The 72,089-nt window shown below is 33.6% G+C and overlaps 6 protein-coding genes and 1 pseudogene across 6 annotated transcripts; all 7 read right to left on the bottom strand.

Annotated features, from left to right (window-relative positions):
* Positions 1-7,964: 7,964 nt before the first annotated feature.
* LOC143391770 (olfactory receptor 8K3-like) lies at positions 7,965-8,906 on the bottom strand. The gene has a single exon (XM_076844521.2). It carries the CDS (start codon positions 8,904-8,906, stop codon positions 7,965-7,967), a length of 942 nt encoding a protein of 313 aa, XP_076700636.2.
* Positions 8,907-18,138: 9,232 nt separating this feature from the next.
* LOC143391768 (olfactory receptor 8K3-like) lies at positions 18,139-19,080 on the bottom strand. The gene has a single exon (XM_076844520.2). The coding sequence runs from the start codon at positions 19,078-19,080 to the stop codon at positions 18,139-18,141; it is 942 nt and encodes a 313-aa protein (XP_076700635.2).
* Positions 19,081-25,695: 6,615 nt separating this feature from the next.
* LOC143390470 (olfactory receptor 5T7-like) lies at positions 25,696-26,759 on the bottom strand. The gene has a single exon (XM_076842855.2). The coding sequence runs from the start codon at positions 26,644-26,646 to the stop codon at positions 25,696-25,698; it is 951 nt and encodes a 316-aa protein (XP_076698970.2). The 5' UTR covers positions 26,647-26,759.
* An 8,257-nt stretch (positions 26,760-35,016) lies between these two features.
* On the bottom strand, positions 35,017-36,059 carry LOC143390469 (olfactory receptor 5T2-like; annotated as a pseudogene).
* A 6,297-nt stretch (positions 36,060-42,356) lies between these two features.
* On the bottom strand, positions 42,357-43,304 carry LOC143391767 (olfactory receptor 5T7-like). Its single transcript, XM_076844519.2, has one exon. It carries the CDS (start codon positions 43,302-43,304, stop codon positions 42,357-42,359), a length of 948 nt encoding a protein of 315 aa, XP_076700634.2.
* An 8,933-nt stretch (positions 43,305-52,237) lies between these two features.
* Positions 52,238-53,188, bottom strand: LOC143390468 (olfactory receptor 5T7-like). Its single transcript, XM_076842854.2, has one exon. The coding sequence runs from the start codon at positions 53,186-53,188 to the stop codon at positions 52,238-52,240; it is 951 nt and encodes a 316-aa protein (XP_076698969.2).
* Positions 53,189-66,812: 13,624 nt separating this feature from the next.
* LOC143391766 (olfactory receptor 8K3-like) lies at positions 66,813-67,748 on the bottom strand. The gene has a single exon (XM_076844518.2). The coding sequence runs from the start codon at positions 67,746-67,748 to the stop codon at positions 66,813-66,815; it is 936 nt and encodes a 311-aa protein (XP_076700633.2).
* Positions 67,749-72,089: the final 4,341 nt, after the last annotated feature.

Below are 72,089 nucleotides of genomic sequence, written 5' to 3'. Positions count from 1 at the left end.
CAAATGGTCACAAAAAAAAGCACAGAGATATTAAATGCCTAAATATTTGGGAGGAAAAAAAATGTGGGTATTGATCTCTGTTTTTTTAATTTATTCCATTACAATGTCTTTGAATTTATATTTTATCTCCTGTCACTTTTGCTTTTACATGGACAATTTAATTATTAAATTAAAAACATGGACAATTTAATTATTTTATAAACACACAGCTTGTGGGTTTTAAGATACATATGAGCTTTTAACCTCTCAGGCGCCAATATTCTAAAGTTAAGATGAGGGAAAACAGAGAGAGATTGTATTGCTCTGAGGTATTACAGAGCTGTTGAAAACACAGAAACTGAATCAGAAATGGTCACTTAAAAAAGAGGGCAATGCCATAACAAAGTTTATCTACTTCAGTAGGTACTGCTAACATATGTGAAAACTTCTGTCTTTGTTACCTCCACTGAAGCCTCTCTCTCTTTGATTCTCTGATGTGTTTCTGAACATTGCATTATAGAAGAGAATTTATGGATTTTTTTTCATCATTTGATACTCTCCCTCAGGAGATGCCAAGGAACTAGTAGAGTATCCCTAAAGCATTTGAGAACTTAATGAAAGGCCTGGAGTTTGTCCATTAATTGCCAGGGGAAATTTATATTCAATATTTATTTATTTATGATAGGATTCAGCAAATCCACTTTTGAATTTTGTGCAGAATATTTGAAATTAGGATTTTAAAGAAATGCCTGTACCCTCTTGTTCTTTTTAACATAATTTGAACTAGACAAGATGTGGAAAAAATCTAATACCTATTTGTACATTAATGGATTTGTAAAATGTGGTATAAACACGTGTGGAATATGAATTAGCCTTAAGAATGTAAAAAGACAAGTACCCATGCTCTCCTTTACATAGAGTATGGAAAATCATCAAACTTATGGAATCAGGTATTGGCATGGTGATAACCAAATGCTGAGAGTTTAGAGAAATGAGGAAAGTCTCATAAATAGACATGAAGTCTTAATTATACTAAATAAAAAAATAAAGACAACTGTTTTAAGAACAGTACTGTTTTCTACTTTGAAATTGTTAAGAGTCTAGATGTGATGTTAAGCACAGCACATTTTTTTTTTTCAAAAGGAAATGTAGTTTCAACACATACCATGGCAGGTATGAATCTAGAATACATTAATTCAAAGGAGACAGGAAACAAAGGTTACCTTTACCAAAAATATTTTCTAAAATATATGCAGAATAGAAAAATGTGTAGAAATGGAAAACAGCTCAGGAGGACCTGAAGAAGTGAAAATGAGGAGAGGTAACCAAATGGGTACTACATAGTGATAAGTGCATCAATTAGTAACAAATATTCAAAGGATTCATAATTATAAAGAATAAATCAATATGAGTGTTAGAGGTTGAATATTACAGGATCAACTTCTAAAATTAGTGTAAATCTACTTCTATGAATGCAATCTCAATAGCATTTGGAAAACTAAATATCTTGGGCGTTTTTTATGGATGAAGTACTAATTTCAAAAAGATGAGAGAAATTATAGCATTCCTCTATTGAGCATGTGCTGAAAGATGAACTTTTACTTTTTTCTTCTTTTAATAATAAAGTCCTCATTCTATTTATAAATTAAATTGTTCATTTCCTTTGAGTTTATGTAGTTATGTAGTTACTTATATAACTTCAATATTAATTGCATTTTACATGTGTGTTTTTAAATGTGTTCTCCTGTTTTGTAGCTTGCCTTTCACTTTGCTGATCATTTTTCTTTGCTTTGCAGAGGATTTTTAGTTACATGTAATGATATTTGTGTGATTTTGTTTCTTTCACTTGGCTTTGGAGTTATATCCTTTTACAGCTTTGCCAAAGCTGTCCTGATGCTTTCTCTTCACAATATGTTGTTGGGATTAACTTTTAGGTAATTTATAATATTTAATCGATCTGAGTTGGTTTTTGCATATGGTGCAAAGCTGGGGTCTACTTTCATTTGTTCTCACACATGCATTCAGTTTTCCTAGCATGATATATTTAATCGACCATCTTTCTCCATTTGTATTTTTGGCACCCATTTATAAATCCGTTGATATAATATGGGATTGCTTCTCTGTTTCGTTTCATTGGTTTACTTGTCTGTCTTCAAGCCATTTCCATAGTTTGCAGTTAATGTAGCTCTGTAACTTGTTTGCAATCCGGGAGTTTGATTCCTGTAGCTTTATTCTTGAAAATCACTTTGGCAATCAATGTGTGGAATTGCTTTTGGTATGTGTATTGGGCTCTAGTACTCAAAATGTCTCCTTTGTGCCAGTCCCACAAGTTTTTAAACGGTTTTATTATTAAAGTGAAATTCATCTTAACTCATACATAAAATAATACAAAATAATGAGGTTCTACATGATGTTTCTATATGTGTATGCATTGGGTAATGTTTAAATCAGTTGAAACAAGTTTATCCTCTTCAACACATCATTTCTTCATGGCAAAGTGTTCAAAATCATTTCTTCTGGATTTTTGAAACATGTAGCAAACTACTGCTTACCTACACCATCCTACTGTAAAATAGCCCAACAGAAAATCTTAGGCGTGGCTAATGGTAATTTAGTGCACATTGATCAACATTTCCTCAGTGTCCCACCCTTTCTTCTGACCTCTGGGAACCACCAGTCTACTATAAACTTTTATAAGATTAGTTTTTTTAAAAAAAATTGTAGTTGTATATGGATAAAATATCTCTATTTTATTTATTTTTCTTTCTGTGGTGCTGGGGATTGAACCCAGAGCCTCATATGAGCTAGGCAAGCACTCTACCACTGAGCTACCACTCTAGCCCCTAAGATTAAACTTTTTACATGCCACACATGTGTGAAAAAATGTAACGCTCAACTTTATGTGCCTGGCTTATTTCAGTCACCAGTTTCATCCATGTTATCACAGATGCCAGGATTTCATTCCTTTTGAGGTTACACATCATCCATTGTGTATATGCACATTTCTCTGCACATTCACCAGTAGATGGATCCTCAGGCTGCCTCCCATTGGTGACTGTTGGAAATAATGCTGCACTGAACCAGGGAGTGCAGATGTGTTGTTGCCAATATACTAATTTCATTTCTTTGAATATGAATCTAGCTGTGTGATTGCTAGAACATGCGGTAGAGCTATCATTAATTTTTTGAGGAACCTCCCTAGTTTTGCATACTGGTTGTACTAATTGACATTCCCACCAGCACAGTTCAAGGTTCCCTTTCCCCTACATGCTTGCCTGCACTTGCTACCTTTTGTCTTTTGGATAACAGTCATCCTTACTGTGATAATGTGACATCTCCTTGTGGTTTGGACTTCAATTTCCCTGTTGGTTAGTGATGTTTACCATTTTTTTCTGTCATCTGTTCTTCACTTGTGTACCTTCTTTTAAGAAATGTTGATTCAGATCTATCCTCTATTTTATTATTTGGGTTATTTTTGTTTTAAGTATCATTTGAAACTTTTTATGCATTCTGGACATTAATCTTTAATATATACACAGCAAATAGTTTCTTCCATTCTTTGTGTTGGGTCTTTACTTTGAAGATATTTTCCCCTGAAAACAGGAGCTTTTAGTTCAGTGTAATAAATTTGATTACTTATGCTTTCAAATTGTGCTTTTCAAGTCTCCAGAAAATTCTTGTCCATTTCAATATTTTGAAGAATTTTTTTTCAGTTTTCTTCTGGAAGTTTCATGTTTTGAGGTTTTTGATGTATGTCTTTAATCCATTTTGAGTTGATTTTTGTAGCTGTTGATAGAGGGCTAGTTTCATTGTTCAGCATGTGATTGTTCATGTTCTAAGCATTGTTTATTGAAAAGACTTCTCTTCTCTAGTGCATGTCCATTATGGTTTGGATATGTGGTGTCCCCTAAAAACTCTTAGGTAAGACAACACAAGAATATTCAGAAGTGAAGTGAGTAGATTATGATAGTGGCCCGCCCACGTCCTATGCGAGCAGTGGAAATGGGGATCCCCTTGGTGAAATGGGCTGGCTGAGAAATGAAAGCTAAGAGAAATAAAATGATGAAAACCACAGAAAGTAGTTTCAAAAGCAGGGGTAGGACGGGCAAGCTGATCAGGTAGATTGAGTTTCTGGCAGGGAACGCACCTGCTTTATTTATATCAGGAAACATCAAAGAGATTCTGTAAAATTTTTTTTTTTCCTAAGAAAGGTTAAAAGTGGGCTGTTCAGTTCCTAAAGGGTTATGCCTATCTCCAGAACTACTATGAGGCATCTTCCTAGCAGAGGGGAGAGAATAGGTCACGTGCATTGGGCAATCTTTTGCTGTGGGAGAACCCAGGCCTATCTCTCCTTGGTTTCCATGCAGAGAAGATCCTCATGTATTTCATGGATGGTTTCCCCCAATAGTGTAACCTATCAGTGGATTAATCTACTGATATGGATTAACTGGGTGCTAACTGTATGCAAATAAGATATGGAGGAGATAGGTAACTGGGGGTGTGACTTTGGGGTTTATATTTTGTCCCTGGTGAACAAAGCTCTCTGTTTCTGGCTTACCGTGTCCAGCGCTGCTTTCCTTTACCATGCCCTTCCACCAGGATGTTCTGTCTCACCTTGGGCCCAGAGCTATGGAGTCTGTCAACTTTTTCTCCTCTAAATTGTTCTAGGTCCTTTGGTCACAGTGTTGAAAAGTTGACTAACACAACAAGGTTAGAAGACAAGGTTAGAAAAGTCCATTGTCCAGCAAGACTGGTGCTAAGCTGGGACACAAGTGATCCTCATAGTCCAGACAGCCTTTATGGATATGGGCCTGACCTATTCTAAGTCTGGCAAGGATCAGGCAAAACTTGAGTGTGACTCATAAGCATGTAGGTCTCCACCTGATGCCAAGGCTGTTCTTAGATTTCATCTTTGAGCTCTGGCTTAGATACAGGGCCTTTTGTTTCTGGCTCATGCTGGTTGTCATTGCAGTGGGCATGGTCCTAAGCTCTACAACAAAGTCTTTTGGTTCCGTTTATTCTCAGATCCTAAGTGAGTAGAATCTTGTTCCCTACATTGATGCCTAAGGTTAGTGGAGGATGATGGAAGTCTCTTTGCAGATCGGATAATGCTGTTCCAGTAGGTATAGATCAAAGTGCTCTACTGAGGACTAGGATTCAACATGGCAGTCTTGATACTGGAGGTCAAGTCTAAGGTCTGAATTTTATTCCTTTTGCCTCTCCCTAGTGAAAGGTAGCTCTTTCCTCACTGCACTACTGGGGAAATTGGAAGAAGGCTACTCTTTCTTTGCTGTCTTCTTTAACTTCCTTTCATTATACTAAAACCAAGCTCCATGTTCCCTCCTGTGGCTTCCTTAGATCTTGTGATGATAGTTTGTTGCTTCAATATTAACTACAATTGGTGACTCTGAAGTGCAGAACTGGATAGTATTTCTCATTGACTATCTTGCTCCACCTCCCCAACATTTAAGATACGATTTAAATAATAAGGGGATTCTACTAACCTTAAGTGCTCTGGCAATTGGTACTAGTAGAATTGCAAATTTTTTTTTCTATATTAAACCCTGATGGGTTTCCTAATGAATATTACATAGGAAAATATTTTTACATATTTACTTTCGTTAATCTTTGATTTATTTTTATCATAAAATTATACTTTAATAAAAAATATTTAATATTGGGGTATTATTTAAACTGAATCCCTATTCATTTGCTTTCTCATTTATACTAAATTTGGGGGCTTTTGACCCTCCTTTCAATTCTTATCAGTTACCACCAGATTTCTCAGTGACATCATTTACCCTGGGGTCAGAAACACCTGGTCTGGTGGTCTTTACCCTGATCTTCTTGAGGTTTCCTCTTATCAGGCAGTGACAGCCTGCCAGGGGCTTCACTCTATTTATCAGGGTGAAGGGAAATAATTTGTTTGAGGCCATTTGGGAGGGCTCTGTGGGTGTGCCTGTTGAGACTGCAGGTTTGAAGTTTTTTAAATGGAGTTGCTTAGACTCAGTCCTAAGGCCATCCTAACAAAGTGGAAATTTATTTCTAATGCAAACTTCAATTTTGAGCCCATCTTCCACATAAATTTTTTTCCTGTAGTTATCTCTGAGACACTAAATGGAAACTAAAATACATCACTGCTTATCAAACTAATGCAAACCACAGAATTGTTTTTCACAGAAAATCATATTATATACAGTTTTACATACAGTTTTTTTCTATTTTTCTTATACTAAATTGCATTGCAGTTTCTGAATCTCTGTTATAAAGTATGAAAATCTGCTGATTCAAATTATTTTAGTAGTTAATAAAATTATATGATAGATCCTGGTTTTTAAATGTTTTATGCTGTGAAGAAGAGAGTCCAAATCCTTCTAAAGTAACTTATAAATTCCATGTAATAGTGAAAAAGAGACTAACTTTTAAAATGAAAGAGATATGTTATCAATTGTTAAATGTTAGCAAAATTTATTGTTTCAACATTTAGATAATCTTGCATCCACAGAAAAACAATATAAACACTTACTTTACATCTGTCCAAAATACACTTCCTAGAAAATTACAATATTTTCTTATATGTATGTGTCTATGAATAAAAAAATAGTTTACCATAAGGTATATAGTATTGTCACAATAATCAAAAAAATCAGCAATAAAATACTTAGGAGTGTTTATTCCCACATTAGATTATGCATTTGCTTTTACAATGCTACTTAATTACTTTACTCCTATTTGATTAGCTCTATAAATAATTTTATTACATGTTAGTGTAACAAAAACAACCAAATAATTTTTATATGATGAAAATAAAATGCAATGTGCACCAAGCAATGTAAATAATGAAAGAAATATAGAAGGCTTTATATATTGTTGAGGATGAAGTGTGTCCAGAGAGAAAAAAAATCCATTGATTAAAACATATTATAGTATACTCTCACTGAAATTACAGTATAGATCATGGTAGTATCTGTGTCTATTTCTCACAATTCTGATCATTAAATGCATAGAGCCAAAAAACAGATACTACCAAAAAATGTGACAATATCATATGGAACAAACATAAAGGAAGTGGAATATAACGAAAAGGAGAAACAAACCCATTTCATCATTAAGTGTGCAAATTATACAGGAATTAAACAACAGGGTATACTTTTTAAACTAGAGGTACTCTTTTCATTTAGAGAATAAGGCAAAGTGACCATATTTTAGCAAAAACAAGCAATGAAGAATAAAGATAAAGCTGCCTTTAAGGAGGAACATCCATCCAACCCCTAGAAACTTCTGTGGAACATTTAAGACATATATCTTAGTTGGTGTCTTCACTCAAATACACATATAGTCTGAATGAAATAGAATTTGATGCAGCACTTAACAAATTGGGTGCTCAAAAAAAGTGTACATTTAATAGACTCTCCTAAGCTCATGTCTGTGAAAAAAGGAACTAAGGAAAACAGAGGAGACCAAGATCCCCATGTGGAATAGGAGCATCTGAATACATTCATGTCACTAAATGCTTCAGATTATCCAGTACAGTGAGTTAGCCGATACTTGTGGAACTGCACAACCTAAAATGGAAAGACTGTGCTCACACAAAAAGAGAAATTCACACAAACATACATGCAGGAAAGTTTATTGTACTCATTTAGAATAAAATAGAACTATTTCAAATCCTCTTCTGTAAATACAAATCTTTCTTACTTTCCTACAACATGCTGCTCTTCTACCTGATGGATGCTTGATAGACCTGAAACTTATTCTACTTCACTCTAGAACTTATTCCATTATTATGATTACAATTCATCTTTCTCCCTCCAGGAAAGCAAAGACTTGACTTAATTTTTATTGTTCACTAAAGAGTTTTCAGCTTTTAGAAATTTTATTTATATTCCATGATGATCTCATTGGTGCTTTCTCTTGTTTCTCCAGGAAAATAGAGCCAGGTCACTTCTAGCCCTCACATGTGGGACTCCTTTTATCTTTAACTTTTAAGAAATAACATATCTGATTTTTTTCCATGTGCTTTGTAAGGCATGTTTTACATCTTTGTTCCTCAAGCTGTAGATCAAGGGATTCAGCATGGGGATAATCAGAGTGTAAAATATAGAAGTCATTTTATCAGTGTCAAAGGAATGACTGGACTTGGGCTGCACATACATGAATATCAAAGTCCCATAGAACACTGTGACCGCTGTCAGGTGGGATCCACAGGTGGAGAAAGCCTTGCGCCTGCCTTCAGCAGACTTCATCCTGAGAATGGCTAGAAGGATGAGCAGGTAGGACACAAGGACAAACAGAAGAGAGGAAATCAAATCAAAAGCTGCAAAGATCATGATTATTAGTTCAACATCAACCGTATCTGAGCATAGCAAAGATATCAAGGGGACACAATCACAGTAGAAATGATTGATGATATTGTAGCCACAGAAAGGTAAGGTAAAAATCTTTAAGGTGACAAGAAGAGACACAAATGAGCAGTAGAGATAGGGGATTGTCACCAGGGCATGACAAACCTTTTGTGACATGATGACAGTGTAGAGGAGAGGGTTACAGATAGCCACATAACGGTCATAGGCCATTGCAGACAAAATAAAAAGTTCACTTCCAATGAAGAAAAGAAAGAATGCTAGCTGTGTAGCACAAAAGTAATAGGAAATTGTATTTTGATCTGAAACAAAATTCACCAACATTTTGGGGCCTACAGCTGTAGAGTAACCAAGATCAGTGAGAGCCAGGTTTCTGAGAAAGAAGTACATGGGTGTTTGTAGACTGTGGTCCACCTTGGTGAGGATGATCATGCCCAAGTTGCCCAGCACTGTGACCAGGTATATGATGAGGAACAGCCCAAATAATGGAGCCTGCAGATCAGGGCGTGAGGTGATGCCCATCAGAATGAACTCATGCACCACTGAGAGATTGTGTTTCTCCATCCAAGTTTTGTGTAAAGCCTAATCTGGGTAAAGACATCAGCACAGTTAAAAAAAAAAAAAAAAAAAAAAAAAAATTAGATATCATCATCTGGGATTGTATTTTGCAAAGTTGGTATAAACAAGATAAAGATATTTTTCAATTTAGAATATTCAAAAACACATATTTATTTGCACTTACAAATATGCATAGATATTGTTAGATGTGAGGTGCTCTACTTTTTTACTCACAGAATATTAATCAATATCTACGGACATTTTGGTTGTTTTGACTGGGGGATGAACTGCTATTGGCATTTAATATTTAGATGAAACAGTTAAGCTGCTAAAAATTTTATTATATCCAGTATCCAATGCAAACTAATATTCACATACAAGACATTTAAATGGTCCAAGATAAGAAACTCTGAAAGATAGAGAGTTGGATGCAGCTATGTAGATATAAAAAACAAAAATGAAAAAAAAATAAGTTTGATAAATGGATGATTATTGTACAAGTTTTCTACTTGTTACTTATAAATTACATTCACCCAATGAAATTTAATAGCTACATTAAAAATGTTACATGAAACATATACAAATTCATAATAAGAAACTTTTTTATAATCCTCCAAAATGTATACAACTACCTTCTTCAAAGTACAGTTCTATAAATTTTTACACTTAAAGATGGTGCACCATAAACTTTTAGTGTATTTGATAGATTTGGGCTGGATATATGCATAAATAAAATAGTAAATAATCTCATTGGAATTTTATTTATAAGAAACCAGGAGAGATATATGTATGTAGATAGAGGCTATATTATACATGAACTTATGTATTACAAATATAAGTTTACTAAATAATTTACCTGCAACTCTAACATCATAAACATACCGGGTCTGTCATTACAGTGTGGTTTGGAAGGATGAAAAATGTTCAAGTGTTTCTATGTGTACTTGGCACCTAAAAATCGACTCAAAGATCATAAACATATATATTTTTGTTTTTATATTTATTTTTTAAGTGCTTCTAGTTGCCTACATGAAAGAAGTCTCATTTACAAATAAATATGCACATTCTTTAGCATAGGGATAACATTATTTGTTTGGGATAAAATGAGAAACAGGTCAAGTATTACATAATACATGCAAATTTGTCCATTCTCCTTTAATACTATACCTCCCCATTCCATGACAAATTAAACAATCAACGTGCTATTATTTTGGATTAATTATATTCTATTTTCCAAATTAACTTAGGACATTTCAATACATGTTACCTTGATATAAATTTACTTAAAATATTATTTCCCTCAGTGAGAATATTCATTATAATTAAAATATGCATACATGTAATAAATCAGACCACTTTTTCATACCCCAAAAAACGAAACAAGAAACTAAGAAATTCTGAACAACAACAACAAAAGAGATATCATTTCATTAGTTTTTTTTTTAACTCTTTTTTTTTTTTAATATTTACTTTTTTGGGTGTAGATGGACACAACACAATGCCTTTATTTACTTTTTTTTTTTTTTTGTGGTGCTGAGAATCGAACCGGGGTCCTGTCCATGCTAGGCGAGCACTCTACCACTGAGCCACAATCCCAGCCCTGCCCCATTTCATTGGTTTTATACAATGAAGTCTCATAAAATTCATTTTGAGTAAACACACTCATTTCATTTTTTAAGTATTGAGGGTTGAACACAATACACTACCAACTGAGTTACATCCCAATCATTTTTTAGTTAATTTTTGGTTTGTTTCAATTAATTATACATGACTGTAGAATGCATTTATGCACTTTATATATCATGCATAAATGAAGCATAATTTCTTATTCTTATGATTGTACATGTTGTAGAATCACTATAGTTATGCAGTCATATATGAACATATGGTAATAACATTTGTTCCATTCTACTATTCTTCCTATCTCCATATCATCCCAACCATTTTTAATATTTGTTTCGAGACAAGATGTTGCTAAATTGCCAAGATTGACTTCAAACTTGCCATACTTCTAAACAGACTCTAGAGTCTCTCTGATTACAGGCTGTCCCACCACACCCAGTAGAAATAATGCATTTTAAAGAAAAGAAGTATTTTTTTTTTATTATTGGTTGTTCAAAATATTACAAAGCTCTTGACATCTCATATTACATATATTAGATTCAAGTGGATTATGAACTCCCATTTTTACCCCAAATATAGATTACAGAATCACATCGGTTACACATCCACATTTTTACATAATGCCCTATTAAAAAAAAATAAAGAAAGAAAGAAAAGAAGTACCTACACTTGACCAAATTAAGTTATGTGTATATACAAATATGTGACAATATTTGTTAACTATACTATACCACTAGTTTTAAAGGTTAAAATGTTGTTATAACTTTTATAAAATTTTATATTTTGTAAAATTTTTAAAATTTTTTATGGCACACAATACCATAAAGACTGAATAAATAAACTAGAGTGGAGATACAAATATATTCTTGGATGTATTTTGAAATCCTCTGCAACAAAGCCACAAGGACTTCTTTCAAATATGCAGAACACATTGTGCTGATAAACAACTATATGACCAAATATAATATATTTGATTATCTCTAATAGCCCAGCTATTCAAGAATATTGTATAGTAGCAGATAAATCACATTTTAAGATAATATGATTATTATTTATTATCATTTTATTATTATTACTTATGAGAAAATAAGTACCAATGTTTCCTAGACAAAAAAAATAAAATAAAATAAAGAATTAAAATTGACACAATTTCCATAAAAATAGTGACATCCATGTGTACATGCATCAGAGCACATAAAATCCTGCAGTTTTCCAATATATATATACATATAACGCTGATTACATGTAGTTTGCATGGAACACACTTAAAATATTCCTTATATGATTGTGGGTACCTGCTTTCCTACCTGGCTTTTTCCAGATAGCTTCCTAATATTAAAAACTAAAAAAATGTCAGGTACAGCCTTAAATAATTACCTTCAATAGATGCAATAATAAACAAATTATGTTTTTTATTGTTTAGGTTTGATTCATAACCATGACATAGCTCTAAATAACTTGCACATAATAAATAAGTACAAATGTCCCTTTAAAGTAGAGAAAGATACATGTTTCATTTAACCAGTTTTTGAGTTTAATGGTAAGAACCAGAAAGCTTTTTCATTGTTTAATAATCCTTATTGAATTTTCAAGTTTATTTTTTAAAGTTAGACTCCAAAATATGTGGTCATATCTGAATGCATTTTACTATTATCATTCTTATAAAATTGAGCACTTAAAGTCTCCTGATACTAACAAAATGCTTTTTACATCTAAACATGAGGTCGAAACTTTCTTTTCCTTCTAAAGAGATCACAGGTAAATCTCATTCACACACTTAATTACATAATTAAAATCAAACTGAATTTTGAGAGGGTTCCAAAAAATGCTGAGTGCCACTAAGTATGGAAGGACACAAAAATGAGAGAAGTAATTCTTGCTGTTACAACTTCTCCTGGAAAACCAGCCTCTATCTCAGAGCAAAGCCTGTCCAAGGAAGGGACATGGCCTTTGTCCTTGGAAAAACCCACAGAGCACTCCTAAGCACATTCTCACCCTGCTAAGTTATTTATCTACAAATAACAGAGAGATCTGCTGCGCCAGGTGTCCCTGACTCAGGCAGGCTAGGTGGGGACCCATATCAGCCCCCTAGCAACCACCAATCAGCATGAGTCAGGGAAATACCTGGGATGCCAGATGACCCTCCCAGTAGTTTATGGTGGTTGATAACATATTGGGAAACCATGTAGTTCAGCACGTACACCCCTCTTGGCTCAACGCAATCAGTTCAAACGAATACCCCTTTTGTACTGACCAATCACCCCTACCCAACTGCTAATCATGTTTTAAAGTTGTTATTTGATTTTCCCAAGGTGTGTGATGATTTGCTATGATGTATGTGAAAGTCCCTGCCCTCTCCAAAGAATGTATAAAAATGCTGCAAACCCTGGGATGGGGCCTCTCAGCTTCACCAGTTGATGTGTGTGCGTTTGGAGGACCGAGCTCACAACAAACACCTCTTTGCTGCTTACATTGATCTTGGGTCTCTGGTGGTCTTTGGGGGTCCAGAATTCGAGCATAACACTCCCTCTACCTGCCCCCCACCCAAAATAAATAATTATTATGTTTTATCTACTGTCACTTTTTTCATTCATTTGATAAAAAATTGAATGTGTTCAAAATTTAGTATTTTCTCTTTGCACACAACGTAAGCATTTCACAGATGCTTATGAGCATTTACCAATTCAACTTGGGTGAAAATAATAATAATTAGTATGCAGAGAAAAGAGTTCCTACTCCTGATGCTGTTCAGGCATTTTTGAGTAGTAGAAACATAGATGCTAATCAGATATGGATTGGATTTAATAGCCATAGCAAATGAGATAATTTCTGTAGAGACTGTTATCATACTGTGAACTCATAAAACCTACCTGTTACCTATAATGTAGCCTCTTTTGTGATTCTCCCATGTGTTCCATAACTTGGCATTTTCAAGGATAATTTATGCATTGTTTCAACTTTAGAGAGGCTCCCTGAGGAAATGCCAAGCAATTTATTTATTATCACTATAACATTTGAATGCTTAACGAAATGCCTGGAGATTGTCCACTAATTGTCAGGGGCAATGTTATTTACCTTTGACTTACTTTCTTTCTCTCTCTGTCTCTTTCTCTCCTCAGTATAAAATTCTGCAAATTTAACTTTCAATTTCATGCAGAAGTATCTGAGCATTAGGGTCTCAGACATATTAGTTCTCTTATGTTCATTGCAGCATTATTTGAAACAGCAAAGGTGTGTAAACAACATAAATATTCACTGATAGATGAATAGATAAATAAAATGTGGTATATACAAACGATGAAATATCCTACAACCTTAAACATTTCTATGCTGACGAAGCCAAAATTAGACAGGCAGTCGGTATAGGTAAGTCAAGTCAGGTGGGATCAAGGAGGCCAATTTGAGTGAGTCTGGAAAGTTGGAGACTTCCCCCTCAGGGATTGAAATTCCTTCAGAGCCCTTCCTCCACTCTTATCAAGAACCTGGCCCTGCCCTACCTGTTGCTAAGGTAACCAGTCCCAGGAATTACCCCTCCCCACAGGGAGCTATAAAGTTGTTAATGACTGTGTCCTGGGCTGCTCCATCCTGCCCTTCCACCTTCAGCCCACCAGTTTCCCACCTTTTGGCCATCCCATGGAACGTTCCTGGGCCTAGTCACTAGGCAGGAAGCAGAAAGATAAGGGGGAGAGGGCAAAAGAATGAAGGAAGACTAAGACATAAAAAGGCAGAACACCTAGCTTTTTGGGGGATACCAGAATACCAGCTATGGCCTCCTTTTCCCTCCTAGGAGTAGTCTATGTTACCCCATTTTAAATAAAACCTGCTTTATATACTTGCCTTGGCCTGTTTCTCTAATGTTATACCTCAACACATGAGGGTGCAGAACTCGTCACTGATAATTGGTGGTATCACTGCTTTGTATGATAACGTGGGTGAACCTGGAGAACATTTTTCTCAATAAATCAACCATAGAATGATCAGTACTTCATGACCATTTACATGAAATACCCCCAAACCTCAAAGATTCAGAAAGTGAAATGATGGTTGCAAAGGAATGAGAGTTGGAGGATACCAGGTAATAAATAGGCATAAAGGCTCAATTTTGCAGGATAAGCAAATTCCAGAGATGTGCTTCAAAACATTGTGCCTATAGTTAACAATATTAAGAATGAAGAATTCATGTTATGTCCAGTGGGCGGGCATGGTGACACATGTCTCTAATCCCAATGGCTCAGGAGGTTGAAGCAGGAGGATAACAAGTTGAAAGTCAACCTCAGCAACTTAGCAAGGGCCTAAGCAACTCAGTGAGACCCCTTCTCTAAATAAAATGCAAAAAGGACTGGGGATGTGGCTTAGTGATTATGTGCTTCTGGGTCCACTTCCTGGTAGAAAATAAAATAAAATAAGAAATAGCAAGGAGATGAGGAATATCACGGAAAACGTATCTGATCTCATTGATCCACACAAAGACAGTCTGAAAGTGGCCACTGTGTGCATACTAGCATATAGAATTCCTCCAACATAGAAGGCAATGATGAGTGTCACATAGCCTCTGTCTGAGAAGCTTACTGAACACAGAAGTGGGTAGTAGATGGCTACATAGCTTAATAAGCCTTTGCAGCCATGAGAAAGCCTTCTGTGGCTCTGAATGGTTTAGCAAGAAACATTCATGCTGCAAATACAAAAAGATTCCATTTTATAGTTTGGTCAAAGTTTTTGTCATTAATGCATATTGGAACTTGTCATTATTCTGTATTCATTAACATGTCAGATACATTTTATTTCTTAAATTCTCAATACAGATAACGACATTTTGATTTTCAAATGATTGATGAAACATTAATTTCTGCCCTAAACCTAGCATGGTGTATTATTGTTTTTATTTTCTGCAAGATTCACGTTCTAACATTTTGCTAAGATTTTAGAAGGACTTGATGCTTTCATTTGTCTTTGATATCCAGAGAGTATCCATAAGTTGAAAAATATACCTCGTCCTTAGTTTTCTTCAAGTGTTTCTGAAAACTGATTACTCTTTTTATTTCCCATATTCATTTTGAAGAATTTCAGACTGAATAACCTGGACCTGGTTTGGAAATGGGGTGGAAAGTTAGTTTTAATACATTTCCATTTTAAGATCTTCTTCATCCACACTTTTTTTTTTCCTAGTGTGTTGTTCAGTGTCTCTGAAATTATTCAATTTAATACCTCATGGCTTATGATTCTAATCTTAACTACAGATTTGTTTGTTTACAAACTCAGAGGATTCTTAATTTTCAAAATATCTTATTCTAAATTGGATAGACCTTCGGAATCATTTTATACAATATTAAATTGTATTGACTCAAATTTTCCTATCAAGTATTTTGATCATATGCCAGTCTTGGTTTTTAGAACATTACATTCAACAAAAAAATTCAAGTTGTCTGAAAGAATTTGTAATTCCACATAATAATAAAATAAACACCAACTTTTGAAATAAGTGAAATGTTTTAAAATGTTCAACCTCAGCATACCATTCACTTGATAATTTGAGGAATCATCAAAAGTCTAACCAATGTTTGTTTCAGAAATAACATATTAGGCAACATTTATTCACAGTTTGGTGTTTGAAATTTAAACATTAGAATTACTTTTGTTTCTCTTTTTTGGTACTGAGGATTGAACCTAGGAGCATTTAACCACTGAGTCACATGCCAGCACTTTTTTTAAGAGACAGGGTCTTGTTGAGTTGCTTAGGGTTTTGCTAAATTACAGAGATTGACTTTGAACTCTCAATCTTTCTGTCTTAGCCTCCCAAGCTGCTAGAATTATAGGCATGTGCTACACCAGGCAGAATTAATTTATTCTTAAAAAGTTATAATCATTCACTGGTATTAATTTGGGGGAACATAGAACAATTTAAAATTATATTAATTTAGACATTTCCAGAATTTGTACTCAGAAACTACTAATTAAAAACATTTCACTTATTTCTGTTGAACATTTGTTTTTTTTTTTTTTTTTTTTTTTTGGGAAATAAAACATTTTCTTAGCCAGACATGGTGGTGCATGCCCATAATCCTAGCAGATCAGGAGGCTGAAGAAGGAGGATTGCAAGTTCAAAGCCAGCTTCAGCAATTTAGCAAGATCCTGTGTCAAAATAAAATGGAAAATAAGTCCTGGGGGATATGGCTCAGTTTTTAAGCATCATTGGATTCAATCTCCAATATAAAAAAAAAAAATATATATATATATATATATATATATGTAATTCTTGCATATATAAATCAGTTGCTGATTTTATTATATAATATAATAAACTGTATAAACGCTTTTAGAAATACATACCCACACATGAAAATATACATCTGTTCTTAGTATTCCAATGAAATATTTTTATTTATATTTGATAGGCTAAAAGATGACCTTATCATATTATGATGTTCTAAGGAAACAGACCAAATGCTACAAATGTGAAATAATAAAAATATAATAAAAAAGGTGGATAATGTTAGTGAGTGTTACAGACAAAGTGTGTCCAGAAGAGATGACAATTATATATAGGGAGAGATATAAAACATGTTACTCTCTATTATGGTTCATAATAATATGATTCTCTATAATATGGTTCAAATTGTGGGACTATCTTTCTTTGCTTCCACCAACTGGGATTATGAAAGAATGGAGGTTAGCCAAAAGATAGTACAATGTCATGTACCAAACCTAAGGAAAGCCATCAGAAATGGGGAGGGCAAAGGGGAGAGAGAGAGAGAGAGAGAGAACAAACAATAAGCCTATTCCATAAGAGAAAGTTCCCTTAGGTAAGAACACAATAATAAATAGATGATGATTTTCAAACAGAATTATTCTTACATTAAGTAAGTATTCTTACATTAAGTTGAATAGAATAAATATCCATTAGACACAAGCACTAATGAATCAAGATGGAGCCAGGGAAGGGAAAGTAGGAGCAAAACCCAGAATTTTAAAGGACAGAACTTAAGAGTTTTGCTTTAATTGGTGCAGTCACTCCAATATACAGATAATATTATATACAGTACTGAATATGTAGGACTAAATAGCCAAATATGTTAATAGGATGTCTTGGGCTAATATACAACTAACACTACTGTTAAGGAAAGAGGAAGATCCTAAGAACGCTAAATGGAATGGGGTTCTAAGGCATTTTCTTATGACTGATTCCTTCAAATCATTGTGATGCATAAGCCAAAGAAATATGCCTAAAGCAGAGCAATTACTTTTAAATCAAAGAACAACACATACAAAAACAAGCATTTGAATGGAAAATATGATGCATAGTTAAGATTACAGGCCACAATAACTCCTTTTCTATGCATATTACTTATTCTCATTCTCCTACTCTATACACCGTAAAGACTATAGACCCTGAGCCCTTTTATTCAGAATTTCCTTAATTTTTATACTATAATTCATCTCTCCCCTTCAAGGAAGGCAAAATCATTCAGCATTTTTTTCAATTAAATATTTATAGTATTCAGCAATGGGTAGGCCAATCTTTGAAGATATGTCAAGCCCAGTTCTGCTTAGTGTTTTAGAGGGAAACAGAACAGGTTCACAACCAAACCTGATTTATGGTTCATAGAATACATAACATTCAAGAAAATATGTTGCGTATCTTATTCCAGGTCCTCTTTAGGGCACACTTTACATCTTTGTTCCTCAGGCTGTAGATCAAAGGATTCAACATAGGTATGACCATAGTGTAAAATATGGAAGCCACTTTATCAGTATCAAAAGAGTGACTGGACTTGGGCTGCACATACATGAATATCAAAGTCCCATAGAACACTGTGACTGATGTCAGGTGGGATCCACAGGTGGAGAAAGCCTTACGCCTGCCCTCAGCAGATTTCATCTTGAGAATGGCTTTGAGGATGAGCACATAGGACACAATGATGACCAGAAGAGAGGAAATCAAATTAAAAGCTGCTAAGATCAGAATTATCACTTCAATTTCATATGTATTTGAACAGAGCAAAGCTATTAAAGGGAGACTGTCACAGTAGAAATGACTGATGACATTGTAGCCACAGAAGGATAATGTAAAAATCTTTATGGTGACTAGAAGAGACACAAATGTGCAGTAGAGATATGGGATTGCCACTGATATATGACATACCCTCTGTGACATGATGACAGTGTAGAAGAGAGGTTTACATATGGCCACATAGCGATCATAGGACATGGCAGACAGAATAAAAAGTTCAGTAATAATAAACACAAGAAAGAAAGCTAATTGTGTAGCACAAAAGTGATAGGAAATTGTATTTTGATCCACAACAAAGTTTACTAACATTTTGGGGCCCACAACTGTAGAATAACCAAGATCTGTAATAGACAGGTGCCTCAGGAAAAAGTACATGGGTGTTTGCAGGCTGTGGTCCACCTTGGTGAGGATGATCATGCCCAAGTTGCCCACCAGTGTGCTCATGTAGATGATGAGGAACAGCCCAAACAGTGGAGCCTGCAGATCAGGGCGTGAGGTGATGCCCTTCAGAATGAATTCATGCACAGCTGTGAGGTTGGGTTTTTCCATTCAGTTTTATTAGAAAATCTATATTGGAAACACAGAGTAGCAATGTCAGTAGATTACAAATATTATCATATGGAGTTTTATGCTTCAAATCTACTACAGATAAGATAAATCCTTAGTTTTGATGTTGTAATATTAAAAAACAAACATCTTTACAATTAAAATTTAAAGAAATTGAGACTGATATAAATTTGTTCTGATCTAGGATGATTTGGCTCACCAATGAACTTTGTGCAATGTCTGGAGATATTTTGATTTTCGCAAGTAGGAGATGAACTGCTACTGGCATTTAATGGTAAAGATTGTATATGACCCAGAATATCTTGCCCCAAACAATATTCACACCAACAAATTGTACCAAAGTTGAGAAATCTAGACAGATAAATAGATAATGATAGATGTGTAAATAAATAAATAAACAGAGATATTGAAGAATTTATACAGAATTATGAGGCAAAAAATGACCAAAGTTTAAACATTCTAAAAATTATTGTTGAACAAATATATAATTGTATTATTCTTTGATATTATATATAATTGCAATGACATATTGATATTTGCTAATTACATTTAATAAACTGACATTGTATTTATGTAAATTATATATAAATTTCTAATAACCAAATAAAATTTCTAATAACTGATTTTCAATTGCATACAAATCTCTTGGGCTAATATACAACTAACACTACTGTTAAGAAAAGAGAAAGATCCTAAGAACCCTAAGTAGAATGGGGTAATAAGGCATAGTCAATACATAATCCTCTGAAAGCCAAATTTTCACAGGTATAGCTGAAAGTGTTAGCACACTTGGAAGTTATGAATAGAAAACTATAATAATGATCATGGTAATTGTTCTTATTTGAAGAAACAAACCAGAAGAAAGTGCACATGTGTTGATATTGTCATTTGCATGTTAAATTCTCGTGTATAATTCCATGCCAATAATTTAATCTAAACCCTTTATTCTCAGATGCAAAACCAGTTTATCCTTCCAAATTTGTTCAGAAGGTGATTAACTTGTTCAATGTGCACATACTTCCCATTAGTAGCTCTCAGATTCATGTTCATGATATTACGGTCTTGTTTCTTATGTGACAACAGCAACCTACCTGAAAAGGTTTTCCTTGCAGATGTACATGGACACTGCTCAGAACTTCACTTGACAGACTAAGAAGATGAATAGGTAAGGAACAGGTCAAGGTAGGATTATCCTTGTAATTTGTCCTGATTTCTGCAAATGCCCCAAACTTGATGACTTAAATTGGATCAACTAAGCTATGGTTTTGAATGACCTACCATCTATATTTTTAAAATTTTTAATAACATTTTAATTTAAGGTATCATGATTCAAAATCACTTAAAATATTAATCTTCCCCTGGATACACAGTCAGTATTATTGAGATATACATGCTTATATGTAACAAATCTGATATATAATACATACAAAAACTTGGGGGTGGGTATGAGGTAGTCTGATCAAATTAGAACAAACTGGTGCATTCTGTTTTTATATTTCATTTTGAGACAGGGTCTAACTAGGTTGTATACAGCCTCACTAGATTGTTGCTATACTCCTTCCCCATCTGTCTGAGCTGCTGGGATTACAGGTCTACAAAACAATTTGCTTTTTCATAGTTTTCTTTCTTTACTGAATACTATAATTTCATTTTTAACCCCTATAAACCATGAAAAATTGAATCAGATACCACTCCAAAATAAAGAATATTTTACCAGCAGTGTAGAACTGGGGACTTAAAGGTCTCCTTAATCTTCAAGACAGGCTTTTCATCTCTCAGTATAAAGTGGAAACTCCTATTTCCTTATTAAGAGATCAGAAATGAATCACATTTATATATAATTTACATAATCATTAAATTTTAAATTACTTTTGAAAGGGTGGCAAAAAAAAAAGCCTAGAGTGAGTACATAAATATCTGCAAAAACTTCACAATGAAAGCCTGAATGTTGGCAGTTTCAAATTCAGCCTTTTGTGTTGGAATTGTCACTCAGTGGTACAGTACTTACTCAGTATAAATAGGGCCTCAGATTCAATTACCAGCACCAAGAAATTCAAATTCTACCTTTACAAAAAAAAAGTTATTTTGTGATTCACATCTCCTCATCTCCCATTTCTTATTTGAACTTCTGTCATACACACACACACAAACACACACATACACATACACATATACACACATCGAAGTATACATATGTGTATATATATTATTATATATGTGTATGTATTTAGTTTCTAGTATTTTTGAACCTCACACCATCTGTTTCAAAGATACTCCAACTATTTAAGAAGATCCAATATTAAAAAAAATAATATGAAAGAAAAAAATGAGATTTCATTGCATTTAAGGCATTGCAATAGACGGATAACCACATTGATTAGATGGCAAAGCCAGGGAATATTGTGGCCATTTCTGAAGACACTATTCACTTATGATACTACATGAAATCTTCAGTTTTTGTTACCTTTAATGTAACTGCTCTCTTGATTCCCCCATGTTTTCTTAACATGGCATTTGTGAGGACGTTTTATAGATTTTTTTTTTTCACATATTGAGATTCTCCCAGAGGAGAAGTCAAGCAAGTAATAGATTATCCCTAAAGCATCTGAGAGTTTAAACAAAGACCTGGAAGTCATCCATTAATTATCAAGGACAATTTCTGTCCAACTGTGGATTCATTTACTTACTGATAGTACAATATGAGCCAGCCAACAAATTTAAGGATTGTGTTCAAAATAACTGGAGTTAGGACTCAAAGAGACAATAGTGTCCTCATTTTCTTTAAAGCATAATTAGAAAGAGCCAAAGGGGAAGCAACATAAATATATGTTCATGGTTGAATGGATGAATAAAATTTATATATACAACATGGAATATTAATAAGACTTAATAATGATATACTCTGCTGAGTGTGATGGTGCATGTCTGTAATCCCAGTGACACAGAAGGCTTAGGCCAGAGGATTGAAAGTTCAAGGCCAGCTCCAGCAACTAAGCAAGACTCTATTAAAAAAAGAAAAAAAGTTTGGGGAATGTAGCTGATAAGTAAAGAACCTCTGGGTTCAATCCCCAGTAACCCCCTAAAAAGAAACAAAGGGTTGGCATTGTGCCTCAGTAGTAAAGCACTTGTCTGGCTTGTATAAGGCCCTGGGTTCAATCCTCAGCACCACATTTGAAAAAAAAATGATAAATAAACAAAATAAAGGTATTAAAAAATATGTCCTCTAATATGTGATATCACAGAAAACTGGGAGAACATTATGCTGAATAAAATAGTCACAGACAAATAATTCATAATTTTCGCTTTAAAAAATAATCAAACTTATGAAATCAGAATGTAGAGTGTAGTTTCCAAGGGTTGGGCATTGGGAAAATGAGGAGTTGCTAATAGATGTGAAGACTCAATTACTGAAACAAAATGTGTTCTAGAGATCTGCTGTGAAACACTGAGTTACAGTTAACAGTTCAGCATTATACATTTGAAATTATTAAAACTGCAGCTCTCATGTTTAATAATATGCAATGAATATTTAAAAAGAATAATGAAGTACCAATACAAATGATAACAGATCTGAATCTATAAAATATACTAATTCAAAGCAGTTAAGGAACAAAGATCACCTCTATTATGAATTCTTTTTGAATTATACAGAAAGGAAAAATAAAGGATAACACATTAGAAGGGCTGAGCCAAGTGAGGATGAGGAGAAATTAACTTTCACTGGAGGAAATGACAGCTCTAAAGTTGATTGGTTATAAAGCATTACAAATATAATTGATAATCATTTCTTTTAATTTAAAATAATTCACCTCATGACATGTGAATTTCATTTCAATAAAGTATCTTTAAATGAATTTAGGTAAATTTTCATCCTATATGAGTAGTGCCTACTTTTATAATTTCTCTATGTAATATACATACATTCTGGATAATAAATTATATATTTTTTCATGCAATAAATAATTGCATTTTCATTAGTCATGATAGTCGTGGGTTTATAGAGGTTTCCCATGTGCTGGGCTTACATTCATTTGTGTTTCAAATTATTATTTTTTTTAAATTAATAAACTAAAGAGATTATACTAAAGGGATTATACTTAAGAGTTCTGGTAACTATTAACATATTAAAGATAAAAGTATACATTTTTTTTTTTAACAGAGGATTGAACCTAGAGGTGTTTAACCACTGAGTCACATCCCCAGCCCATTTTTATGGGTCTTACTGAGTTCCTAAGTGCCTGCCTTGCTAAGTTGCTGAAGCTGGCTTTGAATTCCAGGTCCTCCTGCCTCAGCCTCTGGAGCCGCTGGAATTACAGGCATGTGCCACCACTTCTGGCACAATAAAAGTATACTTTTTCCTATAATTTAATGTACTTGTTTTTCCTAATGGATATTAAATAAAAGTGTGATTGCCTTTATATATTAATGTTAATCTGATTTTACACATAAATATCATATTTTATATTTTGGAGTTCATTGTGTATCTGTTTCTCCTTTTGTGACTTCTGGTTCAAATCCCACCCAGTTTTCTCCTTTCCCACGTGTGAACTCTGTCCACACTTTGTCATTAGTTAAATAGAAATTTACTTACTCTTCAGCAGATATGCTATAAATTTTACAGAGGATTTAAGTAAATATTTTTGACAATTTACTGAATGTCTTATTCTGCAAATTTCCTTCCTCACATGGTTGTTTTGTACAATTCTATGTTACTTCATTTTGCTAGAGATTCTCCTGTGATTATGCTGAACACATAAATTTATTAGAAATGTAATATTTTCCCACACCTCTGTTATTATATTCACAGCACAAGGTAAGACTTGTTTGTTTTTTTTTAACTTCATCTTCTCAGCACCTATATAAAATAACTTTTAAATTTTTGTCAATGTAGGGCATTTAAAATGGTTAAAATGACTTTACATTTGAATTTTTCAAGCCATTATTAAACTTAAGTTCAGATACTAACCCTAAGAGGTTTCTTTATTTCTTAATTTCTTTAGTATGAGTGCGTTATCCAAATGTCCTAAGTATTAACAGTCATTAATTCATCAATGTATATTGTAGCTATTTTTTATACTATGTGGCATATTTTCACTATTGTTGTGATTACTATGAGGTAGATGCAGAGTTGAAAATATATATGCATAAAGTTCTTCGTAGGTTTAAACTGTGCTTAAAGAATTCTTGCATGCTTAATAATACATGAGCACACACACACACACACACACACACAAATACACACACACATCTACAAGGTCAGTCCTGCTTCGCATTAACTGGAAATACACAGATATTAAATGCCAATCATCAGGACTTAGTTTTAATACTTGAAGGGAGTAATCATGTAATGTCAGATGAGAGTGTAAGCCAAGGGAGGGTGGTCTTTAAGGTATTGTGTAAGACTACAATGTGGTAGGAGGTACTCTGTATTTGTCTCTTATAATGTTATTTAAAATTTAATTCCATTTTAGGGACACACATTAAGGTTGCATTCTATGTTATAAACATAATATCTTGCTACAATTAATGAACAAAGGGGACTCTGGAGGGAGAAAATGAGTTTACAAAATAATTTAAAAAACAATAAAGGATGATGAAGAAAGAAAGAAAAACATATCACTAAACTGAAATTTAAGAGGACATATCTGTACATTGAAAAATTGATGTGTTGGAAGCAGGGTTAACGGTGAGCACATTAGAGATGCTGGAATGTCTATTCTTGTACCTGGGTGATTAGGAGGGGTGCCATCTTCAAGAGCTTCACAGAGCGGTGCCATCAAGAACAAAGCCAAAGCTGAGGAGGGACCAGGCCTGTAGGCAATCTCATAATGACCCCTTTGTGCTCAGTTCTGGCAAGAGCAAAAGCTGTCATCCAGTTGTACATTAAATCCTACCAAATTTTGTTTTGTATTGTTTGTATTTAAGTTTAATCTTGAAAAATGCTGAAAATATCAATAGTCTAGTATCAATATCTGTGAGGAATTTAAAGATGAGATTAGGCCTATGATATTGGAAAACAGAATAAAAGAGGAAGAAATTCATCTTCATGAATTAGGCCAGTGATCAGACCCTGGAACTCAAGCATGCTATCTGTGGTGTCTAAACAACCACCTGGGTAGATGGCTCATAGACATAAGAATGCAATAGATTGCTTTGAACTGGATTCAGTTACTTATGGCATCCTGGAAAATTTCCACCAACATTCTGTGGCATTTTGTATGTGTTCTTTTTTGCCTCAGCATGGGGCTTGATCAAGATGGTGAGATGCTATTTATATAAAAAATATAGTTGCAACTAAAATATAATTTAGATAGAGATCAATACAAATAAATAGAATATTAAATAATATGTAAATATATGCAAGTTTGTGTTGAATTTTGTACACTTATATCAGAATTATGTATATGCATATGCATATACATATAGAAGTAAGATCATTGTAAATAGATGATGCAGGATTTCTACAGTTAAAACAACACAAGAGAGGACTGAGCATATAATCAGAAGAAAGAGAATACACTAAGAAAAGGAAACAAATATTTTTTGCATACTCTCATAAAACTGTCAAACATTACTCTCAATTTGTTCAATGAATGTCTACTGTGAAAAATAGATTGTATTGATTAACCAATTATTCCCCAAAACTCTCTTCATTGCCCCTTTTACACCTTTGTTCCTCAAACTATAAATAATGGGATTCATCATAGGAATAACAATGGAGTAAAATATAGACACTGTCATGTCATGTTCCAAAGCATAGTTGGATGTTGGTCTCACATACATAAATAGAACAGTACCATGAAAAATAGACACTGCAGTTAAGTGAGAGCCACAGGTAGAAAAGACTTTCTGCTTCCCTTCAGCAGAACGTATCCTCAGAATAGCCAACAGAATGAAACCATAAGAGATCAGGACAATTAGTATAGTACATATCTCAATAGAGCCAGCAAAGTAGAAGAGCAGCAGCTGATTGGGGCCAGTATCAGAACAGGAAATTGCAAGGAGAGGAGGGATGTCACAGAAGATGTGGTTGATTATGTTGGATCCACAGAAGGACAGGCTGAAAGTGGCTGTGGTGTGTGTTATAGCATGCAGAATTCCACCAACACAGGAAGCCACGATGAGTGGCACATAGACCCTGGGTGACATGCTCACTGAATACAGAAGTGGGTTGTAGATGGCCACATAGCGGTCATAAGCCATGGCAGCCAAGAGAAAGCACTCTGTGGTTCCACAGGTTACAGCAAAAAACATCTGAGCTGCACATGCACCAAAGGAAATGGTTTTCTCCCTTGATAAAAAGTCTACCAACATATTTGGAGTGATAACAGATGAATAGCAGGCATCTATGGAAGACAGTACACTCAGAAAATAGTACATTGGGTTGTGCAGCCGGGAATCCCCAATGACCAGTACAATCAGTCCTAAATTTCCCATGAGAGTAAAAAGGTAAACTGCTAGAAACAAGAGAAAGAAGAAGATCTGCAGTTCAGGATTGTCAGTGAAGCCCCTCAACACAAATACAGCTACTTCAGTCACATTCTTCATGCTGAAATCTCATGGAACACACTTGAAGATGATCATAAAATAACAGGTGATGATACTAGGAAAGAATGAACAGCACCATGACTAGAAGGAACATGAAACATTTTTTACAGTGTATAATTTTCAAGCAGCAGACCAAAAGACAATGTGAATCCACTGATCATTTCAATCACTGAAGAGTCATTAGGAAGTTATGAGTGTTAACAAAGTAACCCAACATGTACCATTTCCCTTAAATGATGAGGTCAAATTGGTTTTGTACCACTGAATTCCATTAGCTCCTTTCATATAAAATCACCTTAAAGCAAAAAGAGTTTAGCTACAATGTGTATGTGTATGTGTGTTGAAACCTGTAGAATTCTGATTCTATCCCAATGTTTTCCTCTGATATAACATCTCAAGTATGCATATATAAAATATATATATTTAGTAAATTTTTGATAGATGTATATTAGATAAGTACATATTTGAAATATATTTTATATATTTGATAAATATGTATTTGATGATATATATTATATATATATTTGATATCTGCATACTTGACTTGTTATGTCAGAGCTACTTTTCATTGAAATAGAATCAAACTTCTACATCTTCAATAATTGCATTCAATTATTTCCCATAAAACATTCATTTGAAGATTCTACACACTAATATTTATTTTACAATATTGCAGTAAATATTCAGGGACAGACAATTTGTTTCAAGAATGTGGTAAATTAGTTTGCATTTACAAGAATTCTCTGGGGATTAAATGCTTTTAATCAAATAAGGTTATTACATTTTTCCTGTATCTGCACTTTATATCCCTGAATTATTCCTTAGAGAATAAAAAGCCCTGTTAGTTGAGTTATTTGTGGAAAAAAGCCTCATGCACTCCTGAAAAGTACATTTCCATTTTATATGTTAAAGGAGCTTACTTTTGCTTCAAGGAAATTGTATGTTTTTAGCTAAATTCTTCTATAGACAGCATTTTCAATTGGAAAAAGACAGTAATTTGGTAAAAAAAGAAAATTATATTATTCCAATATATCAATATTAACACAAGTTCAAAGGAATCAGTTACTGAGAGACTAACTATGATTCTTGAAGACAGTATAAGATGAAGTATAAATTTAATCTATATCTACTTTGACAAATCCTATCTCAATTGATGATAGAAAATACCAATTATATTAAGCTTCATCTACTAATACTAAGTCTGCAAAAGAAGAGAGAAATTATAACACGCATTTATTGAATTTTTGGTAAAAAAAAATTTTACTTTATGCATATTATGCTATCTCATCTTTTGTGACTTTCACAGATAAAAACTGTCAGAAACAAGATTCATTGTCAGATCTCCCTCCAGGGTGAATTCACTTGCTGCTGTTTTCCTGTCTCCTTTAATATCTTGGCTTCATTGTGCCACTGGACTCTGTCCCAAGCAACACCCAGACTCAGGAAATTAAAGTCTTAATTTTATGTTTCAGGATTTTTTAAACCATCAAACCTAAAAGAAATGCTATGAAATGTGAAGCCATCTGAAGAGACTACAAAATTGTGTAGCAGGTATGTGGCTCTTACCAAATTACTCTTCTTTTCCAACTATACCAACAGAGAAGACCCCACAGAGTGGAAAATGTCCCATTTTCTTACCCTCTGTTGATAGATTCATGATTATTTTAACTTTGAACTATTTTCCTCCACCATCATCATGAAAGCTCACATTCAATAAAGAACAGACTTTTTACTGTAGTAAACATAAATTCAATATTTTCCACCTTTCTTCTTTTTCCAGTAGTTTGGGTTTAAATTTCTAGGTAGAAAAACTCTGACTAAATCAGATCTTAATATAAGTAATCCATACCTGCAAAAGGAAAGAACTACTTATTACTTATTCTTTGGTAGCTAAAATATCTACTACCAAATAATAGATTTATAGTCAATAGCATAGGTTCTAGTTCCCCAAATATGCTTCAAATATCTGAAATTTTCTCTTACCAATGGATCAGAAAATAGAACTTTGAGTGCAATGTAAGTATGGCTAATTTAAACTGTTTACATCCACTGAAAGAACTGTTGATGAAGCCTACAACTGATGTCTCAAAGGGAATAAGCCCAAATTATCTTCTGTTTCCACAGAGCAGTTTAATGATTTGCTTCAAAACAAAAAGTAAATCATTTTGGATGAGGCCCAAAATGATGCTATTTATTGAATATATAGTGTTCTCTGTTCTGTTTTTAATATTTCATATTTGCGTTTCTCTAATTATTGGTGGTGTTGAACAACTTCTCTGCCTACCTTTTTGCCATTTTCTTCTTTACATATAATCAGTTCCTCGATTATTTATAAATAACTGATTTTGTTATTCTTTAGGAATTCCTGTTGATTCATATATGTATTGGTGCTGGAGATTGAACCCCTCTACTACTGAGCCATATTCCAGGCTTTCATTTTGTTTTTAATATTCACTTCATATTAGAGTGTGGTTTGTGAATATTTCATCCAATTTTGTACAGTTGCCTATTCACTCTGTTGATAGCTCCTTTGCATGGCAGAAGGTTTTTAATTGCATAGTCTCACTTCTCCCTCTCTCTCTCTCTCTCTCTCTCTCTCTCTCTCTTGGGTTGGGAAGTGATGGTGCTTGGCTTTGATCTGGATACCAAGAAATTATGACCAATCCCATAGTCCTGTAGCTTTTCTGTCAAGAATTTTTCTTTTAGGACGTATATTTAAATCTTAATCCATTTTAAGTTTATACACCTACATGATATAGTTGGAGATTCTGATTATATTCTTTTGCATGTTCATATTTAAATTTACTAAAACCATTTGTTGACAATACTATCTTTTTCCAGTTTTGTATATTTAAAATCATTGTTGAGTAACAGTGGCCATATGTGCATGACTTTGTTTCTAGTTTGTTGATTGTGTTCCATTGCCCCCTATTTTTTTTATAGGAGTACCTTATTTTAAGAACTTCTTTTAGTTATGTTAATCAATTCATTTTCATCAGAGACATTAAAACATAAATTATTCATATTAAATTGGTAACATGCAGTGCTTCTATGTAGGTATTCATTGGGTCATATTTAAATCTAGTTAAATATTTATAAATATATATTTATATATTGTTTCAAATAGCACAATGATCTCCTGTTCCTCCCATGTGGTTCCAAATTAAAGCATTTCATTGCTTTCTCTATGCAAATCACGTTTTATTGTAGGCTTTTCTATGAACTCTGTGTAACTGAATCAGTGGGTGAGCACTTAGGTTGCTTCTCGCTTGTGGCTATTGTGAACAGTGGTGCAAAGAACATTGAAATGTAGACATCCCTTCAACATGCTGATTCCACGTCCTTTGTATATATACTCAGAAGAGGAATGACTGGAGAATGTTGCAGGATCTACATTTTATTTTACCGTAATGCATGTTGACTTAGCATTCCACCAACAGTGTACATGTCTTCCCTTTTGTTCATGTATTTACCTGAGCTTGTTATTATTTATACTTGTTTTTGTTTATTTGCTTCTTGTTGGTTTTTTTTTTTTTTTTTTTTTTTTTGGTAATAGTACCATTAACTTTTTTGAGATGATATTTCATTATGGTTTTGATTTAAATGTCCCAAATGATGAATGATGCTGCACGTTTTTTAAATTTTCTATTCTCCATTTATATGTTTTCTTTTCAAAAATGTCAAAGTTGCTCTATTGTGCATTTCTAATATGGGTTATTTGGAAGTTTTAACTATTGATTTTTGACCCTGTTTATAGTCTGAACATTCACCCATTGTCAGGTGCATAGATTACATGTGTTTTCTTTCACTCCACAAGTTTTCTCTTCTCTCCGACTAGCATTTCCTTTACTTTATAGAAACTTTATGGTTTGAATTACTCCTATTTGTCTACTTATAATTGTATCTTGTGATTTTGAGATCTCCTTATGAAATCCTTCCCCATTTCAATGTTCTACAGTATTTCCCCTACATAATTTTCTGGTAGATTTTTGTTTTCAGATCTTCCATTAATTTTTTATAATCCATTTTAGAGTTGATTTTAGTAACTAATGACAGATAGAGGTCCAGTGCTGTCCTTCTGAATGCAGAGATCCACTTTTCCAAGCACATTTTGTTGAAAAGACTGTCTTTTCCCCCTAATGTGTGTTCTTAGCACTTTTCATGAACCTCAGCTGACTTGAGATGTATGGGCTTCTCTCTCTGTCCTGTCCCATCAGTCTAAAGATCTGTTTCCAAGCCAACTGCAAATGATCTGATTGCTGTAGCTTTGTAGTATATATTGAAATAAGGCAGTGTCTGACTTTCACTTTGTTTTTATTAGTAAATATGGCTTTGGCTCTTGGTGTGTGTGTGTGTGTGTGTGTGTGTGTTTCTGTATAAAACTTGGACAACTTTTTCTACTTCTGTGAATTAGTGCAATGGTATCTTCTTAGAGATTACCTTGAATCTGTAGGTCATTTGGAATAGCATGGACATTTTAAGATTATTATTTTTTCCATCCTGGAAACATGTTTTTTTTTTTTTAATTTTACTGGGACTTCAACTTATTTTGTTAATGTTATGTAGTGTCCATTTTGGGGATTTTTCACTTTGCTTGTTAATTTTTTTCCCAGATCTTCATTTACATTTGTAGCTTTTGCGCATGGTACTTTTGTCTTCATTTCCATTTCAGATGATTTTATTTTGTCATAAAGCAATGCTCCTGGATTTTGTATTCATTTTGATTTTGTATTCCATAACATTGCTGCATTTTTATTAGTTCTAAGAGTAATTTGCTGCAATTTTTTTAGATCTACGTATAAGATCATGGTTTCTACAAACAGTGACAGTTTCTCTACTTTTTTCCCAGTTCAGGTGTCCTTTTTGCTTTTTCTTGCTTGGCTGCTCTGACTGGTGAATAAAAATGAAAGAAGTAGGCACCTTTGTTCCTGATCATGGAGAGGAAGGTTTCAGCTTCTTGCCTTTTAATATAATGCTAGCAATTGGCTAGTTACATATGGTCCTCATGATATTGTGGTGCCTTCCCTAACATTCCTACATGTTCAGTGATTTTATTTTATGAAACACATTTTCTGCATGCATATATATATATATATAGTCTTTGATATTCATTCTGGTGATAATGTTTATAATTGTTATGGAGTTTCACATATTGACACATGTTTGAATCCATGGGAATTATCTCATATGATAATACTGAAAAAGCTTTATAACATGCTGATGGATTTGATTGGCTAAAATTTTTCGAAGATTATTTTACCTTTTTTGATCTAGGATATTGGCTAATACTTTTTATGTCATGTCTTTGTGAGGTTTTGGTGTCAGGGTATTGTTGGCCTCATAGAATGTGTTAGGAAAAATTCCTTTCTCTTTTATTTCTTGGAACAAATTAAGAAAAGTTAGTGTCAGTTATCTTTTATCTCTTTAAATTCCAGAAGGGAAATGTTTTCTCTTTGATGAGACTTTTTCATTACTTAAACTTATTGCTTCATACTCATTTACTCAAGTTTTCTATTTCTTCCTGATTCATTGTTGGTTCTTGATCAGGTATGTGCATCCAGAAATTTGTTCATTTCTTCTAAATCACCAACCTTGCTGATATAGAGTTGTTCATAAAAATATCCAATGAGCCTTTGTATTTCTGAAGTATCATGTGAGATTAATTCTCATTAATTTTCTTCTTCATTACTGGGTTTGAACCCAGTACCTTGCACCTGCTAGGCAAATGTTCAATTATTAAGTTATAGCCTTCCTCCCTAGTTAACCACTGTTGTTGTTATTGTAGGTATTGCTTGGCATAAACTCACCCTTTCACATTGATTTTCCATATCTCATTGTTTGTATTTTGTATGTTGTAACTGCCTCTGAATTTATTTCATGAAACATTGAAAGTTTTGTTCATGAGTTCTCCCTTGATTCATTAGTTTTTCCAAGATATATTTTTCCACTTTCAAGTAATTTACAGTGCCCAAAGTATCTCTTTCTAGTGATTTCTGGTTTTCCTATATTAGTCTGAAAAAGATTATATGGTTTAAATTAAAACATTTGTTCATACTTGTCTGTGGTTGGTCACGTAATGCATTCTGCAGAGTATGCCATGTGCTGATGACATCGATATGCGGTATCTAAGGGTTGGATGGAATTTTCTGTAGATATCTATTGGGTCTGTTTTGTGTAAGGAGAAATTTAAAACTTGTTTCTTCACTAATTTTCACTCAGTTTAATACATCTATAGCTGAAAGTGGAATAATAAATTCTCATAGTATTGTTATTATCTCCAAAGGAAAAAAGAGACACTGTAATCTTCTTATAATATTTATGTATTTGGGTGCTTTTTTTTGTATACAAATATTTGCAATTTTATTACCTTTAGCTTAATTGATCCATTTATCATTTTATAATTATCCTTTTGTGTTTTTGTTGCTTCTTATTTTAACTTTATTTTATCTGATATAAATATGGCTACTTTTTTTCTCTTGTGGACTTAATCTGCATGGGATATCTTACTTTATTCTTCAATATCCATGCAACTTTACTTGGATATAAAATCAACCCCTTGAAAGAAACACATAGTAGTTTCTTGGTTTTTTTAATGAACTTATACACTCCACATCTTTTAATTGGAAAATTTATTCCATTTACATCTATTATAATTAGCATAGGGACTTCACCTCCATGTTGCATATAAGTGTTGGATGGGCAAGAATCAGATCAAGCAGGATGAACACAGGCAACTTACCCCAGTCTCTATCCTCCCTTCATACATCCAGTGAAAAACACTGGGCAACTTTCTGTTGTTTTGTTTTTCTTATTTTCTATTTTCATAGGTGTTTAAATATATTTTCATGTAAATTACTCTGATATAAATTTATAAATATTCAATATTTATGAAATATTCATCTTCATTGGAGAATTATGATTATAATTGAGGTACACTTACTTATGTGTAAAAAGTAAGATATTCCATATTGTCTGATACAGTGTTATTTAAATGTATTAATCCCATTTAAGAAAATATATTTTAGTTGTACTCTCTGTAATAAACATAATGTCCTACTGAAATTAATGAAAAAGGGAAACCTAGAGAGAGGAAATGGGGTTACAAAATAGTTTATGAACCATAAAGGAAGATGAAGAGAGAAAGGAAAAACAATATCACTGAAACAAATTTAATGGAGACATATCTGTGTAGTGAAAACTTGATGTGTTGGAAGCAGGGTTAAAAATGAGCACAGCATAGATCTTAGAATGTTCTTTATTGTACCAGGGCACAAAGGAGGCACAGCATCTTCAAAAGCTTCTCAGAGTGGTGGAATCAAGGAGAAAAGAGCTGAAGCTGAACAGGGCCAGATCTGTAGGAATCCCCTTGATAGATGTATGCTCATTTCTGCCCAAAACTAAATATTTCATACTCTTCTACCTTACTCTCTGAATTTTGCTTTTCTTTTATTATTATTTTATTCAAATATAATTTTGAAAACTGCTAATGCCTACATCAATAGTCTGTGAGGCATTAAAGAATGGCTTCATGTCTATGCTATGGAAGACAAATTTTTTTAAAAAAATAAGAAATTAGCAGGGTACCTTAGCACACCCTTGTAATCACAGCAGCTCTGGAAGCTGAGGCATAAGGATCTTCACTTCAAAGCCAGCCTCAAGGAAAGCAAGGCACTAAGCAACTCAGTGATATCTGTCTCTAAATAAAATACAATTTAAGGCTTGGGATGTGGCTCAGTGGTCAAATGTCCCTGATTTCAATCCCCAGTACTGTCCCCAGCTCCCCAAAAAGAAAAGAAATTTACCTTCACCAATCATTCCATTGGTGTGCATCTGGAATGTGAGCATGTTATCTTTGGTGTGTAAACCACAGGCTGAATAGATTGTTGCATGGAGATAAGGATAGAGGAGATTGTTTTGAACTGCATTCAGGTACCTATTATTCCATGGAGAAGGTCCTAGGCTTATGGAAATGATCACTTTTTCTTTGGTTTAACATAGTAATTGATCAAGTTGGTTGACATGGTAAAATTATTCATGAATATATGTAATATAGTTGATACATTAGAATTTAGACAGAAAACAATATAAATAATATTTAAAATTACATAAACAAATTCAAGCTTGTATTGTAATTTTGAACATTTCACTTAGTATTAGCAGAATGTACATACTTATGTGTATACATATTTAATATGAACATAGGAAAAATCAAATGAATGATTCCATATTTACAACAACACAAGAAAAGAATGACCATGTTTTGTATTTCAAATGTCCACAAATAGAAAAATTATGACAATACCAGGAAACAAACACTTTGAGGAACTCTTATGATACAAACATATAAGTCGCAAATTATTCGTTTAATTTCTACTGTGCAAAACAGACTTTATTGATAAGTTGATTACTCCCATTTTCTTCATTGCTGCTTTTATATCTTTGTTCCTTAAACTGTAGATGAGGGGATTCAGCATGGAAATAAATATGGTGTAAAATATAGATACTATCATGTCATGCTCCAAAGCATAGTTGGATGTTGGTCTCACATACATGAATAAACCGGTACTATAAAAAATGGACACTGCAGTTAGGTGAGAGCCACAGGTGGAAAAGATTTTCCTCTTCCCTTCAGCAGAGTGTATTCTCAGAATAGCCAAAAGAATAAAACCATAGGAGATCAGGATGGTTAGTATAGTACATATCTCAATAGAGCCAGCAAAATAGAAGAGCAGAAGCTGGTTGGGGCCAGTATCAGAATAGGAAATTGCAAGGAGAGGAGGGATGTCACAGAAGATGTGGTTGATTATGTTGGATCCACAGAAGGACAGGCTGAAAGTGGCTGTGGTGTGTGTTACAGCGTGCAGAATTCCACCAACACAGGAAGCCACGATGAGTGGCACATAGACCCTGGGTGACATGCTCACTGAATACAGAAGTGGGTTGTAGATGGCCACATAGCGGTCATAAGCCATGGCAGCCAAGAGAAAGCACTCTGTGGTTCCACAGGTTACAGCAAAAAACATCTGGGCTGCACATGCACCAAAGGAAATGGTTTTCTCCCTTGATAAAAAATCTACCAACATATTTGGAGTGATAACAGACGAATAGCAGGCATCTATGGAAGACAGTACACTCAGAAAATAGTACATTGGGTTGTGCAGCCGGGAATCCCCAATGACCAATATAATCAGTCCTAAATTTCCCATGAGAGTAAAAAGGTAAACTGCTAGAAACAGGAGAAAGAAGAAGATCTGCAGTTCAGGATTGTCAGTGAAGCCCTTCAACACAAATACAGTTACTTCAGTGACATTCTTCATGCTGAAATCTCATGGAACACACTTGAAGATGATCATAGAGTGACAGCGGACCCTTAGTAAGAAAGAATGAACAGCACCATGACTGGAAGCAACAAGAACTGTGCCTATAGATGTGTATGAATATATTCTTTACAGTGTCTAATTTTTCAGCAGCAAAAGACAATATGAATCAACTGATTACTTCCATCACTGAGGAATCATTTGGAAGTTATGCGTATTAACAAAGTAACCAAACTTGTTCCAGTTTCTTTAAATGATCAGGACAAATTGTTATTGTACTACTTAGTTCCCTTAGCTCTTTCCATATAAAGTAACATTAAAACAAAAATGTGTATGTGTGTTGAAAGATTCAGAATTCTGATCCTTTTCCAATATTATATATATATAATATATATATATATATATATTATATATATATATATTCAAAACATATATATATATATATTCAAAACATATATTTGATAAATATATATATTTGATAAGTGTGTTTTGAATTTCATATATTCATAAATGTGTATTTGATAATTTAATATATATTTGATACATATACATATTTTATATATATATTTGATATCGACATACTTGAGATCTTATGTAAGACCTGAATTTTGGAATAGAATCAGAATTCTACATCTTTCAACAATTTCATTCAATGATTTGAGATAAAACATTCATGTGAACAATCTGTACGCTAGTATGTATTTTACAATACTAAAGTAAAAACAAACAGCTTTGTTTTAAAAATATGGTGAATTAGTTTGCTTTTACAGAGTATTTTTTGGGAATGACATGCATTTAATCACACAGGATTAGTATATTTTTTCCGGTACCAATACTTTTTATCCCTGAATTACTCTTTAGAGTAAAAAAGCCTGGCGAATTTAATTATTTATGAAAAAGAGAAAAATTTATACACTATCAAAAATTACATTTCCATTTTCTGTTCCAGGGGGATTTTGCTTTGAGGAAATTGTTTTCAGCTAAGTTCTTCTTGAGACAGGGATGTCATCTATATGCTACAAAAATGTAATATTATTTCAATACATCAATATTAACACATGTTCAAAGGAATCAGTTATCAAGGGAAAACAACTATGATTCTTGAAGATAGTAAAAATCAGTTGTAAATTTAATTCAGATCTACCTCTACAAATCCAATCTCAATTGATGACAGAAAAGGCAAATTATCTTGGGCTTCATCAGCAAATTCTAAATCTGAAAATGAAGAGAGAAATGATAATACCCATTCATTAAACCCTTAGTGCAGAAACATTCTTTTTTTGTATGTTATTACACCTTTTGGAATTTCCCACATAATAATCACCAGAAAAAACATTCAGTGCCTCAACTCCCTCCAGAGTGGATTCAATTGGCCACACTGTTTTCCTGTTTCCTATAATATTTTAACTTCACTGTGTCATTGGACTCTACCCCAAGCAACACCCTTCCCCAGGAAATTAAAGCAAGTCTCAATTTTATGTTTTAGGATTTCTTAAGCCATTAAACCTAAAAGAAATGCTATGAAATAAGTAACGATCTGAAAAGTCTACAAGACTGTGTAGCAGGAATGTGACTTTTACTGTCCTTCTACAATTATATAAACAAAGAAGACCCCACAGAGTGGAAAATGTCCTATTTTCCTACCCTGTGTTGATTCATGATTACCTTTATTTTCAAATATCTTCCTCCAACATCAGCATGAAAGCACACATGCAGTAAGGAGCACACTTATTGTGTAGTAAACATAGATTCAATATTTTCCACTTTTCTTCTTTTCCAAGTAGTTTGGATTTAAATTTCTAGGAAGAACTCTTACTTCATTAGACATTAATGAATATAAGAGATTTCTACATGTGATAGTAAAGAACTGCTTATTACTTCTTCTTTGGTAACTTAAATGTCTCGTACCAAGTAACAGACTTTCCTTTGATAGCCTGGGTTCTAATGCCCAAAATACCCTTCATAATTTCTGAAATTTTCTCTTACCAAAATATCAGCAAACATAAGCCTGGGTGAATTGTAAATGTGGCAAATTTAAACTGTTTACATCCCCTGAAGGAACTGTTGAGGAACCCCACAGCAGATGTCCCAAAGGGAATAGGCCCAAATTATCTTCTGTTTTCACTGAGAAGTTTAATGATTCACTCATAACAAAGAGGAAATCATTCTAGCTGAGGGCCAAGCTGATGCTGTTTATTCAGTGAATAGTGGTCACCATCCTGTGTTTTAAATATTTTATGTTTGTATTTCCCTAAATATTGGTGATGTTGAACACACCTTTTGGCCATTTTCTTCTTTGCATGAAGTATAGTCAGTTCCTTTGATAATTTATAAATAACTGATTTTGTAACAATTGAGGTGTGACTTTTGTTTACTAATTATTTATTTACTTATGTATTTATTTTTGTGGTGCTGGGGATTTAACCCAGGGCCTTACGTATTCTGGGCTAGTGTTCTACCACTGAGTGTCATCACAGTCCTTCCTTCTATGTTTGAAAGATTGTTCACAATAGATTGCATTTTGTAAATATTTCATTTCATACCATTTTGTCACTTGCCTTTTCACTGTGCTGATTGCTTCTTTGCCTGGTAGAAGATTTTTAGTTGCATATAGTCTCACTCAACTTTTATTTATTTTTTGCTTGACTCTGATATGGCCACCAAGAAATTATGGCCATTTTGTTTTTGAGGGTTTTTGTGTTTGTTTGTTTTTGTATTTTTTAGGACTTAGGTTTAAATATTTAATTCATTTTAAGTTGATATACCTATATGGTATCATTGGAAAATCTGACTACATTATTTTGCATGTGGATATTTAGATACACTAAAACCATTTGTTGAGGATATTATCTTTTGCCAAACCTGTGTTCTTGAAATGATTGTTGAATATCAGTGGCCGTGTGTGCATGACAGTTTCTAGTTTACTGATGGTGTCTGTTGCCCAAAATCCATTTTTCATAGCAGTGCTTTATTGTAAAACTTCTTTATTTGTGTTAATAAATTCATTTTCATCTGACACATGAAAACATAAACTTATACATATTAATTGGTTAACATGTAGTGCTTCTATGTTTGTATTCATGATATAATATTTAAAGCTGGTTAGATATTTATAGGTACATATTCATATGTTGTTTCAAATAACACAATGCTCTCTTGTTCCACCCATGTTTGCCCCAAATTAAAGCATTTCATTGCTTCCTCTGTGCAAATCACATTCCATTGTGTATGTATATAGCATACTCTGTATACCTGCATCTGTTGGTGAGCACCTAAGTTTCTTCCAACTATGGCTGTTGTGAACAGTGGTGCCAATAACACTGGAGTGTAGAAGTCTCTTCAACATGCTGATTCCATCCCCTTTGAGTATGTACAAAGCAGAGGGATGACTAGAGATCATTACAGATCTATATTTTATTTTGCCATAATGCATGTTCTGACAACATTCCACCAACAGAGTGCAATTCTTCCCTTTTGTTTATGTCTTTACCTGAGCTTGTTTTCATTTGTATTTGTTTTTTGTTTCTTTGTTGGTGTTTTTGGTAACAGTCCCTTTTAGTCCTTTGAGATGACATTTTATTATGGTTTTGATTTGAAAGTCTGTCCCATGTGATGAGCGATTTTAATGCTTTCTAATTTTTCTGTTCTCCTTTTATGACTTGTTTCCAGAAATGTCAAAGTAGATCTATCATGTATTACTAGAATGGGTTATTTAGGACTTTTAGCTATTGATTTTTGACATTTTTATAGAGTCTGAACACAAACCCTTTGTCTGAGGCACAGGTTCCTTGTATTTTCTTCCACTGCACAGGTTGTATTATTATTATTATTTCCAAAGGAAAAAAGAAACACTGTAATCTTTCTATAATATTTATATATTTGGATACTCTGATTAGTGGGTTAAGGAGGGGGAGCATGGGAGGAATAGATGAATTCTAGATAGGGCATAGAGGTAGGAGGAAAAAGGAGGGGGCAAGGAATAAGCAAGGATGGTGGAATGTGATAGACATCATTACCCACAGTACATGCATGAAGACACAAATTGGTGTCAACATACTTTATATACAATCAGAGGTATGAAAAATTGTGCTGTATGTGTGTAATAAGAATTGTAATATATTCAACTGTCATTGATTTTTTAAAAAATAAATAAAATAACGAAAACCTCAAGGTGATGCAATTGTTTGCAAATAAATTCAAAGAAATATCCCCCCAAAAAATAGAAAAAAAAATTTAGAATTTTTATTACCTCTAGTTTATTTGACTCCATTATCCTTTTATAATTATCCTTTTTCATTTTGTTGCTTCTTATTTTAAATTCATTTTTTTCTGACGTAAATATGGCTATTTCTTTTCCCTTTGGATTCTATCTGCATGGAAGTCTTATTTTATTCTTAATCCACCCAACTTTACTTAGATATAAACTCAACCCCTTGTAGAGAACACATAGTAGTTTCTTGCCTTTTTAATGACTTCATACACTCTATAATTTTTATTTGTAATATTTAATCTATTTACATCTATGAATATTATGAACAGGACTTGACATCCATGTCATGGTTAAAATGATGGATACTCAGGGATCAGGTCAAGTAGGATGAATACAGGTAACTTACCACAATCTCTTTCCTCCCCTCAGACACCCAGTGAAAAACACTGGGCCAATTTGCATTTGTTTTATATTCCTTATTCTGTATTTATAGATGATTAAGGGATATTTTAATTCAAACTACTTTAATATAAATTCATGTAAAATATTCATCTTCATCTTCATCATTAAAATTGAGATACACTTACTTATGTGTAATAAGTAGGATACTCTAAATAACACTGTTACAGTGTTATTTAAATTTATTAATCCCATTTTAGAAAAATATTGTTTGGTTGTACACTGTGTAATAAGTGTATTGTCCTACTGCAATTAATGAAAAAGGAAACCCTTGAGAGAGGAATTGTGGTTACAAAATAATTTAAGAAAAATAAAGACAGATTAAGGAAGAAAAGAAAAAGTATTACTAAAACAAATTTAATAAAGATACACATGTGCAGTGAAAACTGGGTGTATTGGAAGCAGGTTAAAGATGACCATGGTACAGGGTCCCAGAATGTTCATTCTTGGGCCGTGGTAACAAGGAGCCATGCCATCTGCAAGAGATTTTCAGAGTGGTGGAATCAAGAACAGAGCCAACGCTGAACAGGGGCCAGGGCTGTAGTGAATCTCATCATGACAGATGTGTGCTCAATTCTGTCAAGGACAAAATCTATCCTCCAGTTGTACCTTATTCCCTGAATTGTGCTTTTATTTTGTCATTTTTATAGTTAAGTATAATCTTCAAACTGCTAATGTCTATTTCAATTGCCTGTGAGGAATTAAAGAATGGCTTTATGTCTATGCTATGGAAGACACGATAAAAGAAGAAATTCACCCTCACCAGTCATGCCAAAGATGTGACTCTGGAATGTGAGTAGGCTATCTTTGGTGTCTGAACAATAGATTGAAACATTTTTGCATAGAAATAAGGATAGAGGAGATTGTGTTGAACTGCATTCAGTTATCTATAATCCCATGGAAAATGTCCTAGGTTTATGGAAATGGTGACTTTTTTCCTGTGGTTTAACATAGTACTTGATTAAGGTAGTTGATATGATGAAATTATTCATAAATACAAATAATATAGTCCATACATTATAATTTAGAAAGAAAAAATAAAAAGAATATTTAAAAATCACATAAATAAATGCAAGTTTTTGATTAGAGTTTTGGACATTTCACTTAGTAACTGTGAGAAAAATAAAAGGAGACACAAATACAAGATGCAGAGCCAGGAAAGGGAAAGAATGAGCGGCTGCCCCTCCAAACAGCCATGTTTATTTATATCAAAAGTTACATTAGGTTGTTAGTACCATGACTACATTATTGTCTAGTATTCCTTTAATCCCACATGCTAGATAACTGAGATCAAAGTTCAGGCTAATTAAGACACAGAGCCCTTTTCTCCAAGGATATTACCATAGTAACTAGATACTGCACCTTTATAGTTATCTTACTAGCTTCAAGGAGAAACTGCTGAGCATTCTAAGTGTGGGAAACAGAGTACCTGTGACCTCCCACCTCTGGAGTTTGCTCACCAGAGGAATGTTTCCCTGTATTTTTCCACTGTCAGAATACCCGTAAGTATCAGTTTGATGTACATACATATGTGTGTACATATATAAGTATGAACAAAGCAAAAAGGAAATGGATGATTCCACATTTACAACAACACACACACATAATTAGTATTTCAAATATCCACAAATAGTAGAATTACATCAATACAAGGAGACAAATATTTTCAGGAACTCAATGATACTGTCAAACAGATCATTCTCAGTTTGTTCAATGAATTTCTACTATAAAAAACAAACTTTATTGATAAGTTGATTATTCCCAAACACATTCCTCATTGCTCGTTTAATATCTTTGTTCCTCAAACTGTAGATGAGAGGATTCAGCATGGAAATAAAAATGGTGTAAAATATTGAAACTACCATTTCATGCTCAAAAGCAGAGTTGGTTGTTGGTCTCACATACATGAATACAGCAGTACCATAAAAAATGGACACTACAGTTAAGTGAGAACCACAGGTAGAAAAGACTTTCTGTTTTTTTTCAGCAGAGCGTATTCTCAGAATAGTCAACAGAATAAAACCATAGGAGATCAGGATAATTAATATAGTACATAACTGAATAGAGCCAGCAAAATAGAAGAGCAGAAGCTGATTGTGGCGAGTGTCAGAACAGGAAATTGCAAGGAGAGGAGGGATGTCACAGAAGATGTGGTTGATTATGTTGGATCCACAGAAGGACAGGCTGAAAGTGGCTGTGGTGTGTGTTACAGCGTGCAGAATTCCACCAACACAGGAAGCCACGATGAGTGGCACATAGACCCTGGGTGACATGCTCACTGAATACAGAAGTGGGTTGTAGATGGCCACATAGCGGTCATAAGCCATGGCAGCCAACAGAAAGCACTCTGTGGTTCCACAGGTTACAGCAAAAAACATCTGGGCTGCACATGCACCAAAGGAAATGGTTTTCTCCCTTGACAAAAAGTCTACCAACATATTTGGAGTGATAACAGACGAATAGCAGGCATCTATGGAAGACAGTACACTCAGAAAATAGTACATTGGGTTGTGCAGCCGGGAATCCCCAATGACCAGTACAATCAGTCCTAAATTTCCCATGAGAGTAAAAAGGTAAACTGCTAGAAACAGGAGGAAGAAGAAGATCTGCAGTTCAGGATTGTCAGTGAAGCCCCTCAACACAAATACAGTTACTTCAGTGACATTCTTCATGCTGAAATCTAATGGAACACACTTGAAGATGATCATAAATTGACAGCTGATGATACTAGGAAGTTTGAACAACACCGTGACTGTAAGAAACATGAACCATGCTTATAAATGTGTATGATTGTATTTTGACAGTGTATAATTTCCAAACACAATATCAGAAGAAATGTGAATCAACTGATTTGGAGTTATGGGTATTAACACAGTTACACATTGTACCATTTTCCTTAAATGATCAGGTCCAGTGGTTATTGTACCATTGTTTCATTAGCTCTTTCCATATAAAACCACACTAAAGCAAGAAGAGTGTAGCTAAAATGTGTGTGTGTTTGTTGCATTATGTAGAATTTTAATTTTTTTCCAATGTTTTGCTCTGACATACCTCCTCAAGTATGCCAATATAAAATATATGTATTTGATAAATATATGAATATATTTGATACATATATAAATATACATATCTAAACATAAATAGACATCTGTATTTTTGATATATATTTAATTAATATATTTTTTAAGTTTATACTTTCAATATATTTGAGTATTCAAAAATACTTATTTGAAAAGTGTATATACTTGATAAATATATATTTAATAGATATACTATATATGTATAGATATATATGTACTTGAGATGTTATGTCAGAGGCAAATCGTGGAATAAAATCAGAATTCTACATCTTTCAGCAATTGCATTCAATGATTTTCCATAAAACATTCATGCAAAGAATCTGCACCCTAACATATATTTTACAAGATTGAAGGAAATATTAAGGGACAAAAAACTTTGTTTCAAAAAGTGTGTGTTTACACAGTATTCTCTGGGGATTAATTGCATTCAATCACACAAGGCTGTCATATTTTTCCTGGACCTACACTTTATATCCCTGAATTTTTCTTCAGAGAATAAAAAGCCCTGTGCGTTGGATTATTTGTGCGAAAAACAAAAAACAAAAAACAAAAAACACTCATATACTCGTGAAAATTACTATTCCATTTTCTATGTTACAGGGGGCTTAATTTCACTCTAAAGAAATTATATGTTTTCAGCTAAATTCTTCTTGAAAGAAGCATGTCTTCTGTATGCTAAGATAGTGATATTATTTGATATGCACATGCTCAAAGGAATCAGTTACTTGGGGAGCCTAACTGTGATTCTTAAAGAAAATACAAAATCAAATTATAAATCTAATCTAGGTCTACTTCAACAAATCCAACTCAATTAATAATAGAAAACACCAATTATATTGGGTTTCATCAGCAAATACTGAGTCTGCAAAAGAGGAGAAAATTGATAATACCCATTTGTGTAACTCTTGGTACAGAAATGTTCCTGTGTGCATGTTATGCTCTTTTACCTTTTGTGACTTTTTTTTTTTTTTAGGGAAATAGTATCAGTCTTATTATTTGTATCTCTGAAAGCAGATATGAATGTTTTCTTTTTTTTATTAGTTGTTCAAGACAATACAATGATCTTGACATATCATACATTTGATTCAATTAGGGTATGAATTCTCACCAGACACAACATTCAATGCCAGATCTCCCTCCAGAGTGGATGCATTTCACAAAACTCTTTTCCTGTCTCCTTTTAATACCTTAGTTTCACTGTGCCACTGGACTATGCCACAAGCAATACCCTTTCCCAGGAAATTAAAGCAAGTCTCAATTTTATGTTTTTGGGTTTTGTAAGCCATTAAACCTAACAGAAATGCTATGAAATACAGAGAGTTCTGAAGAGACTACGAGATTATGTAGTAGGTATGTGACTTTTACCAATACAGTCCTTTTACAACTATACCAACATAGAAGACCCCACAGAGTGGAAAATGTCCTGTTTTCTTACCCTCTGTTGATAGATTCATGATTGTCTTACTGCGAACTATCTTCCTTCATCATCTGCATGAAAGCACATACACAATAAGAAGCTCACTTGTAGTGTAGTAAACATAGGTTTGATATTTTCCACTTTTCTTTTTTTTTTTTTTTTCCAGGTAGTTGGGGTTTAAATTCCTAGTCAGAACTCTTAATAAATTAAATCTTAATAAATATAAGTGATCCACACATGCAAAAGAAAGAACTACTTTTTGCTGCTTCTTTGGTAGCTTAAATGATTGGTACCAAATAATAGACCTATACTCGCTAGCCTACATTCTAGTGCCAAAATATCTTTCAAAATATTTGAAATTTTCTCTTACCAAAGGATCAGCAAATAGAAGCTTGGGTGAACTGTAAATGTGGAAAATTTAAACTTCTTATATCCCCTGAAGGAACTGTTAAGGGAGCCCACAGCAGAGGTTCCAAAGGGAATAGACCCAAATCACCTTCTGTTTCCACAGAGCAGTTTAATGATTTGCTTCATAACAAAAAGTAAATAATTCTGGTTGAGGCCCAAGCTGATGCTCTTTATTGAGTGAATAGTGTTCTCTGTTCTGTGTTTTAAATATTTCATGTTTGCTTTTCCCTAACTATTGGTGATGTTGAACATCTTGTCCACATATATTTTGGCCATTTTCTTCTTTACATAAAGTATAGTCAGATCCTGTGATTATTTTTAAATTAGTGATTGTGTAATATTTTATAGATTACTTTTACTTATTAATAAATTTACTTACTTAGTTATTCATTTTTGTGATGCGGTGGATGGAACCCAGGGCCTTATGTATTCTGGCCTAGTGTTCTACCACTGAGCCTCATCCCAGTCCTTCCCTATATGTTTTTTTATATTCATTTCATATTAGATTACAGTTTGTAAATATTTCATTCCATTTATCATCTGCCTTTTCACTGTGCTAATTGATTCTTTGCCTGGAAGAATATTTTTAGTTGCATAAAGAGTCACTCACCATTTTTTCTTCCCGCTTAGCTTTCTATGGTCATGAAGAAATTATGGCCATTATCTGTTATGAATATCTTTTTTCACGGCTTAGGATTAAATATTTAATTCATTTTAAGTTGATATACCTACATGGCATAGTTGGAAAGTCTGACTACATTCTTTTGCATGTGGATATTTGGATGTACTAAAACAGTTTGTTGAGGATACTATCTTTTGCCAAATGTGTATTCTTGAAATCATTGTTGAATATCACTGGCCCTATATGCATGGCTTTGTTTCTAGTTTGCTGATTGTGTTTCATTGCCCAAAATTTATTTTTCATGGCAGTACTTTATTTTAAAAACATCTCTTAGTTATGTAAATAAATTCATTTTAATCTGACACATGAAAACATAAACTTTTACATATTAATTAATTGGTTAACATGTAGTGCTTCTCTGTATTCATGATATAATATTTAAAGCTGGTTAGACATTTATGATATTTATAGATATATATTTATATGTTGTTTCAGATAATACAATGATCTCCTATTCCACCCATGTTGTTCCAAATTAAAGCATTTCATTGCTTCCTCTGTGTAGATCACATTCCATTGTGTATGTATATAGCATACTCTGTATACCTACATCTATCGGTGAGCACTTAGGTTGCTTTCAGCTGTGGCTATTGTGAACAGTGGTGCCAATAACACTGGAGTATAGAAGTCTCTTCAACATGATGATTCCATTTCCTTTATATGTGCAAAGCAGAGGGATGACTAGAGATCATTACAGTTCTATATTTTATTTTCCTATAATGCATGTTCTGACAACAGTCCATCAGCAGAATATAAGCCTTCCATATTGTTCATGTCTTTACCTGAGCTTGTTTTCATTTTTCTTTTTTTTATTTGTTTGTTGCTATTTTTGGTAATAGTCCCTTTTACTCTTTTGAGATGACATTTCTTTATGGCTTTGATTTGAACCTCCCAGGTGATAAGTGATACTGAACATTTTTTTTTCATTTTTCTGTTCTCCATTTATATATCCTCTTTTCAGAAATGTCAAAATAAATCTATCATTCATTTCTAATATGGGTTATTTGGGACCTTTAGCTATTGATATTTTTACATTGTTTATGGAGTCTGGGCATTTACCCCTTGTAGGATGTATATATTGATTGCTTGTATTTTCTTCTACTCCACAGGTTGTCTGTTCCCTCTGACGAGCATTTCCTTCACTTCACAAAAACTTTATGGTTTGAAATAATACTATTTGTCTACTTATAATTTTCTTTTGTGCTTCTGAGGTCTTCCTAGGAAATTCTTTCCCTTTTCAATGTTCTGAAGTATCTCCCCTACATAATCTTCTGGTAGTTTCTTCTTTCCAGGTCTTCCATTTAAGTCTTTAAACCATTTCAAGTTGATTTTAGTAAAAGGAGAGATACGCATCCAGTTTTATTCTTCTGAATGAACATACCCTCTTCTACAAGCAGTTTTTCTTGCAAAGACTCTCTTTTTCCCTAAAGTCTTCTTAGCTCTTCTTTTGAAGCTCTGGTAGCATGAGATGCATGGGGTCAGTTAGTCTCTCTGATCTGTCCCTGTCTGCTGAAGATCTGTTTTTAGGCTAAATATAGATCATCTGATTGTTGTAGCTTTGTAATATCTTTTGAAATAAGGCTATGTAATGACTCTCACTTTACTGATGGCTTTTGCTGTTGGGGTGTGAGTATTTGTGAGTTTGTGTGTGTGTGTGTTTCTATATAAATCTTGGGCAACTTTTTCTAGTCCTGTGAATTAGTACAATGGTATTGTAGCTGGCCAGACACCCATCCAAAAGATCCTTGCCATAATTAAGATTTTCCTCTTGTCAGATCAACAGGTTGTCTGCCAAGGTTATTATGGTTGGTAGTTTCCTCTTTCTTGTAAATGCCAGGTTTGCACACAAAAGGTGTGACAGAGTTAGTCTGCAAGCTTGTTGTACAAAAAAAGATATTATCTCTGTTTTCTTGGTAAAAACTTGCAAAACCTGTGTCTGATCTAGAGAATAGAAGAGAAAGAACTTGTTATGTGAACCTCCAAGAATCTATCCCACTCGATATGAAGTTCAAAGAATTCCCAAAAGCTTTTTGAGAGGAAGAATCCTTAGGCGAGAGCCACCTCTGAATCCTGCAGTCAATTATCCTGCTACCTGAAGTTTTCTCAGGTGTCCAGCCTATTTTGTCCTACTTCAGTATCTTCATAGGAATTCCCTTAAATCTATGAACCTTTTGGAATATCGTGGATATTTTAAGATTATTTTTTCTCCCAGCATAGGGATATGGGATTTTTTTCCATTTTACTGTGACTTTAATTTATTTCATTAATATTCCATAGTGTTCACTTTAGGGATTTTTCACTTGGTTCGTTAATATTTTTCCTAAATTTTTATTTATATTTGTAGCCTTTGTGAATACTACTTCTCTCCTCATTTCCATTTCAGATGATTTTGTTATAAGCAAAGACCCTAGGTTTTGTGTTCTGCAACATTGGTGCATTTTTATTAGTTCTAAGAGTATTTTGCTGCAATCCTTTAGATTTTCTATGTATCAGATCATGTTGCTACAAGCAGTTGCAGTTTGACTTCTTCTTTCCCATTAAGGTGTCTTTTGTGTTTTTTTCATGCCTGGTCATTCTGACTGGTGAAAAAAAAAATGGAGGAAGTGGGCACTCTTGTTTCAGATCATGGAAAGGGAGATTCAGCTTTTTGTCTTTCAGTATCACATTAGCAACTGGTTAGTTGCATATGGTCTTCATGATATTGAGGTCTATTCTCTTCCATTTCTGCATGACCAGTGTTTTTATTTTGTGGAACACATTTTCTGTACATGTGGAGATAATCATACTTAGGGTTTTTTATGTTAATTCTGGTGCTAATGTATAGCACATTCATAGAGTTTCATATATTGACACATGCTTGAATCCCTGAGAATAATCTCAGATGATAATACTGAAAAAGCTATTTAACATGGTGCTGCTTTTGACTTGTTGTAATTTTGTTGAGCATTATTGTATCTTTTTTGATCGAGGATATTAGGCAAAACTATGTCAGGTCCTTGTAAGGTTGTGATGTCAGGGCATTGCTTATTTCATAGAATGTGTTAGAAAAAATTCCTCTCTCTTTTATTTTTTGGAACAAAGTTAGTGTTAGTTATCCTTCAACTCTTAGAAACCAGAAGGTAAATATTTTCTCCTGAAATTTTCTTTGATAAAATATTTTCACTATTTTTTCAAATTTAGACTTGACCATAAAATCTCTGGTGACACTTTGTATTTCTGAGGTGTCATATGGAATTACCTCCCACTTTTTTCCCCCCACAATGGTTTAAACCCAGAGCCTGAGCATGCTAGGCAAGTGTTCAACCACTGAGTTATATCCCTATTCCCTATTTATCCATTATTTTATTTAATTAAATATTTTGTTGCTTTTCTTAGTCTAAGTATGGGTTGGTTAATATTTCTGATCATTTTAAAAAAACTATCAACAAATTTTATTGATAGTTTGTAATCGTATTGGTCTCAGTACCATTTATTTAGGTTCTACTCTTTATCATTTATTTCCTTCTAACATTTTCTTTTTCTTCTTTTTATTCCTCTTCCTTGTGATGTACTGATAGGGTGTTTGTGTTTTTTCTAATTTTTGATGTAAGTATTGCTTGGTATAAACTCAGCACTTCATATTGATTTTCCATATCCCAAGGTTTGTTTTTTTGTGTTCCATCTGTATCTTAATTTATTTCATGGAACATTTAAATTTTTTCATGAGTTCTCCCTTGATCCATTAGTTTATTGAAAGTGATTTCAGTTTCACGTAATTTTATATTGTCCAAAGTATATCTTTTCAATAATATCTATATTTCTTGTATTTTGAATGGAAAACATATGACTTTGATTACAACATTTGTTCATACTTTTCTGTAGTTGATCATGTAATGTGTTCTGCAGAACATACCATGTGCTGATGAGATGGATGTGTAGTCTTCAAGTGTTGCATAGAATTTTCTGTAGATGTTGGGTCTGCTTTGTTCAACAAACATTTTGACTTTTGCTTCTCCATTAATTTTCATCCTAAATTGTATATCCATTGTTGAAAAATGGAGCATTAAATTTTCCTAGGATTATGTTATTACAGTATTATTATCTTTAAAGAAAAAGACAATGTAATCTCTCTTTAATATTTATATTTACTTGGGTTCTTTGATTTTGGATACATAAATATTTAGAATTCTATTGCCACTAGTTGAAATGACCCTTTTATCATTTTATAATAATTGTATTCTCATTGCTTCTTATTTTAAGTACATTTTATCTGTTGCAAATATCCTTACTTCTTTTCTCTTGTGGATTCCAACTGCAAGGGATGTCTTCCTTTATTCTTAAATACAAACCCAAGCATTTACTTAGATATAAAGTTGACCCCCTGAAAGAAACATATAGTAGGTTCTTGTTTTGTAATGCCTTCACTCACTGTATATCTTTTAATTGGAAAATTTTTTTATTTTATTTTATTTTATAATATCATTGTACAGTGTTTTATTTTTTTATTTTTTTTTATTGGTTGTTCAAAACCCTACAAAATCCATTTACATCTCTTATAATCAGCAGAGTGACTTTGCCTCCTTGTCATAGCTAAAATGATGAATAGGCAGAAATCCGATCAAGCAGGATAAACACAGGCAACTTACCCCAATCTCTATCCTCCCCCTCACATATCCAGTTGGGGAAAAAATGGGAAATTTGCTGTTTTTTGCTTTTCTTATTTTATATTTTCATAGGTGTTTAAGGGAAATTTTTCATGTAAATTACCTTGGTATAAATTTATGTATAATTTAATTATAATCCCCTTCATCTGGGGGATTATCATTATAATTGAGATACCCTTATTTATGTGCAATAAGTAGGATATTCAGTATTGTCTGTTACAGTGTTATTTAAATTTATCAATCCAATTTAAGAAAAAAAATATCTTTTGGTTGAACTCTGTATAATGAATGTATTGTCCTACTGCAATGAATAAAATAGAAAACACTTGAGAGAGGATATAGAGTTACAAATAATTTAAAATAATAAAAAAAGATGGAAGAAAAGAAAAAAATCACTGAAACAAATTTAATGGAGACATATCTGTGCTATTGGAAGCAGGTTTAAAGATAAACACATTAGAGATCACAGAACGTTCATTATTGTATCTGGGTGACAAGAAGCCATGCCGTCTGCAAGAGCTTCTCAGGATGGTAGAATCAAGAACAGAGCCAAAGCTGAGCAGGGGCCAAGGCTGTATGTAGGGAATCTCATCATGAGAGATGTGTGCTGAGTTATGGAAAGAACACAATCTATCATCCAGGTGTACATTATTCTCTGAAGTGTGCTTTTGTTTTGTTATTCTCATGTTTAAGTATAAACTTGAAAACTGCTAACATCTATTTCAATTGTCTGAGAGGAATTAAAGAAAGGCTTCATCTCTATATTAAGGAAGACACAATAAAAGAAGAAGAAATTCACTTCACCGATCATGCCAGGGATGTAATTCTAGAATGTGAGCATGTTATCTTTGGTGTCTGAACCACAAGGCTGAATAGATTGTTGGATAGAAATAAGGATTCAGCAGATTGCTTTGACTGCATTCAGGTACCTATGATTCCATGGAAGATGTCCTGGGCTTATGGCAATAGTGACTTTTTTTTTCCTTTGGTTTAACATAGTTCTTGACCAAGTTGGTTGACATGATAAAATTATTCATCAACACAAATAATATAGTCCATACTTTATAATTTAGGCAGAAAACAATATACAGAATATTGAAAACTACATAAATAAATTCAAGTTTGCTTTGCAGTTTGGGACATTTCACTTAGTATCAGCATGATGTACATACATATGTGTATACAAATTTAAGTATGAACATAGTAAAAAGGAAATAGATGATTCTACATTTAGAACAACACAAAACACAAATGACCATTATTACTATTTCAAATGTTCACACATAGTACAATCACATCAATACAAGGAAACAAATATTTTCAGGAACTCTATGGTATTGTCAAATGTATCATTCCCAATTTGTTTAATGAATGTCTATTGAGAAAAACAGAGTTTATTGATAGGCCAAATATTCCCAAACATTTTCTGCATTCCTGCTTTTACATCTTTGTTCCTCAAACTGTAGATAAGGGGATTCAACATGGAAATAAAAGTGGTGTAAAATATTGAAACTACCATGTCATGCTCCAAAGCATAGTTGGATGTTGGTCTTACATAAATGAATACAGCAGTGCCATGAAAAATGCACACGACAGTTAAGTGAGAGCCACAGGTAGAAAAGACTTTCCTCTTCCCTTCAGCAGAGCGTATTCTCAGAATAGCCAGCAGAATGAAACCATAAGAGATCAGGACAATTAGTATAGTACATATCTCAATAGAGCCAGCAAAGTAGAAGAGCAGTAGCTGATTGGGGTGAGTATCAGAACAGGAAATTGCAAGGAGAGGAGGGATGTCGCAGAAGATGTGGTTGATTATGTTGGATCCACAGAAGGACAGGCTGAAAGTGGCTGTGGTGTGTGTTATAGCATGTAAAATTCCACTAACAAACGAAGCCACAATGAGTGGCACATAGACCCTGGGTGACATGCTCACTGTATACAGAAGTGGGTTGTAGATGGCCACATAGCGGTCATAAGCCATGGCAGCCAACAGAAAGCACTCTGTGGTTCCACAGGTTACAGCAAAAAACATCTGGGCTGCACAGGCACCAAATGAAATGGTTTTCTCCCTTGATAAAAAGTCTACCAACATATTTGGAGTGATAACAGAGGAATAGAAGTCATCTATGGAAGACAGTACACTCAGAAAATAGTACATTGGGTTGTGCAGCCGGGAATCCCCAATGACCAATAAAATCAGTCCTAAATTTCCCATGAGAGTAAAAAGGTAAATTGTTAGAAACAGGAGGAAGAAGAAGATCTGCAGTTCAGGATTGTCAGTGAAGCCCTTCAACACAAATACAGCTACTTCAGTGACATTCTTCATGCTGAAGTCTCATGGAACACACTTGAAGATGACCAAAAAAATCACAGGTGATTACTAGGAAAGAATAAACAGCACTGTGACTGGAATGAACATGAGCCATGATCAATTATGTACAATTTTGTGTGTGTGTGTGTGTGTGTGTGTGTGTGTGTGTGTGAACAATGTATAATTTCCAAGCAGCAGAGTAGAAGACAATGTGAATCAATCGTTCATGCCAGTCACTGCAGAAGCATGGGAAAGTTATTGGTGTTCATACAAGAAGGATTTTATGTCATTTTTAAAAGTAATCATATCAACTGGTTAATATACCACTGAGTTGCAGTAGGCCTTTTTTAAAATAACATTAGTACAAGAACTGAATAGCTAAAAAAAACCCATATATTTGATATCTACATACTGGAGATATGTCAGCACAAATCCTTTCCACAATTGAATAAAATTATTTCATATAAACTCCTCATCTATATTATCAGAACACTAATTAATTTTAAAGGATTGCAGAAATATTTAGGGATGAATAACTATTGCTTAAATAGGTAGTTTTAAATAGGTAGTTTTGAGAGAGTATTATCTGGGGTTAAATATTATTAAATCACACTTAGGATTTTGATATTTTTTCTGTGCCCACACTTTATAATCCTGAATTCTTTGTTTTTAACTAGGGATTGAATACAGGGTTTTTTAACCACTGAGCCACATCCCAGCCCCCCCCCCCTTTTTTTTTATTTGATATAGGATATTTCTAAATTGCTTTGGGCCTGACTAATTTGTTGAGGCTGTCTGTGGAGTTGAGATTCTCCTGCCTCATTCTCCTGAGTTGCTGAGATTACATGTGAATCCCTCTGCACCTGGCTCCTCTATTATGCTTTAGAGAATAAAACACTTTTTGAAATGAGTGATAAAATAAAACATATTTGAAAATTACCACAAATCCTATTTTCTTTTGATTTATAAATTATATTTCAACTATAATCTTCTGGAGACTGACATTTATCCTAAATAACAAAATAAATATTATAATCTTTATAAGTAAGTGAATATCTGCATATATTCAATGCAATAGAAGAGAGAATAACTATGATTTTTGAAGATAGTATAAGATCAAGTTATAAATCTAATCTAAATCCACTTTTACAAATCCAATCCCAGTTGAAGATAGAAAGCACTGATTAGCTTGGGCTTCATGAGCAAACACTGTATCTTCAAAAGAGGAGACAAATGATAATACTCACTTACTGAGCTCTTGGTGCAGAAAAGTTCCTATGTATTTTATGCTATTTCACCCTTTGTGACTTTGACAGATAATAATTGCTTGAGATCAGATTCAGTGCCAGATCTCCCTCCAGAGTGGATGCACTTGGCAGACTATTTTTCTGCTTCCTTTAATATCTCGACTTCTTTGTGTCACTGGACTCTGCCCCAAGTAACAACATCCTGATCTGGGAAATTAAAGCAAGTCTCAATTTGATGTTTTAGGATTTTTTAAAGTCATCAAAACTAGCAAATGGTATAAAATAAGTATTGATCTGTGGAGACTACCATATTACGTGCAAAGATTATTACAAAATTTGTTCCCTTTGGAAAAAACAGAAGGCACCACAGAATTGAAGTTAACATCAGTGCCTTCTTACCCTGTGTTGAGAGTCTTGATTGTCCTTTCATTGAACTCTCTGCATCCATCATCAGCATGAAAGCACACACACATTAAGAAGCACACTCATTGGTGTAATAATGTACATTTAATATTTTTAATTCATCTTTTTCCCCCTAAAATTTAGTGTTTAAATTTCTAGGCAGAACACTTAGTAAATCATATCTTAATGAGTATAAGTGACCTACACGTGCAATAGGCAAGAACTGAAATGTTTAGTATTATCGTTAGTACTAAAATGTCTAGTACTGAATAATTGACATGTCCTTGAAATTCTAGGTTCTAGCGCCCAAAATACCCTTCAGAATTTCCGTAATTTTCTTACCAAAGGATCAGCAAATGCAAGCTTTAGTGCAATGCGACTGAGGCATATTTAAACTGTTTATGCCCAATGAAGACACTGTTGATGAAGCCTACAGCCTATGCCCCACAGGGAATATGCCCCAATTATCATTTGTTTCCACAGAGGAATTTATTTGTTTCATAACAAAAAAAAGTAAATCATTCTGGCTAAGGACCAACCTTATGCTGTTTATTGTGTGAATAGTGTTCTCTGTCCTGTGATTTGATTGTTTCAGATTTGTATTTCCATAATTAGTGATGTTGAACATCTTTTTCACACAACCTTTAACCATTTTCTTCTTTGCATAAAGTACACTCAATACCTGTGATTATTTAGAAATAAAATATGTTTGTTATTGTGTTTTAGAAAATCCTTGTGTTTTTTCATACTCATTTTGTATCAGATTATGATTTGCAAATATTTCATCCCTTTTTGTCACTTGTCTTTTTTTCTGCTGATTGCTTCTTTGCTTTGCTGAAGCTTTTTAGTTGGGTGTAGGCTTGCATGCCTAATTTTGATTTTGATACTTGGGTTTGGTGTGGTTCTCCCAAAATTATGGTCAGCTCCATGATCCTGAAACTTTTATCTTATGCATTTTTCTTTTAGGACTTATGTTTAACCTTCAATCCAGATTAAATTGATACAACTACACAATGTAGTTGGAAGATCTGACTGCATTCTTTAGCATGTGCCTATTTAGTATTACTCAAACCTTTTGCTAGTCATACTGTTCTTTCTCATCTGTAGATTTCACACCATTGTTGAGCATCAGTGGAAATAACAAGTGTGGTTTTGTTTCTAGTAGCCAATTGTGTTCCTTGCTCAAAATTTATTTTTCATGGTAGTATCTTATTTTAAAAATTTCTTTCGGTTGGGTTAGTAAATTCTTAAAACATAAAACAAAATTATACATATTAATGGGGTACCATTTAATGTTTTATGAGTCCTAATATAATGCTTGTATCATGTAAAATATTGATCTCCTCATTTATCATTTCTTTAAAGTGAAACATACAAAATACTTATAGTTTTTGTCTGTCTTTGTTATTGACTATCACCCCCACTATGCAATAGCACTGCAGAATCTACTATTTTTTTGTCTTTCTATAATGACACATTGAGCAATATGTCCTCACCCCGCCTCATCCTACTACCCTGCCCCCTAGTAAACAATATTCTCCTTTCATCTTCTTGAGATTAACTAGTTTATTTGCCACATTTAAGTGAGAAAAAGAGGTACTTGACATTTTTTATTTGTTTATTTTCAATAATATAATGATCTCCTGTTCCATCCATGTAGTTCCAAATAGCAGGTTTCCCTTCCTTTCTGGGGTAAGATAATATTCCATTGTCCATGTGCTTGAGGTTTCTGTACACCTGTATCAGTTGGTGAGCACTTGGGGTGCTTCTAGCTTGTGGCTATTGTGAAGAGTGGTGCAAAGAACATTGGAGTGTAGACATCTCTTCAACATGCTGATTCCAATCCTTTGCATTTGTGTTCAGCAGGGGATGACTAAATAACATTGCAGGAATATTTTTCATTTTCTGCGATCCTCCATATAGTTAGCATTCTGCATATTCTGACTTATATTCCCACCAACAGTGTACAAGTCTTCCCTTTTATTCATATCTTTCATTTATATCTTTACCCAAATTTGTTAAAATTCTGTTTTTTTATTATTATTTTAATTGTTGTGTTGTTTTGAGTAATAGTCATTTTTACTCTTTTGAGATGACATTTCATTATGTTTTTGATTCGAATCTCCCAGGTGATTGGTGATGCTGAACATTTTTGTTCTTGTTGTTATTCTGTTCTATATTTATATGTCATCTTTCCACAAATATCTATTTAGATGTTTGTGCATTTCTAATTTGGGTTATTTGATTAATTAGCTAATGAGTTTTTATATAGTTCAGATAGTCTGAACATTGGCTCTTTGTCAGATACAAAGATCTCACATATATTCTGCCATTCTGTAGGTTGCCTCTTCACTCTGGTGAGTGTTTCTTTTACGGCTTAAAAGTTTTATAATTTGATGTAATTCTATTTTACTGTTTATAAATTTCTTTTGTGCTTTTGAGGTATCCCTATGAAATCCTTTCCATTTCAATGTTCTGAAGTATTTCCCCTACATAATCTTCGGGTAGTTTCCAGTTTTCAGATCTTTCATTTATGTCTTTAATTCATTTCCAGTTGATTTTAGTAACTAGTCAGAGATAGGGGTCTAGTGTTGCTCTTCTGAACACAGATATCCAATTCTCTAAGCACTATTTTTTAAAATACTGTCTTTTCCCCTGATGTGTGCTCTTAGCAATTCTCTTGAACCTCAGCTGTCTTTAGGCTCATTTCTAGTCTATCTATCCTGTCTCGTTGATCTAAGGGTCTGTTTTTAGGCCAAATACAGTCCATCGGATTACTGTAGCTTTGTAGGAAATTTTGCAATATGGCAGTGTACTGACTCCCACTGTGTTCTTATTGGTCAAGATGCCTTTGCCACTTGGGTTGTGTGTGTGTGTGTGTGTGTGTGTGTGTTTCCATATAGATTTTAGAGAATTTTTCTCTAGTTCTGTGTATTAGCTTTTTGGTATTTTCATAGGGATGTCCTTAATTGTGTGGATCATTTGGGAAAATATGGGCATTTTAAGAAAATTTATTCTTCGGTGCTAGGGTCTGAACCTAGGGCTTTGTGCATGTTAGGCTAATGTTTAATCACTGAGCTATATCCCCACTCCATGTTCATCCATTTTATTAATTGAATCTAGTCTGTTCTCCCTTGTTTTATTCTATATGTGGGTCATTTTTTCTGATATTTTTGAAGAAACAGATCTTCATTTTATTGATCATTTGCATTTGTGTTATTCTCAGTTTCATATATTTATGGTCTGCTCTTTACCAGTTTGATTGGAAAACCTCTACTTGATAGACACCATAGTAAAATTGGTATATTTCAAAAAAATGCCACATGGAGGTTAATTATGTCAACCCAGTGTAAAGAAGATATTTTCAAAATTTATAAATTTTAAAAATAAACACAATTTTACAAATATATATATACATATATATGTGTACATATTCATATATATGTATATATATATGAATGAAGAGAATATTTTTGAAAATATATAGACATTGTCATGTAACTATTGGGAGGTGAACTACCATGGGTATCTGATGGTTAGAGGTCAATTAAACAGCAAACATACTCCTATACCTAATATTTAGTGCCAAATAATAAGCATATCAATAACTGTTTTATATTTGGTAAACAAACCCTGATAATAATAACCTATTAAACATGCATATAATTTTACAGATATAAGTATAATGTTACATACAGCAAAAATGATAAAAGTTTTAAAATTGTAAGAATATTGGGTGTTATATAAATGAATAATTATTGTACCTTTATCTATCATATAAATATTTATGAGCACCTAATAATATTTATTGTTTCAGAAAATAATATATATATATATATATATATATATATATATATATACACATATGTGTGTGTGTGTCTGTGTAAATATATATATCTATATATTTGTGCACAAGGACTTCACCTCCATGTCAGGGCTAAAATGATGAATGGGTGAGGGTCAGATCAAACAGGATGAATATATACAACTTATCCCAGTTTCTATTCTACCCTTCCCTCACCCAGTGAAAAACAATGGCAGAAATATATTTCCCAAATTTTGTCCATCTGGGATCTCTTGATCCAGGCACCAGGTACAACATCCCTGGTTGGCAGTTTTGTTGTTGTCATTATCATCGATTTGTTTGTTTTCTTTCCTTACAGTGAATCTCTCATAACACACTCATGGACTGTAAAGTTTTCAGCTAATGCCATCTACTAGGTAAAGTGAGGCATCTGTATGTGTTACTTAGTTTTTCTTTCTTTTTTTTTTCATACTGCATTGAGAATCATTTCATTATCTTTCAACTTGGAGAGCTGGATTATATTTTTAGTTGAGACTTCACTGACTTTTACCTATTTACACTGACTTGTAAACTTTGATCATCTTCAATTTATTACTTACATCGATATTTCTTTCTTTCTCTAGGTTTGGGGGATTTTGTTGTATGATAACTTTGAATATGTACTCTAACCCTTCTCAAGTTCAGTATAAACACTGATAGCCTATTTTCTCTCTTAATGGTATCCCAAATTTTCTGCATGTCTTTTTATACCTCTTCATTCCTTTTCCTCCTTGAACTGTATATTCTCAAGTATTTTTCTTCAAGCTCCTAAGTTTAGGGTTCCATATGATGTACCTGTCTTTTATATCTTCAAGCACATTTGAGGTTTTGCTTAGTATTTCTCAGATTAAGAATTTCTGCTAGAATTTTTTAAACTACTTTCATTCTGCTGTAATTTCCTTGTTAGAATATTTAATTCTTTCTTTCTTTTTTTTTTCTTATTAAGTTAACTTGAAAAGCTGTTTTAACATATCCACATGAAAATTCTCTTTTATTGATAACCATCATGTCAGGTTCTCACACATTATTTTGACCATTTAGTGAGTCCATCAAATGTCCTGATGTGTGTTGGCATGTCTTGTTATTTTTGTAAATACTAAGTACTTATTCTAGTCTTTGAAATTTAGATTCATTTGTGCTTGTCTTTCCAGAAATTCCAAATAGTCTGCTTATTTTCAGAGTTCACTGTTACTTCTAAAGCCTTAACAGTAGATGGAAATCTCAGTCAATTTCCTAAAGTCAGCTTTTGGAATCTTGTCATTGTTTCAGCACTAGAAGGTGGCTCCAGCCTAGGTATTTTCTAATTCTACATTTAGGTTGTTTTTCAACTTAAACCTGGGGTATACCAATAAAGGGTAGTACAAACAGAAAAACTTCTCCCTATGGTTGGGATAGGCCCAAACCATATATATGAGTAAGTACCCTATTGTCAGGAATTGCAGGGTTCTTCCTTTGTGTGAGTCAAATCTCCATTGAAGGACAGGCAGAAGGCTCTTCTGCTATGCCTGCGCCCACCTTTAAAATGAAGCTTTGTCACGTGCTTAACCCAAAGACCACCAGCATCATTTTGTGAAGATCTAATCCTACACTGCTGTGGGGTATTTGTTGCTGAAGGTGTTTATCTTTCCTAAGATCAATTGAACTAGTCACAGGTGATTTCAGTCTGAGTAGATATTTTAGTTAGCTTTTTTTGCTGCCATGACAAAAAACCTGACAAGATATATTTAGGAGGAAAAGTTTACATGGGGGCTATAGTTTCAGAGGTCTCAATCCATAGAGAGCCAACTTCATTCCTTGGAGGTAGAGGTGAGGCAGACATCATGGCAGAGGGTGTGGCAGCTGAGAAGGCAGCTGAGAACATGACACTCGCAAACAGAGAGTCTAAACTAAGTTCCCAAAATATATACCCCAAAGGCACACCTCCAATGATCCAACTCCAATAACCCACCTTTTCTAGCCTCTATTGTTCTATAGTCACAACTCAGTTAACTCTATCACAGAGATTAACACACTGCTTCTGTTAAGACTCATAACCCAATCATCCACCTCTAAACCTTCTTGCATTGTCTCATACATGAGCTTTCAGGGGATACCTAATATCTAAACTGTAACAGTAGGAGTCCAATAATCTGGAGCTCTGGGTCTTGGCAGGGATGTTTCAGAGGATCCACAGATAGACATGGCCAGAGAGAGAAAAGTAGCAAATAGGCATAAGTGGTAGGAACCTGCAAGTGGATACTGTGATGATAAGCAGCCCCTTATTTTGATGTCTCCCCACAAAGAAAGCAATTTACCTCAGACTACACTGCCCTTCCCCTGGCTTAACTCACTGGGATATGCTACGTTACTCATCCAAAAACCTGTTATCTGCAGAGGTATTTTCAGGGCCTCACTGCTGATAAAAAGAAAAAAAAAGTTACTCTGAAGACTTTTATGACCTTTATATAGATCAAAGATTAATAGGACTCAGGAAAATGGGCTAATTAAAAACAAAGGTCATGAAACAAATTAAAATAAAGACTTAAAAACCTAAAACAATCCTATTGTCAGACAGAAATTAAGAGATGGCATCTGGGAATACCTCCTTAAAACTTCCCCTAAGATTCCTCAATTCCTCAAAGAAAGAATCTACTCTCTCCATCAAGAGTCTTCTCTTTTCCCTTCTATTAATGTTTGCTATACTTTCACAATGTCTTATGTCTTGCCTGAAATTTTCTCATGCAAGAGCACAAGAGCTGAGGCCATAAAAATCTCCTGTAAGAGTGATGTGGGCTGTTAACATCAGTCCAGTGTTTGGTTTCATGAGCCCAGTTCAGAGTTCCAAGGGAAAGCCCACCATAGACTACCCCAACCTACCCACAGCAAATCCAGTCTTGCACCATGACATGCTGTCCAATGTTGGCATAATATTTGTGAAGTCCATACAGATTCGTAAAGTATTTGTAAAGACTTAACAACTCCACTGATGCTAATCTCAAGAAGGTCCCTGCCTGAATCCCACAGCCACAAGGACCTGCACAGTCTCGGGAGTACACAAAGGCTCATGTCCTAGCTCATGAGAAACTGAGAAACATGTCACTGCTGGGTGTTGGAGCAGGTCTGAAACCTCCATCTATGAATGGAACACTAGTCTAGCAGTGGTGCCCAAGGTTAGAGAACAGGTGGTGGAGATGGTTTCTTGCCCACCATGTCTGACGCTAAGCTTAATCACATCTGATTCTCCCAGCACAGGTAGTCTTGCATGGAAGGGGATGTTCTTAATAACCACTCTAGGCTTTTAGAGACTGACCAGACTTGAGGAGGTAGATATCCACCTAATCTTGGGGCTGACCTAGAGAATTCATTGGTGGGCTCTGTCCTGGTTCTAGGGTCTTTTGTTTTAGACTTACATTGGTTCTCATTTTTGCAGTGTTCCTAGCACTGAGCTCTAAGACCAACTCCTGTGCTGTCTTTCACACCCTGTTTCCCAGGGTGTAGAGACCTGCTTCCTGCTCTGCTGGTGGGGGGGCGGGGTGGTGGAAGCAGTTTCTTGGCAGCCTGCATTGTACAATTCTAATGGCTCAGTCTCAGATATTGGCTTCCGGTCTATAGTTGTTGGGCTCTAGTGAGCACTCAGATTTACCATGGTTGACTTTATGCTGGGTTTCAAGTCTATACCCTTGGTTCAATTTTCTCTTTCTCTCCCCAGAAGGATGAATATCTACATGGTACTGGTTATATTTGGGAAGGCTGAGGCAGGCTGCTTTTTCCTTCTTGCTTTCTTCAACATTGTTTTTACTATACTAAATAAAGCCAGGTTCTATGGTCTCTCCCTTGACATCTTAGCCTTTGTGAAATAATTTGATGCTTCAGTATATGCCACAATGGTTTGACTGTGGGAGAACAATCAGAGTGCCCAGAGGGAGAACTTCTTTGTGTGTCATCTTTGTCTACATCCTGAACTCTTACAATGTATTTTCATTAACTAAGGGAATTCTACTAACCTTATATGCTCTGGAAATTATTAACAATATATGTTAAATTCTACCAATATCTCATGAATATTATATAATGACAGGTAACAAACATGTTAATAGTGGGAACATGAAGTTAATGGGATTGATCAGTAAACTGTTCTGGTGTGCTGATCTCCACAAGCTTTCATCTAAAAAGCAATTTAACTGCAACCCTGCCTGGTTTAAGTCAATAGGTCATGCTACATTTCTCAGCAAACAAACTTATCTGAAGGAGAAATGCAGGTCTAAAATGATGCTAAGAAGAATACAAGGTATCATGAAGAGGGGACTTCTGAGACCCTCATACAGACCAAGTTCCAGAACTCAGGGAGATAAGGATAATTTCCCCTTACCACAAAATTTCTAAGAGCAAGTTCCAACTAACCATGGTCAGAATGGGACAAAGTGACTTGGTGGCCTTGAATACTTACCATGCACAGTGGGGACTTGAAAATCTAATGCCATCCTGATGTTTGACAAACATCAAGAGATAGACCTGGGTGGGACTTTCTGGAACCATCCCTGAGGCCTTCAACAAAACTGGAGGGGAGGAGACATGTTCCTTTTCTTCTCAAAGAGGACCCACTGTCTCCCTAAGAGTGTCCCCTTTTCCTATCCCTTCTAATAAACTTTTTTATCCTTTCACTAAGTCTCATGTCTTTGCCCAGAATCTTCTCAAGGAAACAAGAATCCTTTTCGGGGAACTCTGAAGCTGTCTCACTGAGGTTCTGCAAATGGATCCTCTCTGTGAGACACAGGGATAACATTGACTTTATATATTCACACCAGGAAGTGTCTGGCTTGTTTCAATCATTAAAATGTATAATTCATAAAAGAGAAACTTTGTGTACTCTTTTGTCTTCTGTTTAATCCTGTCATTGATCCTAACAAGTTATCAATTTTACTAGAGGTAAGCCCTATTTACAATTGTCATTCATCTGGATGTGGCCATTGGTGACATATCTTCATGCACTCATCGCAATCTCTAATATTGTGTGCAAGCATTTGAATTAATATTGAAGTTGTTGTAAGTTTTATCCTAAAAATATACTTTTTTATTATGATATGGTTTTTGACCTATTCATGCTAATTAATTTATAGAAAATATGTTTCCTGATTAGGCAGGGTATATAAGAAATTTGAAAATTGTTTCTCAAAGGTGTTATAAATTTTATACTTACCATAGTAGAATGAGAATGTTTCCTTTACCCCTCACCAATACTTAGCACTGCAGTTTTATCAAATTCATGAATTTCTAAGTTGTTTGTATACAGATTTTATTTATATTTCACATTATTAATACATATGATATTAAATAAATTAAAATTTATATTCTCTAATTGTACATTAAGTTCATTTTCTATGGATTTTGGCTTAGTTCATATTAATTCCACCTATGTATCTTGTTTCTCTAATTGGTTGCTTGTTTCTATTATCATACTTGCTATTATTTTCTTTGTGCAAACTTTAAAATTTCACATATCAATCTTTGTGATTTTTCAGTAGTGTTTAATGGTATTTTCCATGCAGAATCATATACATCTATAGACACAAAAATACAAAACACATACACACACAAGGGAAATTTTTATCTGTGAGTCTAGTAAATGCATAGATAATGTGTATGTGACCATGACTTAAGTGAAGAAGAAACTGTGAATAGTAGTGAAGGGCGCCTTCAAAAACAAACACAAACAAAGCAAGACATTCTCATAGGAATACATAATGGGAAGAATTGCTCTACATGAATAATTTTGAGGTCCTATTTACATTTAATAACCTTAATTTACAAATGCATCCTTCAATTGAATTCAGAGTTCTCAGGGAAATTTTCTTTTGGAATTAAAGAATGATTTCTTCTCTGGAAGAATAAAATTACTACTGCAATACAATAAAAATTATACATAGGAATGATCGAGAAAATAAAGAAAAGGACGCATTCAATCTAAGAAATTTTTATTTTAATGTTAGTGTGGTCATAATTATTCCTATCAATGCATATGGGAACTTAAACATTTTAAAAACTTTTTTGTTTTCAATTTCTTCATATGGCACAGGAAAGTAAAAAATGAATGTTAAAACAAAGATTAAACTCCTTGCTTAAATCTAACTGGGTGTATTGCTGTTTGAACATAGTGCTGGAGTCACCAGCGAGTATTCTGTTTAGAATTTTTATATATGGGATGTTTTTGACTGCCTTTGATATCTGAGGAGTGATCCACAAGAGGTTGTAAAACTCACCTTCTCTTCATATTTCCAGAGATTTGTTACTTGGTTTTCCCTGAACACTTGGCTATCAAGCCACAAGGACTAGATTTTAATGGAAGAGTAAGCTGGTAATTTTATTACAAATTTGAATTTGAGACTCACTAATCACAATTTTTTTTCTAGTGTCTCTTAATGTCTTTGTAAGGAAAAATTACAATCCATCATTCTTTATGATATTCACCTAAAACACAGGTTGATATTTTTATAGATATTCTCAGTGTCCCTAAATATGCTTGTGTTTTTCTTATTCTAAATTTTGCTGACCTTTCTGACCATTATATAAAACATGAAAGTTATTGACTATATTTTAGCAAATAATAAAATCATATTCCAGATACCTGTTTAAAAGGTTTTTTTTTTTTTGTATTCCATGGTTTAAAAAGGTAGTGAAAAAAAAGAACTTTTAAAATAATGAAATACATTAACAAATATTAAGTATTAGCATATTTATTTGTGGTGTTTTGTTTATCACTTGAAGGAGTATAAATATCCCACTAAAATTTATATTGGAAATGGTATATTGAGTTACTCTATTCATATAATTTTAAATTTAGAACTTAAAAATATACATCTTTCTCTATTATAAAAGTGGTGCTGTTTCTCTAATGTTAGTTTGGTGAACCATATGAAATAATTTACAAATAGATTAATATACAAGTTTCTATTGTCCTCTGCCAACAATAAGAACATTTCACTTTACTTCTGTTCAACAATCCTTTCTAGAAAATTATACTCTCTTTGTAAATACTTATGAATTTAAGTTCATAAGTAAACATCTACCCATTAATTATATATAATTTAGTCACAATTAATAAACAATAATATTTTCCATGCATGGACAATTAATACATGCTTTTATCATTCAACCAATTATTTTTATTCATATATGATCAAATATAAACACATAATGTTATTCCATGAGATTATAATAAAAAACCAACCCTTTCATCATGTAAATAATGTCATGAATGCTAAACAATAAAAATGATAAAATCATGGAGGACTGTAGAGGTGGCATGGATGAATATGTGCAGAAAGCATGAAAAGTGTGGGACTCAGTACCCATATTCTGCTTCAGACCAGAGATATAGGAAAGCCCACCCTGTGGGGTTATATCTATTTGCTTCCTCCAAGATGGGTTAAACAATCAATGAAGTCAAAGAACACATCCAACCAAAAGACAGCATGCTCACTTGCCTACTCTGAAGAATGTTGGCCCCAATAAAGAGAATCATAGCCCACTTCATATAGAGAAGAAAGAATAGAATCATAAATAGACTTTCACTTTTGAAAACGTACTATTACTTTTGTTTGGAGAGGTAAGAAAGAATAATAAGATAGTTATCCATTAAATAAAAACAGATGGTAAGGAATAAAGATCATTCTAGTAAGGAAGAAAAGAGGGGGAAAAAACCTAGAGACTTCTTTGAAAGAACATAGGAAATTCATTTTAATTGGTATATTCACTCATACATACACCTGTACCGAATTAGACAAAATTCGATGTAGCATTGAAGCTAAGGATTACTAAATGACCAAAATTTTTAATAAAGTCTTTGGAGCTCATACATGGAAGTGAGGGCCTGGCTGAGAGGGAAAACAAAATAAGGAGTCTAAGATTCCCACGTGGAATAAGGGCCTCTGGACACATTTGGCTCAGTGTTCCTTCAAAGCTCATGCTACAGTGAGCCTCCTAATATCACAATGAAGCCCAACAAAACACTCAGAAGTGGATGAAGTTTAAAATTGAAAGATTATGCTTAAACACACACACACACACACTCACACACACACACACACACAATATACAAGCATACCCATAGACATTGGAAAGTTCACTATAATACTTGAGATTTCAATAAGAAACATTTATGTAAAAAGTTTTAAATGTGACATATCTTTTTCAATATTCGTTGCAGAGCACATTTCACATCTTTATTCCTCAAGCTATAGATCAAGGGATTTAACATGGGGATAACTAGGGTGTAAAATATGGAAGCCATTTTAACAGAGATGAACGAGTGCCTGGAATTGGGCTGGACATACATAAATATCAAAGTCCCATAGAACACCATGACCACTGTCAGGTGGGATCCACAGGTGGAGAAAGCCTTGCGCCTGCCCTCAGCAGACTTCATCCTGAGAATGGCTAGGAGGATGAGCATGTAAGACACAACAATGACCAGAAGAGAGGAAATTGAATTACTATATGTTAAAATCATAAATATCACTTCAATCTCATGTGTGTTTGAGCAGAGCAAAGATAATAAAGGAAGACCATCACAGTAGAAATGACTGATGACATTGTATCCACAGAATGATAACGTAAATATCTTTATGGTGACCAGAAGAGACACAAATGTGCTGTAGAGATAGGGGAATGCTACCAGTATATAACATACCCTCTGGGACATAATGACTGTGTAGAGGAGAGGGTTGTAGATGGCCACATAGCGGTCATAGGCCATTGCAGACAGAATAAAAAGCTCACTACCAATGAACAAAATGAAGAATGCTAGTTGTGTAGCACATAAATAATATGAGATTACATTTCGATTCACCACAAAACTTACCATCATTTTGGGGCCTACAACTGTAGAATAACCAAGATCTGTAATACTCAGGTGTCTCAGAAAAAAGTACATGGGTGTTTGTAGGCTGTGGTCCACCTTGGTGAGGATGATCATGCCCAAGTTGCCCAGCACCGAGATTACATAGATGACGAGGAACAGCCCAAACAGTGGAGCCTGCAGCTCAGGGCGATCTGTGATGCCCTTCAGAATGAACTCGTGCACCACTGTGAGATTGTGTTTCTCCATCCAGGTGTGTTAGAAAGCCTACATTTGATAGACACAGTAGGAAAGTCACCATGTTTTAACAATCATCCTATGAAGACTAATTATGCAAATCTAGTGTAAATAAGATATATCCAAATTTTCTAATTTAGAATTGTTGAAAATGAATCAATATTTACACAAATAAATACACATAGATAGAGATAGACACAGAGGTGGAGCAGTGGTTCTCATGTAGGATGTATTTACTCATAAATGAGCATTTTTAATTGCTGCATATTTTGATTGTCCCAACTGGGTGATGAACTGCTACTGACCTCTAATGGTTAGTGGTTGTTTAAGCTGCTCAATATGCTATATTCAATATCCAGCCCAAAGAAATATCTATGTCAATAACTTTATTGCAAGTTGAGAAAAATTAACAAATGGATACCTAGGGAATAAAAAGATAGGGATACAGATTCACATAAATAGATAGAGTTTATAAAGTAAAAATGAACTAAGTTTAAACATTATTATGATATTTGGTGTTAGATAAATTGATGATTATTACACTATTAAGTATTCTGTTTTTCATTTGTATCATTATATTTGTATGGTGACATTTAATAAGTATGTTCAAAAATATTATTTAATACATAGTCAAATAATGTGTTTTTAATGACAAATTTCAAAATTTCAAATGATTTCCTAACTCACAAACCTAGTCCCATACATCCTAATATTTCAAGGAGGTAGAGGTGGAACTGCTAACTTCCTTGATAGATATTGGCCAGATGCATGAATAAAAAGTCTATAATAGATTACACTGCAAATATATTGACATGAAGAAACAAAACAGGAGTTCTATGTATGTAGATACAGTTCACATAATATATTAACTCAGTGTATACAGAGCTTAATTTGGGACAATAATATGTCTAAAATTCTTATTATCACATATATAACAAACATGATCTTGCAGTGTATTTCAAAGGATGAACTATTATTAAGTGATTTAATATGTCCATGCTATTTCAAAATACTTCTCAAATATCATTTTGCTTTTATTTTTAAGTGGTATCAGTAACCTACCTGTGGTAAGTTTTCTTTACACATTTTTTTTTATGTACAGTCTTCTCTAAAGGAGTTCCACTTCTTTTCAAAAGCTAGAATGAAGAATAGGTAAGAATAAGTCAAGTAGTATACAATACATGCGAATTTTTCCATTCTCTACAATGGAGAGTCATAAAATTCTCTTCTAATACAGGAAACTATATCTCAGAGAAAAAAATAGTTCAAAAATTTAAAAATATATTTTTAAAAGTTATATATAATATAAAACATTTATTACTGTGTATAATATCACAGAGACATATTTAAATAAACTAAAGATGAGATATACATGGATTCATCTTATGTTTTAGAATCTTATTTGCAATATCTTCATGAGAACTTTTTGTGAATATGACAGCACATTATCCAAATAACATCAGCATAACCAAACAAAATGTATCTGAATACCTATGATAGTCCAGAGATTTAAAAACACAGCATAGTGACATATGAATAGCATATTTAAGGCATGATAATTAATATATCTTTAAAAATTGATAACTAATATTCTCTAAATAAGAAAAAATAAAATGAATGACATTCTAGAGTAAAAACAGTAGTGTCAGCTGTCTGTATGCAAGCTATAAGTAAACAAAAATATTCATATAACTGTCTGTGTGCAAGCTACAAGCAAACAAAAAAATCATACAATTTTGCAAAATTATATATAAAGCCAGCTTATATTTACATACAATTTGGTCTTAAATTATATAAATTATTATTTATATGATTGTGGCTTCCTGTTATCCTACCACACTCCTTCTAGAACCCTTTCTCATATTAAATATAACAAAATACACATCATATTATCACACTAAAGAAGTCCATTCAATAAATGCAATAATAATATTTCAATCTCATTTTTATTGTTTTGTTGTGATTTGGTGTGAAATCATGAAGTACTACAAAGATTTGTGCAGATGATAAGTAACTATCCATATTGCTGCAATGTAAAAAAAATACAGAGATGTTTCCTCCCCTTTGTTTTGGAGTTCAACAGAACTAACTCAATTGTTTCCTCATAGTTTACTAATCTATGTTCATACTCAAGTGTACTTAAAGTTACACTCTGAAAAAAAACCTTTAGTCAAATTTCCATGCAAAAGAAAAATCCTTTTATATGACTATCAAATTGGATACATAAAAGTCTCCTGATAACAAAGTATTTTTTATATCTCTATGTGAAGGGAAACTCTTCCTTATCAAAAGTTTGAACATTCATACAATTGTGCACATAACTTTAAATGCTAATTATGTAAAGAGGATCCCAAATGAGTGGAGAGGCACTAAATACCTACATATTCAGAAGGACATTAGGATGAAAGAGTGAATCCCTGCTATTTCCAGATTTGTTTTTAAAATGGGTCTCCTTTTATATGCTTCATCTGCTCTCACTTTTTCATCTGTGAAACATGAGAATCTATGCCCACAAAATTCAATGCTATCTAGGCACACACAATGTGCATGTTTCAAGAATGCTTATAAGCATTTAACCATTCAAGTTGGGTGAAAATATTCCATAATAAATGTGAAAAATAAGGGAGAAAGATCCCATGGCTATTAAGACATTATGGAGTAGAAGAAAGTGCAGAAATCAAATCAAAAACGTTCACTTATATTAGAGGCAACTGCTATAGTAAAAATGTGCTCATCTCTATGGAGACAGGTGAAATAAGCACTTCATTAAACTACCTTTGATACCTATAATGAAACCCCTCTCTAGATTCTCCTGTGTATTCCTTAACATGGCATTTTTGTGGAAAATTTATTAATTTCTTTTTAGTGTAGAGATTCTCCCTTAGGAGAAACCAAGCAATTTGTAATTATCCCTAAATAACTTGAAACCCTAATGAAATGCCTGCAGGTTGTTGAATAATTATCAGTGATAAATTTATAAAAATTTGACTTCACTTGTTTTTGTATTTATTGTAGGATCCTACAAACATTGTTTGCATATTAGGATCATAAAGAGATATGAGCACTCTTATGTTCATTGCAGTATAATTTGAAAGAGTCAAATGTGTCAATATATACTGAAGGACAAACACATAAGTCAAATGTTGTTTATGCAACATTCAGACTTAAAAATTTATATAGTTCATAGTGTGATAAAAGGATAAACCAAGAGAACATTAAATAAAACAAACCAGTCACAAAAGAAAAAGAATACTTTTTACATGACATATACAAAATACTCAAACATAGAATCAGTCCAGGCACATGCCTGTGATCCCAGTGACTAGGGAGGCTTTGAAATGAGGATTGCAAGTTCAAAGCCATCCTCAGCAAAAGTGGGGTGCATAGCAAGTCAGTGAGACCTTGTCTCTAAATAAAATACATAATAGAGCTGGGGATGTGGCTCAGTGGTTGAGTGCCCCCGACTTCAATTCCTGGTACCCACTCCCCCCAAAAAATAGAATCATAAAACAGAGTGCTGATTGCAGAAGAAAGGGAATTGAGGAAAATGAGAAATTGCAATAAATAGACGTGAAATCTCAATAATGCAGATAAATTTGAAGATGTGCTGTAAAACACTGTGCCCTATAGTTAACAGTACTGAATTATACACTTGAAATATTGAGATGGTAAATTTCATGGTCAGCACAAATAAATAATTTTCAAAGAAGAAACAGAGTCCCAACACCAGTTAAATTAGATGTAAATCTTGAAAACATTAAACTAATTTAAAAAAAAAAAAAAAACAGGCAAGAAATGACATCTTTCCTCTGACTTCTTTATTTTTTAAAATTTATTTATTCATTTTAAATTTATTTTAGGTATACATGACAGTAGAGTGTATTTTGACATATTATACATAGACGAAGTGTAATTAATTTTAATTAGGATCCCACTCTTAACAGTTGTACATGATGTTGTTTCACTAGTGGTGATTTAACATATGAACATAGTAAATTTATATCAAAATTATTCTATCTCTTCTATTCCTATCCCTTCTTCCTTCCCTTCATTCACATTTGTCTAAGACAATGAACTTTTATTATTCCCTCCCTCACCCCTTTTCGTGTGTTAGCATCCAATTATCACAGAGAACATTTAGTTTTTGTTTTGAGAGCTTGGCTTGTTTTGCTGAGAATGATAATCTCTAGTTCCATCCATTTACCAAAATGCCATAATTTTATTCTTCTTTATGACTGAGTAACAATCCATTGTCTATATATGCCACATTTTCTTTATCCATTGAAGGGCACCTAGGTTGGTTCCATAGCTTAGCTACTGTGAACTGAGCTGCTATAAACATTGATGTGGCTG

This window comes from Callospermophilus lateralis, chromosome 2, assembly GCF_048772815.1.
Source record: "Callospermophilus lateralis isolate mCalLat2 chromosome 2, mCalLat2.hap1, whole genome shotgun sequence".
In the NCBI taxonomy this organism is placed as follows: Eukaryota; Metazoa; Chordata; class Mammalia; order Rodentia; family Sciuridae; genus Callospermophilus; species Callospermophilus lateralis.
This window is presented reverse-complemented; position numbering and strand designations above follow the sequence as displayed.

Excerpts from the sequence above, each read along its gene's own strand:
- LOC143391770 (XM_076844521.2), bottom strand. The coding sequence starts at position 8,906 with ATGGAGAAACACAATCTCTCAGTGGTGCATGAGTTCATTCTGATGGGC.
- LOC143391768 (XM_076844520.2), bottom strand. The coding sequence starts at position 19,080 with ATGGAAAAACCCAACCTCACAGCTGTGCATGAATTCATTCTGAAGGGC.
- LOC143390470 (XM_076842855.2), bottom strand. The coding sequence starts at position 26,646 with ATGAAGAATGTGACTGAAGTAGCTGTATTTGTGTTGAGGGGCTTCACT.
- LOC143391767 (XM_076844519.2), bottom strand. The coding sequence starts at position 43,304 with ATGAAGAATGTCACTGAAGTAACTGTATTTGTGTTGAGGGGCTTCACT.
- LOC143390468 (XM_076842854.2), bottom strand. The coding sequence starts at position 53,188 with ATGAAGAATGTCACTGAAGTAGCTGTATTTGTGTTGAAGGGCTTCACT.
- LOC143391766 (XM_076844518.2), bottom strand. The coding sequence starts at position 67,748 with ATGGAGAAACACAATCTCACAGTGGTGCACGAGTTCATTCTGAAGGGC.